The sequence below is a fragment of the Sorghum bicolor genome, chromosome 4, assembly GCF_000003195.3.
Source record: "Sorghum bicolor cultivar BTx623 chromosome 4, Sorghum_bicolor_NCBIv3, whole genome shotgun sequence".
In the NCBI taxonomy this organism is placed as follows: Eukaryota; Viridiplantae; Streptophyta; class Magnoliopsida; order Poales; family Poaceae; genus Sorghum; species Sorghum bicolor.
This window is the reverse complement of record NC_012873.2, coordinates 15,549,224-15,610,507: the sequence shown is the minus strand read 5'-3', so window position 1 is coordinate 15,610,507 and position 61,284 is coordinate 15,549,224. Positions and strand designations below refer to the sequence as shown.

Below are 61,284 nucleotides of genomic sequence, written 5' to 3'. Positions count from 1 at the left end.
CTCGGATCTGGGCTAGGCTGGGAACAGTTCTGGAATCCAAGCTGCCGTCGCCAATCATGTACCGGCCACGAACCTTCCCTCCTCCCGCCCTCATGACGACTTCTCCATCAATGTCATGGGCGGCGGGATCGTAGTCCGGCCCATATACCTCCTTTGCCGTCTCTATGTACTGAGTGAGGCGTGTATGGACGGAGGGGTTGCTGTACGACGAGGCCGGAGCATCTGGGTTGTAGGGAACGGCCGTCTTGTACTTGTCCTGTGCCCCATCGCGTACGCCTGGAAGGTGGAGACTTCCTGACCATCATGTGCTTGTGACTGCAAAAGAAACAACAGTATGATTAGAAATTATGCCAAATTGAGCATTATACGAGAGAAGTGGATTTAGCTTACCCATCTAGCTCTGTATCCATCAAGGCTAAGACTGCCTTAATGGTGTGCTGGACCTTGCATCAAGGCGCGCCGCTCCCTACCAGCACCGTGCGACTGTGTCCACTCAGGAGTGAACCACCTGTCCACAATTAGCTCCTAGCAACGGACGTTCGCATTGCACTACCACGGAGGAACCTACACGACATCAAGCATGTGACATATAAGATCATATTAAGGTTACTTAATCTTACAAAAGAAAATATTATTAGTGTTGCATATGTACCTTCATGAATTCTTCCTTGGTCAGCATCATGGTTCTGGCCACAGTTTTGGTCACCTTTCGAGAAAGGTACTGGGCGTTGTATGTCACGATGGACTGGACACGACACTCGTAGTGCATGTCCAGTATGAGCTTGTGGCATGCATTGTAAGCCACTTGGGGAGCCCCATCCTCATATCCATGGTACATCTGAAGAAATCCTGCATAGAGACACGATATGTCAAATAATTATTATTTGAAGAATGTGCAGGGAATGCGATGTATTGAGCAACGTAGGATTATGCAAAGACTTACCCATAGCTCCGTGGACACTCGCACTGCCTTGTTGTCAAAGACCCTGCCCCTGCGATCCTCTGTGTCGCGGGCGGAGGTGTAGTGCGCAAACGTGTAGGCTGGCTCCATTTTTCCGGCATGTTGAACAATGCTGGGAAAGTGACGCCTGCACAAAATCCCCAGAATGCCATTGGGCTGGCGAGTATGGTAACCGCCTTGCACAATGATGAAAGTCCTGCACAAGTGATGAAGAGTAATTATTAGTTGACTACAAGAAATAATAAAGTAGGAATAACATGTAAAATTAGTTACCATTCGCCACTTGGACGAATCACCGGAAGTCTCTCATTAGGCATCCCTCGCTTCGGGAGACGCGAGGGACCTCTCAAGTAGACAACCGGCTGACCAGAAGAGGGGCCTCCCTCCGCCGAACTAGAAGTGGTGCCCCCTGCCTCCTCCCCCTCCTCCTCGCGTCCTCGTCCCCCTCGTCCTCATCGTCCCCCACCTCCTCCTGCTGCTCCTCCAGCACCTCCTGCTGCTGCTCCTCCTCGTCCTCGTCCTCGTCCTCGTCCATGTCCTCCTCCTGAGGCGGTGGCGATGGTGGTGGGGTAGGCTCACGACCCCGCCGTCCTCGTCCCCCTCGACCTCGTCGTCCTACTCCTCCTGCTCCTCCTGCTCCACCCTTACCTTTGCCTCCACCCGTTACCAACCCTTTAGCTTTTGAGGCCGTTTGTTTGTACACCGCCTGTAACTTCCTGATACCGCCCACCATCTTTATTCTCGCACCTACAAAATGAGACCAAAAAAATGGTTAGAAATAGATGCAACATAAATAAGACATAATTATAAATAGATGCAAAGTAAATAAAACAATATTAGAAGGTAATGTAGCATTACATGTATTAGAAATATTCTTCATGATCCGGATTAGCTGGATCATAAGATGGGTCATCACTATCATACATGTCGATAAGATCCGCTCCGTCCGAAGGAGGAATGTTGGCATAATTGACATCGCCTATATGTAATCGCCGAAGTAATTCCATGTCCTTTGCATTTTCAACCTCATCTCCATCGTCGCCTTCAACAACTCTTTCATAATCTACTTCCATTCCGACCGGCTCAGTTAAGTCTATTGCAAAAGTCCCTTCTAGCCCCTCTTCTTGAAAGAACTCTCCGGCATATGTGTTAGGGTTAAAGACGTAGTCATCATCGTTTGGCAGAGGTAGTTTACCGTGTGGTGATACCTTGTTCACAACATACCAACCTTTAAGATTCTCTTTGGTTTGGCATGGGTATGGAAAATAATAAACTTGTGTGGCCTGTTGAACCACGATATAGACATCTTCTCCTGCTAACTCACAATCCTATCGAATTTCAACTAGACCAAGATTAGGTGTCTTTCTCGTTACTGTAGGATCAAACCAATGACATTTGAATATGATGGGATTAAGAGGTTTGCAGCCATAGAACGACAGTTCATATATTTCTTCAATTCTTCCATAGTAATCCACCCCATCATCTCCGTGCGTGAAAACTCCACTATTTGTGGTTGTTCGATTGGGCCGACGTTGCTCGTGTCTTGTTGTGTGAAATCGATAGCCATTGACATCATAACCGGAAAATGTCCTGACTCTATATGCAAAACCATCGGCAACCTGTCTCAACTCGGCACTCATGTCAAAGGAACACTAATTAAAGTCAAAGGAACACTAATTAACTAATAAATAAGAAAAAAAATTTATAGTTCACCGTGTGCTATTTATCGGGCACACGGCGAAGACAGTCTTTGCCGTGCGCCCCAGACTAGCACACGGCAAAGATCCAAGGGTTGCCGTGCGCCCCCAGTTGGCACACAGCAAAGAGTTGCCGGCAGCCAACGGTGGCCGACGGCGTCAGAATTTTGCCGTGAGCCCCATTCTGGCACACGACAAAGATTGCATTCAACGTGTGTTTTATTTTCGCCGTGCGTTTTTTCTCGGCACACGGCAAATGGATTGACTTCACCGTGAGCTCTTCTGTTTAGCTCACCGCGCAGGACATAAACGCCGAGTGTTTAAGCTTTGCCGTGTGCTGGTCTGGGGGGCGCACGGCAAATCTGCTCTTTGCCGTGTGCCTGTAGGTTTGCGCACGGCAAACCTACAGGCACACGGCAACGTCCGGTTTTCCGGTAGTGTCATTGTAAGCCTGTCTGGACATGGGAATTTTGAAGCAATCAAAAATACTCTCAGTGGCCAATATAGCTTTGAGGGAGGCATTACGATCTTTAGTATAACCAAAAAGGGAAGGGTAAAGGTTAGCATTAATTCTCCCATCAATGGAGTCCACCCAGAAGCTAATAGTGTCCCTGTTATGGTAGGCAACACCTATCAAAGGAAAAGGAAGGCGCATGGCTGAGGGAGGGCTCCGCCGTGGGCTGTTAGGGACCTGGAGTCCAGGTCGTGTGCTATTAGGATTTTAGAGTCCAGGGAGATTTTGTTTAGGAAGAGAGAAAGTAGGAGGTTTGTTTCTATTTTTGTAATCAGCCAAGACTATAAGGCTGAGATTATTTCCCTTAATGAGATTAAGCCTGGATTGAGACCTAAGTCTCCCCTGGGCGCCAGGACCCTGTCTTCCTGTTCTCGTTCTCCCAGCAGCCACCGATCACGGTGCCTCCCACACGCCGACGGCGCCCTCGCTTGCTGCCGGCTCCCTCTCATCCCTATCGCCTCGGCCCTCTCCCGTGCCGTAACAACCTGGTATCAGAGACCATGTCATCTTCAGCACCCACCACCTCCGTGCCGCCGACGTCGGGCATCCCGGTCACCACGCTGCCGCCGACCACCACCACCAGCCCGCCGCCCACCACCACCACAGCGCTGCTCAACTCGTCCGCCGCGGGGATCGTTCCATCCTCGCCACCAGCTGCGCAGCCGATCGAACCGACCGCCGCCGCTTTCGGCAACCTGGTCGCTGCCATCTACGGGATGCAAAAGCAGATCAGCGATCTCTCGGTCCGCATGTCCTCCATGGAAGGCCGCCAGCCCTCACCGCCGCAGTCTTACCCCTACGGACTGCCGGGTTACGGCGGCATACCAGCGCTGCCAGCGCCAGGGCCAGCCATCTCCGAGCTCTTCGCTGTGCCACCGTTTCAGCCGCCGCAGCACACATCCACCACCCCCACCCAGTCCTCCATCGCATCGCCGTCGATGACTGGGGGCGTCCCCATCACCCAAATTTCGTTTCCCCACTCACCATCACCAATTCCCACCATGTCCTCCATTATGGGCAGCGCCCATCCGCCAACCCAACCGCCTACCGCTCACTACACCGCTGCCCAGCCTTATGTCCCTGAACCTGCGAATCCCATCGTTCCTCGCTACCAGAAAGCTGGAATTCCCCACCTATGATGGCAAGGACGATCCGCTCGGGTGGCTCAACCAATGCGAACAGTTCTTCCGGGCGCAGCAGACACGCCACGCCGACTGGGTCTGGCTTGCGTCCTTCCACCTCAACGGGGTCGGGAGGATTTTTGGAGCCTGTGCCATCAGTGCTTCGGACCGCCGCTCAGCACCAACCATCTCTCCGACCTGGCACGCCTTCCCTTCACGTCGACCGTCAAGGCATACATGGAGGCGTTCCGGGCGGCACATGCGGGCCACCTCGTGCCTCGCCAGAAGGCGCTGCTGTTCACCGGTGGCCTCCCGGACCACATCCGCATCGACGTCGAACTCCAGGAACCGCAAGACTTGCAGCGCGCGATGTATCTCGCCCGGGCCTATGAACGTCGGAATGCACCAGCACAGCTCGCCCTGCCAGCGCCTCCGCAGCGCCCTGTGCGTCGCACTCCAGAGCAGCAGCATGCTCCGGCCGCCCTGCAGGCGCCAGCTCCAGCAAGTGCGGGCACGGCCGTCGTCCCTGCGCGCCCCTTCAAGCGCCTCTCGCCGGAGGAGATGGCCCTGCGCCGCAAGAAGGGGCTCTGTTACAACTGTGACGAGCCCTACGTCCGCGGGCACAAGTGCGCCCGCCTCTTCTTCCTGGAGGTCGCTGACTACATCGTCGAGGAACCGGATGACGCCGACCCCGACGACGGAGCAGGCCACGTTCGATCCAGACGCCCCTCTGATCTCATTGGCTGCTATCACAGGCATCCGCATTGAGGAGACGATGCAGCTCCGCGTCCGCGTCGGCAAGCTGACACTCTCAGCCCTCCTCGACTCGGGATCCACGCACAACTTCATCAACACCGCAGCAGCCACACGCGTGGGTCTCCAGTTCGACGACAGTGAGGGCGCGCACGTGGTCGTGGCCAACGGTGACCTTGTCGCGTGCAGCGGCCTCACCAGCAACGTTCCCCTCCAAATTGGCGCCGAGTCGTTCAAGGTGGACCTCTACTCCATTCCGCTCGACTGCTACGACATGGTCCTTGGCATCGCGTTCCTCCGCACGCTGGGACCCGTCGTCTGGGACTTCGACGCGTTGCAGATGGCCTTCCTCCGCCACGGACGCCGCGTGCTCTGGCAGGGAACTGGTGCTGCCCGCCCAGCGCACCAAACAGCACCACGCACCCATGCAGGCCACCTCTACGCCGCCAAGGTGACCGAAGCAGCGTTCTTGGAGCGGCTTCTCGACGCCTACGCCGATGTCTTCGCTGCTCCATCGGGTCTCCCACCGGCCCGACCATGTGACCACCGGATCCACCTCAAGGCCTCAACCGAGCCGGTGGCTGTCCGGCCATACAGATACCCGCAGCTGCAAAAGGATGAACTGGAACGCCAGTGCGACACCATGCTGCAGCAGGGGCTCATTCGCGCCAGCACCTCACCATTTTCGGCCCCCGTCCTGCTGGTCAAGAAGGCTGACGTGACATGGCGCTTCTGCGTGGATTACAGGGCACTGAACACAGCAACCGTGAAAGACAAGTTCCCCATCCCGGTCGTCGAGGAGCTCCTGGACGAGCTGCACGGTGCCAAGTTCTTCACCAAGCTCGATCTGCGGTCCGGCTATCACCAAGTGCGCGTCCATCCCGACGACGTGCACAAGACGGCGTTCCGGACACACCACGGCCACTTCGAGTTCCTCGTCATGCCGTTCGGCCTCTCCAACGCACCGTCGACGTTCCAGGCGCTCATGAACTTCGTCCTAAAGCCGTTTCTCCACCGGTGCGTCCTTGTTTTCTTTGACGACATTCTTGTCTACAGTGCTTCGTGGATAGAACACTTGCAGCAGCTCCGCGCCGTCCTCGACACCCTTCGGGCGCACCACCTCCACATCAAGCGTTCGAAGTGCTCCTTCGCCGAACAGGCCGTGCACTACCTCGGGCACATCATCAGGGCGACCGGTGTGGCCATGGACACATCAAAAGTGTCTGCGGTCCAGGCGTGGCCGCAGCCCCGCTCCACCAGGGGGTTGCGCGGCTTCCTTGGCCTCACGGGGTACTATCGGCGCTCCATCCGCAACTACGGCACCATTGCTACGCCCCTAACGCAGCTGCTGCGCAAGGCCGGTTTCCAGTGGACCGACGCGGCGACTGCGGCCTTTGACGAGCTCAAGGCCGCCCTTGCAGCTGCACCAGTCCTCCACTTACCGGACTTCGCGCGGGACTTCGTGGTTGACTGCGACGCCTCCGGCTCCGGCTTCGGTGCGGTGCTGCACCAAGGGGAAGGACCGATCGCCTACTTCAGCCGCCCGTTCGCTGCTCGCGATCTCAAGCCAGCGGCATACGAGCGCGAACTCATTGGGTTGGTATAGGCCGTCTGGCATTGGCGGCCGTATCTCTGGGGGTGCGCGTTCATCGTTCGCACCGACCACTACGCCCTCAAGTTCCTCCTCGACCAACGCCTCTCCACGATCTCGCAGAACCACTGGGTGAGCAAGCTCTTTGGCTATGATTTTCAGGTGCAGTACCGACAAGGCCGCCTCAACGTGGTCGCCGATGCCTTGTCACGTCGGGACGGTGACTCCCCCTTGCTGGACTCCCAGATCACCGAGCCAGCGCTGGCAGCGCTGTCTGTGCCGACCTTCCAGCTCTTCGCAGACCTGCGCGCGGAGCTACAGGCGAGCTCCGACCTGCGCACTCGACGGGATGCGGTCGCTGCTGGCGAGCACGACCCCACCTGGAGCGTGCGCGACGGCCTCATCCTCCACAACGGCCGGGTGTTCATCCCTGCTAATGCGCAGGTCCTCGACGACGTTCTCCAGCTTGCACACACCGGGGCGCATGAAGGCATCCAGAAAACTCTTCAGCGCCTCAGGGCCAATTTTTTCATCGAGCATGATCGGCGGGTGGTCCGTGACTTCGTTCGAGCCTGCGCCACCTGCCAGCGGAATAAAACCGAGGCTCTCCACCTCGCCGGACTCCTACAGCCCCTGCCGGTCCCCTCTAGAATTTGGGCGGATATTTCCATCGACTTTATCGAGGCCCTGCCCAAGGTGCACGGCAAGAGCGTCATCCTCACCGTCGTGGACCGGTTCTCCAAGTATGTGCGCACTTCATCGCGTTGGGGCACCCGTACACCGCCGCGTCCGTCGCCCGCGCCTTCTTCCATGACATTGTTCGGCTCCACGGATTTTCGGAGTCCATCGTCAGCGACCGCGACCCGGCCTTCACTGGTCGGGTGTGGCGGGACCTTTTCCGTCAGGCGGGCGTCCAGCTGCGTCTCAGCACGGCCTTCCATCCTCAAACGGATGGCCAGTCTGAAGCGGTGAACAAGACCATCGCCATGTACCTGAGGTGCCTCACCGGCGACCGCCCACGCGACTGGCTTGACTGGTTGCCCTGGGCCGAGTTCTGCTACAACACGGAGTTCCATTCTGCGCTCCGGACTTCGCCGTTCGCCGTCGTCTATGGGCGGTCACCCCCGGACCTCCTGCCGTACACACAGGGGCGGGCTGACACAGCGGCTGTGGACGCCATGCTAGCCAGCCGGGATGAGTTCCTGGCTGAAGTTCGCGCTCGACTTCTTCAAGCCCAGGAACACGCACGCTGTACGTACGACGCCAAGCATCGTCCGCTCCAGCTTTCTGTCGGTGATTGGGTTTGGCTCCGCCTCCTGCATCCTCCGACCAAGGCGCTGGTCCCGGGAGGTCGTGGCAAGCTTGGTCCCAAGTTTGCTGGGCCTTATCAAATCGTCGAAAAGATCAACAACGTGGCATACCGGCTGGCTCTTCCTGCAGGTGCACGGATCCACGACGTCTTCCATGTTGGGGTGCTCAAGCCATTCCGCGGCACTCCCCCGAACAACGTTCCAGCTCTGCCTCCACTACGCCATGGGCGGCCGCTGCTGCATCCAGAGCGCGTTCTCCATTCCAGCCTGTGTCGCGGGGAATGGTTCGTTCTTGTGCAGTGGGCTGATATGCCAGCGTCTGAAGCCACGTGGGAGCACCGGGAGGAGTTCCAAGCAGCACACCCGGACTTCCAGCTCGAGGACGAGCTGTTCCCCGAGAAGGGGAGAGATGTTATAGTAGGCAACACCTATCAAAGGAAAAGGAAGGCGCATGGCTGAGGGAGGGCTCAGCCGTGGGCTGTTAGGGACCTGGAGTCGAGGCCGTGTGGTTTTGTTTAGGAAGAGAGAAAGTAGGAGGTTTGTTTCTATTTTTGTAATCAGCCAAGACTATAAGGCTGAGATTATTTCCCTTAATGAGATTAAGCCTGGATTGAGACCTAAGTCTCCTCTAGGCGCCAGGACCCTGTCTTCCTGTTCTCATTCTCCCAGCAGCCACCGATCACGGCGCCTCCCACACGCCGACGGCGCCCTCGCTTGCTGCCGGCTCCTTCTCATCCCTATCGCCTCCGCCCTCTCCCGTGCCGTAACAGTCCCCCTTACCAGGGATGCAAATTGCAACACCTCAGTATTGAACATTTAATCTAAGAATGTCCTTCCACCAGAATGAACCTTTTTCCCTTGCAAGGTGTGGGACAACATTTGCATAATATTTACTCCAAATCATGTTCACCCATTGCACATTTTCCTTTCTGTAAAACTTGTCTAGTTGTTTTAATAAGAGAGCTTCATTCTGCAGGCTTATATTGATGACTCCTAAGCCTCCCTTGGATTTTGGTCTTTGCACAAGATCCCAAGTAGCTAGGTTGTAGCCCTTGTTTTTGAAATCATTTCTTCTCCAAAGACAGTTCTTCCTATATTTGTCAATAATCTCAATCACAGTAATTGGCAGTTTCAGAGAGCACATATAGTAGGTTGGTAGGGAGGACATGACAGAGTTTACTAATTGAAGCCTACTAGCCTGTGAGAGAAACTGGGAGCTGGCAGACATTCTTCTCTCAATCCTGCAGATGAGAGGGGCATAGTCTTTGACCTGAGGCTTGGTAATCCCCATGGGCAATCCAAGGTAAGTAAAGGGGAAAGAGCCAACAGCACAGCCAAGACTACTAGCTAATGATCAAGCTCTGTCATGATCATTGTTAATGGGTATCAAGCATGACTTATGGAAATTAACTTTCAGGCCACTGGACAGAGTGATCTTGTGCAGAATATCCTTTATGAGTGTCATCTATGACTCAATACCTTCCTTTTGTTATAAGTACTGGAAGGTGCTGTGTCACCAGTTATCCTGCTTCTTGAACTTGTTTCTACTTATATTATGGTGGTTATGCCCCATAATGCTTGCATATGTTAACTACCTATGTTTTAATGGATAATCGGTCGTGGAATATCTTATGCTGGAATGTCAGAGGGTTAAATGACAAGGACAAATGGGGTCCTATCAGAAATAAAATTGATGAAAGTGAAGCTAATATATTTTGTATTCAAGAAACTAATTAGACTTATTTTTATCTACAATTTATCAGAAAATTTGCTCCCAAAAAATTCGATAAGTATGATTTCTGCCCTTCAAATGGTGCCTCAGGTGGGATCGTAGTCTGCTGGGCCTCAAAATTTTTCTCTGTTGTCACTTTGGAAAAGCACCAATTTGCCATCAAGCTGGCTGTTACCTCTTCACATAATTTGGAATCATGGACTTTGGTGGTAGTATATGGCCCCTGCAGGCAACCTGACAGAGATAATTTTGTTAATTGGCTATTTAGACAGAATATAGATGATGATGATCTATGGCTCCTTATTGGTGATTTCAATTTCTATAGGTGTGCTAAGAATAGAAATAAGCCAGGAGGAAATTTCAATGATACTCTTGTTTTCAATAGCATTATTAATCATTTAGGCCTTATTGAACTGCCAATAAAAGGGAGAAGCTACACCTGGAGCAATATGCAAGCCTTTCCACTGCTGCAACAGATTGATTGGTTTTTCACATCTGTGGCTTGGACAACCCTGTACCCTGCCACCATTGTCCTCCCCTTTGCTAGAGTTACCTCTGACCACATTCCATGCAAGATCTAGATTGGTACAAGTATCCCTAAGGCAAATATATTCAGGTTTGAGAATTTCTGGTTCCATCACCCTGAATGTATGGAGCAAATTGCAAATGCCTGGTCTCCCCCAGTCAGAGTAAGCAACAATGCACATATCATTAATGCCAAGTTCAAGCTGCTCAGAAGAATCCTAAAGAAGTGGTCCAAAAACCTTTCCAACCTCATTAAGCTCATCACAAACTGTAATCTGACTATTGCCTTCTTTGACAAACATGAAGAAATCAGATGCCTGCTCCCTCGGGAAGCCATCTTCAGTTCTGTCATCAAAAGACACATCAAAAGCCTGCTTGCTATGCAGAATGCATATTGGAAACAGAGATTTACTCAGAGGGTAATGCAATTTGGTGATGAAAATACAAAGTTTTTCCATTCCAGGGCTACTGAAAGGTATAGGAACAATGTCATAAGTCTCATGGATGACACAGGAAGAATGGTTAGCAGTCATGGAGAAATAAGTGCACTCTTTTATCAGGAATTCAAGAAAAGACTAGGCTCATCAGTAGAAATTTCTATGCAGTTTGATCTGCAAACCCTCATTCAACCCAGAGATGATCTGGAGCATCTTTGTAGTGCCTTCACTACTAAAGAAATTGATGCTATCATCCTTGACCTCCCAAACGACAAAGCTCCAGGGCTAGATGGGTTCAACTGCCTCTTCTTCAAAAAAGCTTGGCCCATTATCAGAAATGATATGTACAAGCTCTGTCAAGACTTTTTTCACCATCAAGCTGATATTAAGAGCATTAACTACTCTTACATCACTCTAGTGCCTAAAAAGATAACCCTGAATCTGTCAATGACTTTAGGCCCATTTCCCTGCTGAATACTTCCTTCAAAATTCTCACAAAGATCCTTGCTAATAGGCTTTAGAGAGTGGCACTTCAGACAATTCACGAGAATCAGTATGGATTTATCAAAGGGAAAACAATCCAGGACTGCTTGGGATGGGCCTTTGAGTTTTTGCACCAGTGTCATCAATCCAAGAGAGAGATTGTCATTCTTAAATTGGATTTTGAAAAGGCTTTTGACCTGGTTGAGCACTCTCTGATTCTTGAAATGTTAAGGGCAAAGGGGTTTCCATGTAAATGGCTCACTTGGATTGAGGATCTGCTCTCTTCTGCCACTTCTTCTGTTCTGTTAAATGACACTGCTGGTAAAGAGTTTAAGTGTAGGAGTGGTGTCAGACAAGGGGATCCTCTCTCCCCCATGCTATTTGCCATTGCTGCAGACCTCCTACAGTGTGTCATTAACAAAGAGTATAGGCTGGGAAACCTTATCCCTCCTTTCCCTCAGGACCCTGATTGGCCATACCCAGTGATTCAATATGCTGAGGACACCTTTGATTTTAATCAAATGATTTAGAGAAAGGGAGTTTTTGCATTGGGGCTATCTTGATGTCCTTGATGACCATTCGTCTTATTTAAATTTTTAAGCAAATAATAAAATAAATATATAAATCACTATAAAAATATATCTAACAATAAAACAAGTCATAAAAATTAAATAATATTTATTAATTTTTTTTGAATAAGACGAACGGTCAAACATGAATACTAAAAGTTAAAGAAATACATTTATTTGTGGGACGGAGGAAGTATGTAGTATAACTTATAAATCTATACCTATCTATAAAGAGAGAAAATTTCAGTCTGCCCAAAAATTTTCTGCCCACCATATCCGCTTCCGTCTAGAATCCGAGCCTGGTACGTTGTAGAGTAGAAAAAAAAAGAATAGAAGTTTTTCTAGGTTCCTAAATCTCTTATATATATTAGAGCATGTACAGGATCTATCTGTCCGTCAATCGGCTGCATCCGCAACCGGCTCTTGCTGCATCCGCAATCTGCTTGTAGGTAGACTGCTAGAAGAGAAAAAAGAATAAAAGTTTTTGGTTTCCAATGTAAAATCTCCTATAAAATTAATAAATTTATAGTAATTCATAGATAAATCTAAAAATTACAAAACAAATTTTGTTCAGTTCCACATATTTAGATCCATGTAGTAAACAAAAAATATCATAAATTTTAGTATATTTGTTTTTGCCGGAGATGTTTGCCTATACTTTTTAGTGTAAAATTAAATTGTAATTATCTTACTCCAATTATTATGAAAATTTTATGATAGCCTATTTAATGTGATGTTTGATTTGTGGTAAAATTTTTAGCATAATTCCTGTATATCTTACTGATTTACTAATTTACCTAAATTTATGCTTGAGGATGCTTCCATTACCGTTGCATGATGTGTTGTTATGCCATATGAACACTTTATAAGTCCATATGTTCATAATCTATATATATTTAACTGATATATCATATTTCATAGGAATTCTAATCTAAATAAAAAATAAAACTAGCAACAAACTTCTTATATTTTAATATAATACTAAGGTATATTAGGAGGTAATATTAAAGTAAGATAATGTTTGACCAATTTCTATTATTATTATTAAATAAATATGTCTCCAAGCTACATATTATTTTAAATATTAACTATCTAATACCATAGATGTCATGGTTATCAATAAAAAAATTATGGACTTTAAATTTTATAAAAAAATAAATATAAATAGATATGTAACATTATGTCATAAATTTCTATGGCTATTTGATGCTTTTCTCCCGCTGCAACGCACAATAAAAATCAATCTCAAGATTTACATAGACTTCGGCTTACCAATAAAAAGTGTATTGTTAGCTTCTTGTCTTTTCACGAACAATGAACAATGCACAAATTGATAGAAACTTATACAATCTATATAAAATCAAAATCAAATCTAGAAATTATAATTCAAAAGTTTATTAGGCTCCTTTCAACCAGAGAGTATAAGGTGCCATAGTGCTCATTTTCTACAAACGTCTATTTGCTCCCGTAGCAACGCACGGGCATATTTTGCTAGTATATGACAAAAAGAGAAAAATGTTAAAAATACAAAAAAAAAAAGAAAAAGGGACGTCCGTGCAAGTGTAGTCATGCCACCGAACGAATCCGACCAGCAAAAAATTATTCAGTAGAAATCGTGTACATAAGTTGTAAATTATACATAAGCTAATGCACATAAAACTTTACTAGAAAAAAAATAAAACATGTGCAAGTGGTGTCTAGTTTTGTTTGTCTTGTCACATTCACAAAGAACACCGGTGCAGATAAAATTTAAAATTGATACACGGTTTAGAAGTTATAGCATTTTCAAATAAATATTTTGCTTTTCTCATCCGTGTCAGCAGTGACGTCAGGGTGAGCAGGGGGACTGGGCGAATGTAGCAGCCAATCATTGGCTGAGTTCATTCTGACTGAAAAGAACCCTAGAGTGGAATTGAGTTCCGTAAAACCGCATTAACACAGCTCTTTTAGGAAGTGTTTGGTTTGGGTTGTTAAAGTTTTACGAATACTATAGTATTTCATTTTATTTGGTAATTAATGTCCAATTATGAACTAATTAGGCTCAAAAGATTCGTCTCGCAAATTACTCACTAGCCATGTTTTTAATTAGTTTCGTAAATAATCTACATTTAGTAATTTATACATGTGTCCAAACATTCGATGTGACAAGTGGTAAAATTTACCACCCATAACCAAACAGGCCCTTAGCAAAAGTGGATGTTTTGTCTAGGTCTGTTAACCGATTTTCCCCGTCGTGGATAAGATGCCCATCCCCATCGTGGATAAGATTTGTATTGTAGTGTGTTAAACAAAGAAGCATCAAAGGGGGGTGTTTAATTCCCCTCAAATTCCAAAAAAATTTGTGTTTTGATTCATCATTTTTGCAAAATAGAACTAAATACCATGCAAAATTTTTGATAAAAAGGTGATTATTCTCCATTTTGGATTTTGGCCTCAAGAGACAAAAAAAAACCCAAAAAGTCTCATGAGGCCCTCATGAGGGCAATAAATTCTGCATTTTGGATGAAACTAAACATGACTCTGAAAATTTTGGCATTTTATATTTCATCATTTCAAAGTAGTTGGTATTTTGCATTTTATTTTCTTTTGGAACTAAACACCCCCAAAATGAAGTTTCATTCCATGTATGTGTAAGAAATAAACAAAGAAACATATACTTGTATAATAATAATAACGGACCACACTGTCCTTCCTGGTGTCACGGCCGGCCCAAAAAGACACGGGAAGGTATATATATGTATAGCGACTGAGTAATGGGATCATCAGTATTGTGGCAGGCTGCACTCGGTTGGCTTGATGCCGTTGGTCCACCTCTTGGAGTCGACGCAGTAGTCGTAGATGGTGTAGTTTCTCTGCCGGCTCTGCATCAGCTCCCGCTGGTCGGGGCTCAGCTGGCACGCCCCGTTGTTCGGCTTCGCAGCCGCTGCCGGGCAGTTGATACTGCAGCCGCCGCCGCCGCCGCCGCACTCACAGACGTCGAGGTGGATGTTCTGGTAGTTGGCGACGAAGGGCGCCTTGGACCAGTCCGTCTTGACGCGGCCGCCCTGCGTGGCCCAATCCTCCGCCGCCCAGATGCTGGAGTAGGCGTACATGGGCCGGCTCGTCGGGTACGCCACGCCGTAGCTCTCCTGGTAGTTGCGGAACACACGGATGGGGATGCTGTCAACGTACCACCTGCATGGGTGTGCATATTTCGTGTCAATTTTGTTTTTCTAGGTCATATATATATATAGCTCATACTCAAATAAACCATGCATGGAAGAAAGTACCGCTGACTGATTTATTCTAATTCGACTGTCCAAACGAACAAGGCGATACGTGCAGTAGGTATAGGTAGCTAGCTTACACGATCATGCAGGGGCTCCATGAGATGGTGTAGTTGTGGTAGCCGGTGGTGGGGTCGAACCAGGGCTTGAACTGAATCTCCTTGTTGCCGACGCCATTGGTGTAGATGTTGGTGTGGAAGGTGTATGGTTGGCCGCTCACGTTGCCCAGGAACTCAAAGTCGATCTCGTCATGGTTGTCGCCAACAGAGGATGCCTGAATAATTTTTGTTTAATTTATATATAGCAGATTGATCATCATCAACATCATCATGAGGTAATAAATCATGGATTATATGAGAGTGAGACTACAGTTTAAAGTAGACTACTACTAGTACTTACGTAGTATGTGGTGACAGTGCCGGCCGAGTTGCCTGGGACGAGCTGGATGAGGGTTGACACGGTCCCGTAGATGTACTGCTTCTTTGTCCGGAGCATGCAGCCTGCAAGCGGGCAGTAGCGCGCATAAGAACCATCGCGTGATCACATGCATGTCATGCATTTTGCATCGCAATATAATCCATCAAGGTGCAGTGCATGGAGAGATCAGCTGCATGCTTATGTTGACATATACTAGAGACAGATATTAAAAACAAATAATCAAGCTAGCTAGAATCGCAGCAAACGAGATATGCATGATTCAGCACCTGAGGAGTTGCTGACCAGCGACATCGAGAGGCCGTTGCCGTCGCTGGTAAACTTGGCGTTCTGGGGCTCCCAGGGGATGTCGCAGTCATCCCGGAAATTGGCAGCGGCAAGGCCGGCCACCGCAGCGGCCACAGCAACAAGGAGGAGAGCCCTCAACCTCACCATCTCTGACCTGGTCTTCTTCTTGCCGCAGCTACCTAGCTAGCTCTGGCGCCTTGATCTTGGAGATGGTTCACAATCTGTATGTTGAATGACTTGTGCTTCTTCTAGGCTTGATGACAAACGCAGAGGGGTTGCATCTGCTTATATACTACACGCAGCATACGTAATTACGTATACGCATATGTATGTTTATATAATATATAGATGTTAATTGTTACCACCTGTCGGTTGTACGTAGTGCTGCCAGCTTGTGTGATTTCGATGGGCTTGGAACGTACGCGTAATTCCTAGTCTCTGCTAGTTTTTGACATGGCTATAGCTAGTAGTGCTAATGCACAACGTTGCATCGTGTGTGGCCGTCAAGGAAAGATAGAGACGTACTCCCTCCGTACCAAAATAAGTGTCGTTTTCGCTTTCCGAGAAATAACTTTAACTAAATATATAGTAAAAAATATTAATATTTATAATACATAATTAATATCATTGGAAAGATCTTTAAGTCTAGTTTTTTAACAAATTTATTTAGAGATATAAATATTGAACGTATTTTCTACAAATCGAGTCAAACTTGTGGTATAAAAACCTAAAACGACACTCTTTTTGGGACGGAGGGAGTAGGCACTAGCGGTCGCCGATTTAATTTTAATTAATATAACACGTATATATAATTGAGATCGACCAAGGGGCCGGGAGAGCCTCCAATATTTGTACCAATTGGCATCTTCTCCATGTATACGAAGAAGTCCGGAATGATTGTTTCTATATGCTGGTCAATTATGCCTCGTTCAGATTCTTGGCTACTTCAACTTAGGCAGTGGCTGGACGACAGATAAATCTCCTGCCAATATTGTTCCAGCTGTGGACTACATGACTTGTTGTTGGCGCCTTTGTGTCGTGGGCACCATTTAGTTGACTTTTTTTTTCTGTAAAATTGTCGGTCGCTGATCGACATATAGGAGGGGGTTAAGCCTGTTTATTATAAGCTCATAAAACTGTAGTGTTTGATATTTAAACTACAAGACAGACCTCCCTTTTACAACGCATATATCGGTCCGTTACTAAAAATTCATTTTCGTGTTGCTATCAGTGCTGCATGTTCGGGTATTAGCACCGGTCGGAAAGGGCCTAACAGCCTCGGTTCTCGAGCCGGTGCTGCCCTTCCAGGACTAAAGGCCCACCTTTAGTCCCAGTTCGGGGAACCGGGGCTAAAGCCCCCCTCCCCTTTAACACCGGTTGGTAATACCAATCAATGTTAAAGGGTCCTGCCAGGGTTGCCACGTTGCAGGACCCTGGTATTACCAACCGGTGTTAAAATGGTTCTTTTTTTCGGTTTATTTCTTCGATTCTGTTTATTATTTTTATATAATAATAATAGGTTTGTCAATACATATTTTATGCTGATATAATAATATATATATTACACGCATATTAAGCATATATAAATGGAAATTATAGGCTTAGCTTTATAATTAAGCTTTGCATATAATAAAATGAAAAGACCACATCAAAAATTAAATAGATATGTAAAAAGCTTTATATATAGTTTTATAAGTACAAAATTCGTAACACATATATACATAGAGTTTTTTCTCCCAATGTCTAAAACCGATACAAATGATCATCGTTGTTTAGAATAAGAGTTTCGTTGCCGTTGAAGTGAAACTCGTCGTTTGGATTGATCACTTGCTCACGGAGAAATCCTGCTATCGTCTCTTGAATAGCTTTGATTCGGTCTTTATGCATGACCTTTTCCCTCAACCATTCCGTCTTTAATTTGAAATAAAATAAAAAAGGTATTAGTTATCTAAGTTATTCAATATAATTCAGGAGATAATGAAAAGAGACATGTAACGTACTCTGAGCGTCTCTGTGGGTGTTTGATTGACTTGTGCCATCATGAATTTGCACACGTAATATGCACATAGGTTGTTCTCCCTTCTTGTCTTAAACACCACTGTACGATATATATAAAAAATATTTACGACCACGACAATAAGAAGGCTAAAAGTTAGCGAAAGTTTGCTAGCTAGTACAACTTACTTGTGAATGAATTATATTAAGCGGCGCTTTATAACCACTGAGGTGTTCACGGTCAATAAATCTTTCCCAAACCCTACACACAACCATTGTGGATCGTGAACTAAAAATTACAGAGTCATATCATGATATTCTTCTAGCTGAGATCGACATTACGTACCTTTGAATAATGTTTACCATTTGTTGATAATTTTCTTGTGGTTTTCTCATCGAGTCAAAGATTATCAACCGGTTCTTAAGAATTTCAATGACCATAAGTATCCAGTGAAAGCTGTTTACACACATATATATATAGTCAGGCCTATAACTATATAAAACTCGTCTCGAGTAACAATAAGTAAAATAAAATGTTCATGCACTTAATAACTATATAACTCACTCGAAGTTGTAGGAGAAGAGTATTTTTGGTTTTTCTTTTTGGTTCACAAAGAACCTCATAAGATTGGTGCAGACTTCTGTCTTATGAGATGCTGTCCACACTGCCTGCGGAGCCTTGAAAACAATATAAGGGTCAACGAACCCAATACTATTGTCATTTCTGCTTCTGAGCTATCTCATTTGGTGTCTGCATATATACATACAAATCCTAAGTGTGTAAGGATTATATACATATAATTAAAGAAGGTAGAAGTTTAATAAAAAGAAAGAAATACTTACAGACAAAAGCAGCTGACAAGAGATTTGTCGAGAGCGTCGAGGTGACATAATTGGTGCAATTCTTCGAACTGGACGTATATGAGGTCATCTCCACGGAAGTAGTGATGTTGTCTAATACGAACAGAAATCCAATTATCTCCCCTTTTAGAGCCTCCATGCACCACTTATTTATTGCAAACATTTGTGTGTCGAGCTCATGTAAACGCTAAGGGTTGAATAGACTCCTGCCCGGTTCATATCTTGCCCTCCATTGATCAACTACCTCAGCTTTTTCAAAAGTTTGACATCCAACAATGGCGGCAATGTCTTCAATATTTAGATCGTTCTGTCCAAAGTAATGCTCAAGTGAATCTAGCTCACACAAGATTAAGGATTTCTTTGACATCAAGTCTTCATTTGAGCCGTATTGATTTGGCACAATCAAAGGGGCACCAGTTTTGATACTTCTCCGAGCTGAGGGACCCCTTTCCTACTCTCTTTCTAGGCTATGAAGACTTGACCAGAGACCGCCCATAATCCGAAAGTGCTGACTTTTTCTAAGCTTCCCGCTGCTTCTTTTGCTGGTCCGCCATCTTCTTCCTTAGTTCCTCTGGCTTTATATAAAAGTACGGCTTTTCTAGGTTTAGCCGCTCTTTCCTTTCCTGCTTCAATTTATCAAAAAATTGTTTGACCTCAGCTTTGGATGTAGCAATTACCTCCTCTTCACTCTTTTCATAAGGTAATTTCTCTGGTGTCTTAGCTTTCTTTGCTGAGGCAGCCTTCTTTGGAGGTGGGACCGCTTCTGACTACCTCGCTTTGGAGGCGATGGGACCGACTGTGTACTCTTTAGAGAGGGTGGTGCAGGCGGTGGAGGTGGTGGGGCCGATCTTTTTAGTGTTGGAGAACACGGTGGAGGAGTTAGAGACCTTAGTGGAGGAGGTGGAGACCGTGGTGGAGGCGGTGGCGGGGTCGGTGTGGCCGCCATAGGTGTTGGAGTAGATCCAGCATTGTCACTACCCGCAGCACTATGATGCGCTGGGGAAAGAACTAGACTTAGGTTGGAGGAGTCCCTGCAGAGAAAACAATTACAAGTTTTGTGAGCAAACTTTATTTAAATTCAATACATAATAAATAATATAAGAAGTAAAATCATGCACAAACCTATGGTGAGGAAGAGGCAACTGTGACATTTTTGGAATAATTATGAAGCGCTTGCGCCAACAAATAAACGTCTTCTCAGCTTCACCTAAGGTCTTCTCTCAGTCTCCCCCTTCTATTTCTAGAGGCACACTGCCACAACCTTTCTCAACCCTATCAACCGAGACGCTAGCATATCCAGCTGGTACTGGTCGATTATGGATTCTTGGAGTTCTTGTTCGGTCGATAGGGTTGACAACACCGATAGCCACCTTTTTTGTTGCATTCCCATCTGGTACATACAGCTCAGAGGTAGTAAAAGCCTCTGTGACATCATCCACGGGGAAGTGTAGCTTCGTGTCATCCTGAATGGTTGGTACTTCTGTGGATGCACAGCTACTTTTCAACTGGCCTGGGGGCTAACGTTGACCTCAGGCTGTGATGTACCTTGCCCTTTCGTCATTTGACTCAGTGCTGCTTGCACTTGCCTTTTAATCTCCGCCTGCATCCATTCTTCACGAGATTTCTCGCGCTCTTGTGACTGTAGAACAAAAGCTTCCAGCCGGCGGATCCGCTCTGCCTCCTCATCCTTCTTTCTCTAGCGGCTTCTGTAGGTTTCTTGATCAGCTTGGAATGATTGCAGCCACGAAACTGCCCCATAGCCTCTCGTACGCCCACCGTGCTCAGGATTTTCAAGCGCATACGTGAGTTCATCCTTCTCCCTGTTAGGCCTGAACTCACTAGACTGAACCGCCTCTCGTGCATGGGCTAGTCTCTCTGCTGCTCTAGAGATTTCTTGGCCCCAAACTAGCGCCCCGGTGTCTAGGTCCACGCTTCCCCCATGACCGTAGAACCAATGCTTGGAGCGCTCGCTCCAATTCTTTGCTATTGTCTCGGGTGTGACCCCTCTAGCAAGCATCTCCTATTCCATTCGGTCCCACTTTGGAACAACACTCTCACTCATCAAAATCTACATTTAATATATAGACTATTTTTGGATTTGACAAAGTGTTGGGAAGGTGTAGTTGAAAATCCACAATTGACACATATAGTTTCATATAGTTTGTGTGAGATTCAAGATTTGGTGGGTATTGTTAACTTAAACTTTCTCAAATGGAAAAATTGTGTATATAAAAAGTTTAGATCTTGATGATATCTAACAACTTGGTATTCAAAATTTTTTCATTTTAAGTAATTTAGTTTGTCATTTGACCAAGTTTGACCAAATCCCGTCTTGGATTTTAAAGAAATATGCTTAGGATTGGCTCAAATTTATCAACATGGAAAAATGGACAATATATCAAATGTAGATCATGATGATCTCTAACAACTTTGTATTCAAATTTTTTCATTTAAAGTCATCAAATGGGTCATTTGACCAAGTTTGACCAAAGTCAAAGCATTGGTTTTTACAAACACACCCTTTGACCGAACCCTAGATGGTCCCAAATAGAAAAGTAATGAATACAAAGTTTGTTACACTCATCAAAATTCATAATTCTCAAATATAGTTTCATAGAATTCTCAGAATTCGTACATTTTACAACATGTACTATTAAACATGACTTTATATTAAGCCGACACAACAGTAAACTTCTTGTTGACGTATAACCCTTGGTTATGATCCTGCCGTAACCATGGAGTATCCTCATTGTTTAACAGAAAGCTTGAGTCTTTGTTGACTATGAAGGGTGGAATTCGATCATCCCTTTCGTAATCGCCTGACATGTCTGACTTGTCCTCAATTCCGACAATGTTTCTTTTCCCAGAAAGGACAATGTGGCGCTTTGGCTCATTGACGATTGAGTGGTCATCATTTTTCCTCTCTTTGGTTTCGTAGACATGTCTTTCACATAGAACACCTGACTCACGTCTGCAGCAAGGACGAATGGTTCGTCTTTGAACCCACTATTGTTAAGGTCCATGGTTGTCATCCCATACTCATTGTTGACTGTTACCCCACCTTCGGTCATCTTCACCCATTGGCACCGGAACAAAGAAACTTTAAAATTAGCTGCATTGTCTAGTTCCCATATGTCTTCTATGCATCCATAATATGTTTGTCTGTTCCCATTTGGATCCATGGCTTCCACGCGTACACCACTGTTTTGGTTGGTGCTCCTTTTATCTTGGCCAACTGTGTAAAATGTGTTACCATTTATCTCATACCCTTTGTACGTGAGGACATGCCATGATGGTTGCTTGGCCAACAAATAAAGCTGCTCATCAATGTTTTCATCACCATGACATTTTTTGTGCAACCAATCGCCAAAAGTTTCCATGTGCTGATGCATTATCCAAGCTTCATTCTTCCCGGGCCACTAGGACCGTAGGAAATCTTTGTGTACCTCAACATATGGTTCCACCAATGAGGAGTTTCCGAGAACTATGTAGTGTGCTTTATTGAAGCAATCGTCTCCCGTACTGTTGATATTTGGTAACACAATTAGGAATTAATCCGTAAGCGTACGGATATCAGTGAGCACTTCACCCAGGATGTTATCTAGAGTATCGTATTTATATTTTTACCACTAGAAGAAAGCATGCATCTAACTAACCAGATCTATTACTACTAACCTTTAGGCTACAACCACTATGACTCGATGTGAGTGATGTATAGAGAAGACTTCAACTGCACCCTCGTTCTAACCTTGGTAAGGATGATCTACTGCTCTGTTGGAGAGGCTCACGGAATCTAGACACCACAGAGGATGTTCGACCCACACCTATAAACCCTATCGATCCTGCTAATGGGATTATGGGCTACAAAGGTAACTCAGAAATGTCACGTTCCTTGCTACTACCACGGTCCGGCTAGACAGGGGATATCTATGAGTATCCTAGCCCAAACACAACGTTTACGCTAGAGATGATTACTCTAAACTCTACGCGAAGAGATCAAAGTAAACTCATAAACCAAAGAACAATAAACAAAGAACTTACTAGAATTTAGAAGTCAAAATACTCAAGAATCCTAAGAGCAAGCCTCGGGTTAAGAGACTTGATCCCGTAGGTACAACCTCGGAGTAGACACCGACAGGCTAGGTTTCCTCCGATCTACACCTCCACTCTATCTCTCTCAATCTAGTAGAACTAATTCTACTCTCACATTGGATGCTAAGCCCTATGAGGTTGGAACCCTAAAGGAACCTCTCTTTTTGAATCCTCTCTGGAAAATATGCTAATGAATAACGGGGATTAGCTTCTCCAGGGGCCAGGGGCCCTGCTTATATAGTCCCTTCAAGTGAATCTGGGCTGTTGGATCAAACCGACCTTGATTGAACGGTTTTCCTTGATCCTCAGAGGCGGTGGAGCATAATCCGCGAGACTCGTGTTGGTTGGCCAGCAGAGGAGGGCGGGTGCCCAGGGGGGTTGGGCGGGCGCCCTGCCTGTGGGCCCGCTCGGCCTCCCGCTCATTCTTGTGGCTTCTGGAACCTTCTAGACCGAGGAAAATTGGCGCACAAGTTAATATCTCTATGTAAACCCGACGTGTGGGCCTTTCTTCTATATTTCCTGATAACCCCCTGTAGAAATAGATAAACAGCAAAACTCATGGAATTCTGTCAGATCAAACCCTAATTCTAGGTGTTGCTTGTATATTGGTCCTTTTTCTTATTTATTTGATGATTAAAATTGATACTTAAGAACCGTCAACAAACACCCCCATACTTAGGCTTTTACTCGTCTTCGAGAAAAGGATGGTTTAGAAAAATATCTGGGGTTAAAACATTGTAAAGCATTCTTTTCATACCTGCAGGGTGTTGTAAAAATCCACTGTGTACCGTAGTCAGGGAAATATATGGTCAAAAGTAGAGGTCCTTTCTTCTTCTTAATCCTGTCACTTGGAGTTTTTGTATATTTTTGAAAAGAAATTTGGCATACCTTTATCCTCATAGGTTCTCTCAGATCGCTCATTTATCTTTTGTATATCTCACTGAGGCTGTTTTAATTTGCAGAAATTCTCAAGCATTCTTACCTTGCACTTATTGCCTGATAAAAACGGGATCCGAGGAGAGGAATGCCATACTCTTAGATCAAAGACTTTAAAAACTTGTCAACTCTTACTGGCATATTGCTTATTAGAGGGACCATGGGCTATCATTTTCTTTTTATCATATTTTTATCATGTCATCATTTTTTTTCATGTGGATACCGAGGTACCCTTAATTCTACTACGGACACTTGTCCATTTTTTTTGTGAGGTTGTCGAGCACTTGCTCCTTTTTATTTCCCCGAAATATTCATATTTTTGCATAGCCCATGCCTCTAACGCAATAATACTTCGGAAGAGTGAATCTTTCTGAATAAATGTCTTGATCTTAGGAGCATGATAAATCTCTCAACAAGGGTCTAACTCGTTTTGAACAAACTCAATACAGAGCAGATAGCTTTTATAATTATCATAATTAATAGTTTCAGGTTTAGCAGGCATATAAAATACTGAGGATGGTAGCTAGAATTTTTGAAGATTTTGAAATAAATTCTCCAAGCAACAACGATATCAAGAATAAGGTACTCATACTCTACCATCTCACATTCCACAGTGACTTAAGTAACACATTGTTTTTAAATAATTTTTTAATAATTGCAAGTTTTCAGGAAATATCACAGAGTGAGATTGATCATGATTAGAAATATTTTAATCTTTTATCATGTCGGAGACAATTTTCTGCATGAACCAAGATATATGTGTATGTGTATGTGTAAAGCGTGCAGAGTATGTACCTGAATTGTGGAGTGGTGCAGTCAGAGTGTGTTAGGCATGTCGGGGGATCTCCCCCAAACTTGTTTTCTGCTTACTTGCATAAAAATAAAGTAGAGACACACAAGACTGTTGACACCGTTTTTGGGCACGTACCCAGAGACCAGCAGAGTATAGATCAGCAGGTGGAGCAAGAGTAACTAGCTTGCAGAAGAGTTGCCGATGAGGATGGGTGCCGATGAAGAGAAGATTGAATATGACTAGATCCAAAGGTGGTGACGTGTTCTTGCCGATGATCAATATTGGTGTTTGCCGATGGCCATAACAGGAAGACTGCCGATGACTCTGAAGGAAAGTGTGGAGGTTGCCGATTGATCTGTGGCGGTGTCCCGGTCGGTTACAAGGGGGTGGTTTTATGTTTTCCTTAGTTGTTTAAATTCGTTTTGTATACGGATTCTGTTTAATTTAGAATTCGAGTCCTAGTCGTGTCTAATTGTAGCTCTTTGAGCAGGGTATAAATGTAGACCCTAGGGCTTTGTAATCCGGCTATCAAAGAATCAATCAATCAAACACCAGTTTTTACTCATATTCCAGCATCTACTTTTCGACGACCTCGTCATACCTTTTTCTTTTCATTACGAGTTCTTAGGAATTCGTCGACTTAAGCTCGGCGTATTCTCAAGTTCCGCGTGAATACCTCTTGGCCGTGGCATCCGGGCGCATCGCTGTTGTCGGGACCAAAGTATTCGAGTTATCACCTTTGTCGATAGAAAGGTCAAATCGGCTGGCACGCCTTAACGTTTAAATCGGGTATTAGCCCTTTGTGTTTGCAGATTCGCTTTTGCATCAACACATCTTTTGGCATGCCCAGTGGGACGAATTCAAGATCAAGATCAACATGTCGACTTCTGAGTTTGATCAGGAGAACGTCATCCCCGTGACGGAAGCCAATCTCAAGGATGAGCAGAAGCAAGCTATTGCTAAAGCCATGGAGGATTACAAGCAGCAATGCCTGAGGTCCTTTAGCATAAATAGGAGCGGCGAGGTAATCCAGAAGGATGCACTGCCAACGCCTCGGCAGGTTACTTTTGAAGCCAATCCTGGTAAACTTCAAGAGATGGTTGATAGTGCTATCAACCGTGCTTTGATCAACCAAGCTGATGTGCTGTCCAATACGATTTTCAACGCCGTGGCTAGAACTTTCAAAGAAGGACAATTACCACCAGATTATGTGGGCCCTTCTCATCATCAGCCAGGATCACCGGTGGTCACAGCTCCATCGGTTGCTACAGCCGCTACGGGCCTAGAAATTCCTGTCCCTCCAAGAACATTAGGAGTCACTAATACACAATCTATGCCGATAACAACAAATCCACTGACTTCAGATGGGCAGATTAAACTCGCTACAGATCTGTTGGAATCGGTAATGTCGGGATCGATTCCTCCTCCTAACTGGTGGGGTTATGGTATGCCTCCAGAGTTAACACCAGGTACATCACAGACGACTGATGTGAGAGGCAAGGCTACTATGGCATCGGCACCCCCAAGCATGCCGATGAATCAGAGTCCCCAGTATACTACAACTACTACTGCAAGACCTTACACTGGGAATTCTCAAGCTCCAACGTTCCAGATGCCTAATGCATCGGCAGATTCAATGCTGATGCAGCAAAGGTTTGTGACTCAGCCAGGGCATGTCAATTCAATGATCATACCCAATTACCAGTCATCGGCAGGTCCTATGCCGATGAACGCTAATAATGGATGGCTTGGGCAGCAAGTCTTTCCGCAAACGCCCCAACCGAATCATCAGGCTACAGGGTTCCAGCAAAGCCAGATCTATCCTGGGTTTCAGAACCAAGGGGCAATCAATCAGCCGATGAATCACGGCCAACAGATCGCTGGTCAGCAATTCAGAGGTCAACGTCTGGGAGGCCAGCAAATCGGCGGACAGTAGATTGGCGCACAACAGCTCGGTGGTCCGCAGATTGGGGGACAAATTATTAATCCAATGTTCTATGCAGATCGCACGCCGCACCGACATGTGGAAGCTTACCAGCAGGCGCTAGATCCGCAGCCACCTCATCGGCAAGATGCCGATGCTTATTGGGCCGATAAGATTGCTGAAGTAATGAGAGATCAATTTGGGATAAAACCCAAAGTCAACACTTACTCTTATCGGACACCGTATCCTCCCGCATATGATTTGATCCCGCTTCCAAATCGGTACAAGGTACCGGATTTTACTAAGTTTTCTAGGCAGGATGACACGTCGACCATGGAACACGTCAACAGATTCATCATCCAATGCGGAGAAGCTGGTAACAGGGACGATTTAAGGGTTCGTTTATTCTCGTCCTCATTGTCTGGATCGGCTTTCACCTGGTTTATATCATTACCTCCCAATTCAGTGATTACTTGGGCTGATTTGGAGAAACAATTCCACAAATACTTCTTTTCTGGGGTCCATGAGAAGAAGATAATCGATTTGGTTAAACTGAGGCAACGCAATGATGAATCGGTTGAAGGTTTTGTGCAGAGGATACGGGAGGTCAAGAACAAATGCTATAGCCTGGTTCTGGATGATCGGCAGCTAGCCGATTTGGCTTTCTAGGGTCTGCTGCCGCATATAAAGGACAAGTATGCATCTCAGGAGTTTGAAAGCTTAAGTCATTTGGTGCAGAGGATTTCTGATCAAGATATCAAGCCATTCGAACCCAAGAGAGCATGGAATAAGAAGGTGTCCTTTGTTGATGAAGCAGCAAGCTCAGATTAAGATGAAGAACCAGTCATCGGCTTGGCAGAATGGGTGAAAAATAAGAAGCCGATGTCTTGCCCTTTTGGGCACAAGGAACCAGAGAAGCTCGCATTTGATATCACTAAGGCCGATCGGATATTTGACTTTTTACTTCAGGAAGGTCAGATAAAATTATCACCTAATCATGTGATCCCATCGGCTGAGGAGTTGAAGAAGATGAAGTATTGTAAATGGCACAATGCAACTTCTCACAGCACCAGTGAGTGCAAAGTGTTTAGGCAATAGCTGCAATCGACTATAGAGTCAGGGAGGATCAAATTTGATAGCTCCAGAGCTCAGAAGCCGATGGAGATTGATCAACATCCTTTCCCAACAAACATGCTGGATGCTAAGGGGAAGGCCAAGGTCTTGACATCGAAAGCAGCTGAAAGAAGTGCATCGGTGGATCCTCAGCATCAAATCACTACCGCCGATGCGAAAGGAAAAGGTCTAGTCCAAGAGGGAGCTAACTCAAGGAGGCCTCCCCGATCTGGTATTGTGATAACCCACAGAAGGCCTCGGGAGACTTGGCAGCAACGTGAAGATCGGTATCGGCGCCAACAAGAGGACTATCGCCGGGAAGAAGAAAGACGCCGGCAGGAGTGGAATCGGCATAGGGATCACTGGAATTGCCCGTTCTTCATTCATTGTTGGGAGGAGAATATCAAACTTCCCACTATCAGAGATTGTCCTGAGTGCAATGGTTATGACCGATATGACAGGTCTGATCGGCGCTATCATGATAATGATCGCCAATTTAATGGGCCGATTAGAGGGAGAGCATCCGTTCATGATCGGTTGGGGGGCAGGCTCAGCGTGCACGACAGGCTTGGAGATCATGTCGAGTATTTCCCCAGGAGCTAGGAAGAACTTGAAGAAATGGCTAATGCGCGGGTTCCCGATGAGTTCATATTTTGCAGGGATGCCAACACTTATCGGATGGAGTCAAAGGAAAATCGTCGCCCAGCGGTGAGGCAGCAGCAACTTCCTCCATGGTGTCCAGAAGGATTGACCAGGACATAGAAAAGAAGGCTGCAGCGCGAAAGGCGAGAAGAGTTAAGCAAGGGGGAGAACTCTGGGCAGTCTAGGGATCAGCAACAACCAGATCCCAAGGGGAAAGGTCCATCGGCAGATGTCAACATGGTCTTTATGTTGCGGATGGAGTTCCTTGCGCCATCCAGTGATGATGAGTTGGAGTTTTCCGACCATATAGCTCAGTTGGCTCTAGATCCGATGACAGCCATCTTTGAGAAGCCTGCTGATGATGAAAGGCAACATCTTAAGGCTCTGTTTGTCAAAGGAAGGGTTGATGGTCAGCCGATGGCTAAGATTTTAATTGACGGTGGGGCTTTTATCAACATCATGCCTTATACAGTGTATCGGAAGCTTGGGAAAGGAGATCAGGATTTGACCAAGACCGATATGATGCTCAAAGACTTTGAAGGCAATGTGTCTCCAGTTAAAGGAGCTATCTGCGTAGAATTGAACACCGGCAGCAAAACCTTGCCGACGACCTTCTTCGTAATCAGTGGGAAAGGTGCCTACAATCTGTTGCTAGGGAGAGATTGGATTCATGCCAATTGTTGCATCCCGTCTACAATGCACCAGTGCTTGGTCCAGTGGGTAGGTGACAAGATTGAGATTGTCCCGGGAGATTCTTCCTATGTTATTGCATCAGCAGAGGCAGACACCTACGAAAGGACTAGGTGTATTTCAGGAGAAGTTTGGGAAAAGGATTTTCTCAAAGTGGCTGATTATGAAATTCCACCGATCCAAGCAGTCGGTTCTGACGAAGGTTTTTAATGGATAGGTTCGCCGATGATGGAAAGTTAGGCCAGGGGTTCACATCGGCCGATGATTTGGTAGAAGTAGATATAGGTAGTGGTGATAAGCCTAGACCTACTTTTATTAGTGCTAAGTTGAGTCCTGAGTGTAAGCAACAGTTAACTGATTTGTTGAAGGAATATAAAGATTGCTTTGCTTAGGATTATACTGAGATGCCTGGTTTGGACCGATCGATTGTTGAACATCGGTTACCTATCAAGTCTGGATTCCGGCCACATCAGCAGCCAGCTCGCCGATGTAATCCTAATATTCTTCCCGATATCAAGACCGAAATAACTAAACTTATTGAAGCCAAATTTATTCGGCAATGTCGATATGCCGAGTGGATTTCCAATGGTTTACAAGAAGAACGGGAAACTTCGGGTCTGCATTGATTTCAGGAATCTTAACAAAGCTACACCGATGGATGGCTACCCGATGCCAGTTGCCGATCTGCTAGTTGATGCTGCGGCTGGGCATCGGATTATTAGCTTTATGGATGGCAATGCAGGATATAATCAAATATTCATGGCTGAAGAAGATATTCCAAAGACCGCATTCAGGTGTCCTGGTCATGTCGGGTTGTTTGAATGGATAGTCATGACCTTTGGCTTAAAGAATGCTGGTGCTACTTATCAAAGGGCCATGAATTTTATATTTCATGAGTTCATCGGTAAGCTGGTGGAGATTTATATTGATGATGTGATAGTTAAGTCTGGAGACTTCACAAAGCATCTTCCGATCTACGAAAGGTGTTGGAGTGCACAAGGAAGCATGATTTGAAAATGAATCCCAATAAGTGTGCATTTGGTGTATCGGCAGGGCAGTTTCTCGGTTTCATGGTGCATCAAAGGGGGATTGAAATTAGTCGAAGATCTATTGATGCTATCAACAAAATAGTTGCCCCTACCAATAAGAGCGAGCTCCAGTCCTTGATCGGCAAGGTAAATTTTATCAAAAGGTTTATATCTAATTTGCCTGGTAAAATTCGTGCTTTCAGTCCTCTTCTTAAGTTGAAGGCCGATCAAGAATTTGTTTGGGGGAAAGAGCAGCAGTTAGCTCTGGATGAAATCAAGAATTATTTAGTGAATCCTCCGGTTCTAATTCCACCTCAGCAAGGGAAACCCTTCAGATTGTATTTGTCTACCGATGGGATGGTCATCGGTTCGGCTTTAATTCAAGAATTTGAAGGGAAAGAGTGTGTAATTTATTACTTAAGCAGGAGGTTGATTGATGATGAGACCAGGTATTCGGCTATTGAGAAGCTATGCTTGTGCCTGTATTTCTCTTGTATCAAGTTAAGACACTACTTGCTATCAGCCGAATGCACTGTTATTTGCAAAGATGATGTGGTCCGGTACATGCTATCTATGCCGATTATGAGTGGCAGGATCGGTAAATGGATTTTGGCGCTGTCGGAATTTGATCTGCGTTACGAATCAGCTAAAGCAGTTAAGGGACAGATTATGGCTGATTTTGTAACTCAACATTGCGGTGAAGTGGAGGCTTTGGAAATTGTACCTTGGACGCTCTTCTTTGATGGATCCATGTGTGACCGGGGGGCAGGAATCGGCATAGTGTTAATTTCCCCTCGGGGAAGGAAGTATGAGTTTTCTTTGCCGATTGTCACCACGTCAACGAATAATCAGGCTGAGTATCAAGCTTTAATAAAAGGATTGGAGTTATTAAGAGAAGTTCATGCTGATGCTGTGGAGGTCTTCGGGGATTCTATGCTAGTTATAAATCAATTGGCTGGAAGCTATGAATGCCAAAGTGAAGTGCTCATAACTTATTACGAAAGGAGTATGCAACTGTTGAAGGAATTCAAAGATTTCCGATTAGAGTATGTTCCTCGACTGCATAATGAAGAGGCCAATCGGTTGGCTCAGCATGCCTCGGGATATCAGCCTATGATTAATGCAATATCGGCAATCGGTGCCGATGATTGGAGAAAGAAAATCATTGATTATTTGAAGGATCCATCTAAGAAAGTTGAAAGACGGATTCGGTTTCAGGCCACCAAGTATGTGCTCCTCGAAGATGAATTGTATTATCGAACTATTGATGGGATTCTTCTCCGATGCTTAAGTGCTGATGAAGCTAAGAGTTTGATGGGAGAAATCCATGAAGGGGCATGTGGAGCACATCAGTCGGCTTTCAAGATGAAATGGATGATTAGAAGGAATGGATATTATTGGCCAACTATACTTGAGGATTGCTTTAAGTATTTCAAAGGGTGTCAGGAATGTCAAAAGTTTGGTAATATTCAAAGGGCACCTGCATCGGCTATGAATCCTATCATAAAGCCTTGGCCGTTCCGAGGATGGGCTATTGATTTGATCGGCCAGATTTATCCACCATCTAGCAAAGGGCATAAGTTTATTCTAGTTGCCACCGATTATTTCACCAAGTGGGTTGAAGCTATTCCTTTGAAGAAAGTCACATCGGCCAATATGATTGATTTTGTGAAAGAGCACATCATTTACCGATTTGGGATTCCTCAAACAATTACTACCGATCAGGGTACCATGTTTACATCGGAAGAGTTTGATGAATTCGCAATCGATATGGGAATTAAAGTATTGAATTCTTCTCCTTACTATGCTCAAGCTAATGGGCAGGCCGAGGCATCTAACAAAGGGATCATCGAGCTTATTAAGCGAAAAATTGAAGAAAATCCTAGAATGTGGCACACGTTGTTAAATGAAGCTTTATGGTCATACCGGATGGCTTGTCATGGATCGACTAAGGTTTCACCCTATCAGTTGGTGTATGGGTATGATGCAGTGTTACCTTGGGAAATTAAGGCTGGGTCTAGGCGATTATCTTTTCAAGATCAGTTGGTTGCCGATGATTATGCTACTTTGGTGACAGACGAGTTGGACGATCTAGCAGGGCATCGGCTGAGGGCTTTGATGAGTATAGAAGAGAATAAGAAAAGAGTTGCCAGATGGTATGATAAGAAGGTAAAGGCTAAGGAGTTTGCCGATGGAGACTTAGTGTGGAAATTAATTTTACCGATCGGGACTAAAAGTTCAAAGTTTGGGAAGTGGTCTCCCAATTGGGAGGGTCCTTATCGGATAAGTCGATCGGCTCCTGGTAATGCCTACATTTTAGAAACTCTCGAAGGAGTTGAATTTCCCAGAGCATTAAATGGCAAATATCTAAAGAAGTACTACCCCAGCATATAGGTTGATGCATAAAAGTTTAAATGCCGATAACACTCCTATCGGCTGGATCGAAATATGTTTGGGGCCGGACTTAATGTTTCAAAAGATGCCGATAACAGTCCTATCGGCTAGACTAAACATCAAGAAAGTGGGGAGAAGCGGGTCTGTTGCCGATGAAGAGCTCACAGGTTTAGCAGCGCTTGAATGGCCGATATGGCATGTAGGCGGATTTGGTTGGCTGCTTCTATCTCTTTGATGTCTTCATCGGCAGAACCTTCTATCAGCTTCAACTTCTTCTTCAACTGCAGTGCTTTGCGACCATGGGCATTTCGCTCTTGCTCGAGGAGCTTGATGGTCTCTGGCAGTTGACTCTCTTCCTGTTGGGCTTGGGATAGGCATCATCTATTTGCTTGAGTTCTGCCAATAGGGCTTCTCTTTTTGCCGATAGATCAGAGATCTTCTGTTTCAGCGCGTCTCCTGAGGACTTCAAGGTGCCGATGTTCTTGTGCTTCTCATCGGTCAGGAGCTTTTCTTTCATCATCTCCTCAGAAAGCCGGGTCTGAGCGGCTCTATCGGCAAGGCGCCAGGCAGCCCTCTGGTATTGCAGTTGACGACTCTCTAGATGTGCTGCTTGGAAGAGGATTTCTTCGGCATCGGTGGGGATTTGGCCTCTCAAGGTCTTGAATAAAGCTTTGGCCGAGTCAGAGTCATCAACTAGTTGGGCTGTGTCTTGATGAAGGAGAGCCGATAGTTCTTCCAGCCTTGCCCTGATCTCTGCCGATGTAACCCCAACTGCTCGAGAAGAGCTTGCTTCTTCACCTTCATCTTCAGAGACGTCAATGGCAAAGGAGAAGAGGCTGTCGGGAGAGTCTTGTTCCTGCAAAGGAGATAGAGTGAGTCATTCCATGGTCATATATTGATAAGTAATACTGATGGAAACTGGATGGCTTACTTGCTTCAAGGCGATCTCTCGCCTTTGACTGGAAGATGCCGATGGAATCTCAGGTTGATCGGTTGAGACTGCCGGTTGAACTATATCAGCTGGAAAAATAACAGAGATAATTGTAAGATAGAGAGAATAAGTTCATCGGCAGTAATTTCGTGAAATATATTACCTTGAGGAAGAGCAATACTTGTCTGGATGGAAGAGATCACCGATGCTGCTGGGTCGGTAGTTTGTTCATGCACGTCAGCCGATGTGTCTTCTGGCTGAGGTACTTCTAGTTGAAACTCCTGTGGATGAGGATCTTCTGCTTGTGGTGCTTCTTGCGGTTGAGGAGGAGATGGTACTTGCTGAGTCTGTGTTTCTGGAGGAGAAGGAGAAGATTCAACCGGAATTGGAGAAACCGGAGGGGAAGGGGGAGTTGCCACTCTCTGGCGCTTTGTTTGTGCTCTGGTACTCTTGGCACCTTTTCTCTTCTGCTGGCTGGACTGGGGGGCATCGGCACCTTTGCTTTTGGTCCTTGCCGATGCGCTGGAATGCAGATACAGAAAGAAAGACTTGTAAGTACAAGTCTGACAAATATAAGGATAAGATCGGTATAAAAATTGAAGGTATACCTTGAACGCCTGTGCCAAGGTAGAGGCAGCTACCGATGTGGATATCTGAGGCCTCTTGGTGGTAACTTTCTTGAGGCGAACACCTCGATGCATGATGGCGGCAAGGGTGGGAGCGTTGTTGCCGATTGAAGAGATTGGGCCTGATGGAAACAGGTCAATCGGCTTGCCACTCCTGCTAACCGATGGAGGAGTGTTGTCAACCTGCAAGATGATACAAAGGTGAATCACCGATGGAAATAAAATTGAGAAAACTAAAACATCGGTTTGAAGATACTTACAGTATTATCGGGAACTTCGTACTCGGGATCGATCATGCCGCGGTACGTAAGAGCCGATCTGCAGAACGGATGCTCCTTCCATTCTGCCCACCATTGCTTGTACGCCTGAGTGATGAAGGCGGCTGGAACCCACTCCAACAAGTTTGCATCTATATCGGCACTTGATGGCAGTTGGGCTACTCGAATCCATTCAAGGAGGCTAGTGATGGTTTCCCTGGGTTTTATCACATCGGCATAACAGAGTGCAATCGGCAGCTTGCCGAAAGCTAATTGACGAGCTAGTGCCGATGGATTGTAAAACTCATAGGTCTGGACGAAGGTTTTCCCACTGCCAAAGAAATTCACTGGTATAGCTCTAGGAGTGATCAGTGCCATCATCACTTCATGATCTTTGTTGAGAGCATCATTGAACGGATTGAAAACCAGAGGAAACATGGTGTCTGGATCATCATAAGGCAACCATGCTCGCTGCTCTCTGATCTAGCCTTCGTACAAGGTTTGGAAAAATCGGCTGACCTGATGTGGATTACCTCCTGTGCCATGCAGAGCTATGATAGCCTCACCAAAGTTTAGGGGAGGACGTGTTGCCGATTCTTCTTCGTCTAGTTCATGGTCCTCGGCTATGTCCCTCGGGAAACGCTGTGCAAAAAGATCAAACTCAAGATGCTTGTGCATGTGGAGGCTGAGCCACATGTTGATGAACCACCAGGGACCTCCCAAGTTGCCGATAGACTGGCCGAGCAGGAGTTTCTTGGCTACCTGGTGGAGAAGATGGTAGGCAGCACCAAGCAAGTATCGACCGAGAGGGAATCGGCCACCGTTAGCCAGCCTCTCTGCTGCCGATAGATAGACGGAGGTCGAGCCTGCCGATCGGCCGCAGAATACAAACTTGTCTAGCCACATGTTCAGAAAGGTGGTTTGTTCCTTTATATCGACGAACCCCGTTTTGCGGTACTTCTGGATGTACCCTGACCAGCCGCCGATGGAGCGGGTTTCTACCTTGGCACTAGGTGTAGTGTCAAAGAAGTGGGTGCTATCGGTAGAAGATACGTCTAGGCCGGTAAGCATAACCACATCGGCAAGAGTAGGGGAAGCAGGGCCGTGGCCGAAGACAAAAGTATTGAGTGTGTCTGACCAGAAGTACGATGCAGCTATCAACAATGACTCATTCCTATGCATATCGGCGATGGACAATCTGATGCATTGGTCTAGTTTTCTCTCGCCCCATTTGACTTCATTCGAGTGGCTAACCCTCAAGAACCAGTCTTTCCATCCCACGGTAGGACTGGGCCAAGAACGGAAAGTATCCTTCCATAGATCCAAAGAGAAGTTCTCGGCTCTAAAAGGGATCCTGTTGGTTTCTGCGTTAATGAGGTCAGTTGGATCTGGATTCCCTAACGGACCAAGACATTGGAGGTGTGGTTGATCGGTGGGAATGACGATTTTGTTGGACAGATTCTAATGGTTTTGAAGGTAAAAGAAAAAATAGAGAAAGAAAAAGAAAATGTTCAGTAAAATAGATTGCGGATGAACAGGGATGCGAGAAAAAGCACAAAAGGTGGAGTGAAGAACTGACCTCAGGAACGGTGAAGTTGATGGCCATCTTGCCACGAAGAGGATGATCGAGGGCTTCGGAGTTGGTGAAGAAGGACTTCGTCGGAGATCTTGGAGCTCTCGAACAGTGCCACCGCCGGGAAAGTGGAGTTGGAGCTGTGGAATGATGTGATAGGGAAGGAGTACCCGAGAAGGAACTATTTATAGGACAAAACGGGCAAGGGCAAATCTGACTTATCTCCTCGCCGTATCCATGAAATCCGAGGGTACTCAGGTAGATATGGTAACTGTTCGCACGATGATCAAGGAATTGTGCAGGCGATTTGACAGGAAGCGGTCATTAACCAGAGATATTTTACTGTGCGAGATCTCCTAGTCGGTCCATCGGCAGCGCCTTGTAACGGTCATATTGCCGATGGGCGAATAAAGTGAAGATAGCCGTTTGGGAGGATAAGATATGGACGTCCTGGTCGGTCCATCGGCAAGTCCCTCTAACGGTAATATTGCCGATGCGCGACTAAAGTGGAAATGTTCATTTGGGAGGTTGAGGATTTCGAGGAATCTGCAGAGGAATAGGATCAGAGTTGTTCAGATTAAGGCTGTCGGTTATTAGATTGGGAGCATTGGTTGCGGAAAGACATCATTACTGCAGAGAATTTCGGAGCATTAATGATTTCATACTCCGAAATTGGGGGGCATGTGTTGACACCGTTTTTGGGCACGTACACAGAGACCAGCAGAGTATAGATCGGCAGGTGGAGCAAGAGTAACTAGCTTGCAGAAGAGTTGCCGATGAGGATGGGTGCCGATGAAGAGAAGATTGAATATGACTAGATGCAAAGGTGGTGACGTGTTCTTGCCGATGATCAATATTGGTGTTTGCCGATGGCCATAACAGGAAGACTGCCGATGACTCTGAAGGAAAGCGTGGAGGTTGCCGATTGATCTGTGGTGGTGTCCCGGTCGGTTACAAGGGGGTGGTTTTATGTTTTCCTTAGTTGTTTAAATTCGTTTTGTATACGGATTCTGTTTAATTTACAATTCGAGTCCTAGTCGTGTCTGATTGTAGCTCTTTGAGCAGGGTATAAATGTTGACCCTAGGGCTTTGTAATCCAGCTATCAAAGAATCAATCAATCAAACACCAGTTTTTACTCATATTCCAGCATCTACTTTTCGACGACTTCGTCATACCTTTTTCTTTTCATTACGAGTTCTTAGGAATTTGTCGACTTAAGCTCGGCGTATTCTCAAGTTCCGCATGAATACCTCTTGGCCGTGGCATCCGGGTGCATCGCTGTTGTCGGGACCAAAGTATTCGAGTTATCACCTTTGCCGATAGAAAGGTCAAATCGGCTGGCACGCCTTAACGTTTAAATCGGGTATTAGCCCTTTGTGTTTGCAGATTCGCTTTTGCATCAACAAAGACATAATAATAATAATCTTTATTAATCTCGAGGCATTTATTACAACTGACTAATAAATAATGAACTGAATCTGATAATAGATCTAAGCCGAATCTAATCGAGACTAATGATAAATAACTAAGGTACACTGCCTCAAGATCTAATCTAGATAACTTACCGGTGCTGTAACTCCCTAATCTTCTTATTAGCACTAGCGAGATCACGATTAAGACCTAGTATAACAGTGCTCTGGTTAGAGAGCTTCCTATTGATGGAGTTAACCGAGGACTGGAGCTCTATGACGACCTTGTCTAGCCTACGAACGTCCTCATCTACATCTGCTATAGTCTTGCGGTGCTTAGGAGGTGTCTCGAGAGCGTTGAGGGCGTGCTTCGGGGCTTCCTTTGGAGGGATGAAGCGGACTTTGGCTGCTCTAACCCCCTCGAAGTAAGGCCTCTCCTCCTCCGTGGTGTAGCGGACGCTGCTGATCTTGCCGCTCCAGTTGGTCTTGACTCCGACGACCCGCTCATTGGGTCTGGGTGGCAGGATCCTCGTGCCAACTGACACCTTGACGATGGCCTCCTTCTTGGCTGACGGCCCCTTGAGAAGTAGGGGCTCGGCGGCACGGTGAGAACTGGTTGGGTATAGTAGGATTGGGTGGAGCTGCGTTGGCGTGATGGCATGGGTGCTAGTTGTCGCTCTGTGTTGGCCGGGACGAGAGCGTAGGCGTCGGGGTCTTCCTCGGGCTTCTTGTTGAGGTTGTAGGGGACGACTTCCCAATCATCGTGGAACTCGTCGGCCATTGGAGCAGTGAGAAACTAAGCAAGCTCTAATTGAGGAAGGAGAGAAGGCTTGAATGAATTGGTGTTGAAAGCTGACGTCAGGGGTCTGTTTATATAGGGGTCAAAAAGTGCCTCTAGGGTTTGCTCGGGTTACTCCCGCCGCCATGCGTGCGTAACAAACCGTCCGCGTGATTATTTGGATATCCATAGATGAGTTTATCGCGACGGAGGAGATCGGGGCCGAGGGGAGACAGGGGCTAGGCGCCCGCCCTCATCCTCAGGGCGCCCGCCCTATACCTGGCCCCTCTGTGGGCTCGCCTCCTCGAGCGTGCTTCTAGATACAAATTTTATTTTGAAAAATATATACATGGTCCAAAAACGTCAGATTAAAAAGGTTTGGTTCTAATTTTCCATGGGAATGTAAAAATGGATCACATCTATTTCTTCTAATTCTTTATTAGGCTCTAAAATAATTTAAGACGTTGACCATTTACCTTGAATAACGTACCTTCGTCATTTTGAAGTGTGATAGCTCCGTGGGATGATGAATTGATTACCTTGAATGGCCCTTCCTATTTACTCTGGAGTTTTCCATGCCCGAAAAGCTTCACCCTGGAATTAAAAAGTAATACCTTATCTCCGGGTGCGAACTCCTTCTTGGTCCTGTTGTCATGTCACCTTTTGACTCTTTGTTTGTAGATCTTCGAATTGTGATATGCTTTCTCTCGCCATTCTTCCAATTCTGATAGTTGCATTCTTCTATGATCTCCAGCGACATCTATGTCCATATTCCATCTTCTTATGGCCCAGTGTGCTTTGAACTCTAGTTCAACAGGTAGGTGGCAAGTCTTCCCGTACACCAACTGGTATGGGGACATTCCAATTGGGGTCTTGTATGCTGTCCCATATGCCATGAGTGCATCAGGTAACTTGTCCTTCCATGCCGTTCCCATCTCATTGACTGTCTTCTGAAGAATATTCTTGATTTGCTTGTTGGAAGTCTCTGCTTGGCCACTTGTCTGGGGATGATAGGGGGTAGCGACGTTGTGATGGATTCCATATTTTGATAGATAGTGCTCAAAGCGTTTGTCGATGAAGTGTGTTCCTCCATCACTTATCACTACTCTAGGGACTCCAAATCTTAAAAATATAATTTTTTCAAACATCCTCTTTGAACTGATGTTGTCAGCGTGCTTGCAAGGTAGTGCCTCCACCCACTTGGAGACGTAGTCAACTGCCACCAAGATGAACTCACACTTCTTTGATGGGTGAAATGGACCCATGTAGTCTATTCCCCAGACATCAAAGAGCTCAATCTGAAGGTTGTTAGTGAGTGGCATGGCATCTCTTGTGTTTATGTTTCCATGCCTTTGACATGGCCCACATCTTCTGATATATTGCTTTGTGTCTTCATACATCGTAGGCCAGTAGAATCCACACTGCTAGATCTTTGAATGTGTACAGAATGCTCCATAATGACCTCCATATGGTGAATGACATCTGTCGATGATCTTCCATCCTTCCTCGGTGGTCACACATCTCCTGAGTAAGCCATCAGAGCATACTCGGAAGAGGTATGGCTCATCCCATATATGTGAACGAATTTCTTGAATAAGCTTCTTCTTGTTCGCTCCTGGTGGTACCTACCCTGAAACCATAAAATTAACAATATCTGCATACCAGGGGTCAGACCTGTTAATCCCGTAGAGCATGTTGTCCCGGAGTGAATCATTAATGGGGGTTTCCTGTGGATTCTTAAAATGCATTCTAGACAAGTGATCAGCAACATAATTTTCTACTCCCTTTTTATCTTTTATTTCTAAGTCAAATTCTTGAAGTAATAAGATCCATCTAATCAGGCGAGGTTTAGCATCTTTTTTAGTGAGTAGATATTTTAGTGCAGCATGATCAGTATAAACAATTATTTTAGCTCCAACTAAATAAGATCTAAATTTATCAATGGCAAAGACAGCGGCCAGAAGCTCTTTTTCAGTGGTTGCATAATTAAGTTGAGCTCCTGTCAAAGTTTTACTGGCATAAGCAATTGCATGATGCTTTTTATCTTTAGTTTGTCCCAAAACTGCCCCCACAGCATAATCACTAGCATCACACATAATTTCGAAAGGCAACGACCAATCAGGGGGTTGAATGATTGGTGCAGAGATGAGTGCATTCTTTAATAAATTGAAAGATGTGAGGCATGCATCATCAAATTTGAAAGGAGCATCCTTGGCTAGCAAAAGAGTAAGTGGTCTAGCAATAAATGAAAAATCTTTTATGAATCTGCGATAAAAACCAGCATGGCCAAGAAAGCTTTGAATTCCTTTTATATTTATAGGTGGAGGTAGTTGTTCAATTACTTCAATTTTAGCTTTGTCTACCTCAATACCTCTTCCAGACACTAGGCGTCCTAGCACTATCCCTTCCCTAACCATAAAATGACATTTTTCCCAATTAAGGACTAAGTGCTTTTCTTCACATCTTTGCAAAACCTTGTCTAAGTTTTCAAGACAACTTTTGAAAGTTTTTCCATATCCAGAGAAATCATCCATGAAAACTTCCATAATCTCTTCAATCATATCAGAAAATATAGACATCATGCATCTTTGAAAAGAATCTAGTGCATTACATAACCCAAAAGACATTGTACGGTAAGCATAAGTTCCGTATGGGATGTAAAAGTGGTTTTGCTTTGATCATCGGGATGGATCGAGATCTGGTGATACCCTGAATATCCATCTAAGAAACAGAAGAACGAATGGTTCGCTAAGCGCTCTAGCATCTCATCTATGAAAGGTAAAGGAAAATGATCCTTTTTCGTGGCTTTGTTCAGTTTCCTATAGTCTATGCACATCCGCCACCCTGTGACGGTGCATTGGAGAATTAGCTCGTTCTTTTCATTTGTAACGACAGTCATGCCTCCCTTTTTAGGCACAACTTGAACTGGGATCACCCACTCACTATGCGGCACAGGATATATAATCCCTGCATGTAGCAACTTTATAACTTTCTTTTTAACTACCTCTCTCATTGCGTTGTTATGTCTACGTTGGGGCTCTCGAGAAGGTGAAACAGAAGGATCTGTCGGAATACGATGGGTATGAATCATAGGACTGATTCCTGTAAGATCTTGAAGTGAGTAGCCAAAAACTGAGTGATGTTTCTCAAGAATGGTTATCAATTGCAGATTTTGCTCCTGAGTGAGTTTATCACTAATGATCACAGGAAACTCTGGATTATTGTTTAGGAAAGCATAGGTAAGACCGGGTGGTAAAGTTTTAAGTTCTATGGGAGGTCTAGGTGTTTCTGCAAACTCGTCTAAGGGTTCAGATTCAGAAGGTTCGGCCTCTTCTTCTGTGAAGAAAGGAGCTTCTTCTTCTAAGTCTGGTTTATTTAAAAGCTCTACAGATGTAGCCTTTACCTCCTCCATAGGATCGGGCAAAAGATATGACTCGGTCTTATTATTTAAGGAGTGAGAAATCGTTATTGGAAATTTAAAATCTTTTCCAAAAAAATGTGTAGCTTTCCAGTTTGACCTTCATAAAGGAGTCTTCTAAAAGGTTGTCCTATCAACAGGTCGAAGTCCCATGTATCAAAGATATAGAAGTTCAAATGAACCATGGAGCCTTCTACCATAAAGGGTAGGACATTAATAATTCCAATACTGGGGACTAATCGCCCTGGAGATTCCTTTATGACCTTTGTTGTGGGGGTTAAGACTAGTTTTTAAATAATTTAATTGCAAAAGATTCAGACATGATGTTTGTCGGTGTTTTCCCCGCGGGGGGTCACGCCAACGAGTGAATTTGTATGCGTGCTCCCCTTTCCAGATGGTGATGCAAAAAGACACAAAGATTTATCCTGGTTCGGGCAAGAGAAGGCCCTACGTCCAGCGAGGGAGGAGAGTTTGTATTATTCTGCACCTAAGTGCTTGTACAGGGGCGAATACAAGCGTGGTATGAAGTAAGATGGAGTGAGCTTGCATTGCTGCGTATAGCTTGGGTGTTGTGTTGTGGTGTCTTCTCGGGTCTCCCCTTTTATAGTTCCAAGGAGGAGCCTGGGGTACAAGTATAGGCGTCAGAGTAGGGGTCGATAGAGGTATGGCACGCGGACCTACTCGAGGCGTCCGTACCGGCATGGTCTCGAGCCGTCCTGTCTTGGTAGCCTGATGATGATTACACGTGCCCCTATATCCTGCTCTGTGCACCATCTTGGACTGGCTTATCTGCTGCACGCCTGTACGTCACGGCGGCGGTTACGTCGGGGCGGTCGTAGTGTTGTCATTCAACGCCCAACCCTTCCCCAGGAAGGAAACGTGTCTGGTCGAGGGTCGGTCGCTGTGTAATGCCTCGCTAGCCAGAGCGCTGACCTTGGACATCTCGAGGGGGTCCTGATTAGACGTTCCGACCGTGCTTCCTGCGTCGTGACATGCCCTGGGTTATTTGGTGGGGAAGGCTGTAAAAAGAATGATGGGACGGGTGCCTGTTCCCTATCACGCTTCCCGTGACCTGCGTGTTAGGTGAGAACGCGACAGGCGCATTAAATGCCCTGGTCCCCGTGCCTGCATCAGGCGGCGGGCGGCGTCCTTACGCTCGACGCCTTCCGATTCGCTCGAGCCTACTTCCGTATTCGACGGTGGCCGGCACTCGAGCCCCGATTGATTCACTCGACACCCTTTCCGTCTTTGAGGCTGCGGTCATCGATGACCGTACGCGTGACTGGGCAGAGCGTCGAGTTGGAGGCCTCGAATTGTGTACGGATAATCCCAACATGGACATCAGCTGGGGTACCCCTTACTGATATCCTCGACAGTAGCCCCCGAGTCTCCATTTGAGCGCTGGCACTCGAGTGGAGGCTATATTTCATAGTCGAGGTTCCGGGGGGCACGCGAGCGACCCTGCGGGGGTAGCCCCCGAGCTCTTGGAGGAGTTTTTGACTCCTTCGAGGGTTATATCGCCTAATGTGCAGAAACGCTGTCGACACCTATGGTGGAAGGTTCTGATTGGCTCGTTGTGCGCAGGGGTTCCGACGTACTCTCGATAGAGCGAGCGTCATCCACCTCAGATTGAGTTCCTAACGGGTAGTCCAAGTGAGAACCTGTGCCCCTTTCGAGGAGGTCAGCTATAGCCTGGAGGCGTTCTCATAAAGCGGGGTCGATGTGGTCGGGGATGCTGGTCTCATTCGATAGAGTCCAGTGGCTCGATGCCTCCCATCGGGGGGATTCCTCTCGACTGTCTTGACCCTACCTTGGACATCCCCAGCGAGTTCTCGAGGCGGGCCTCGACTTTCGACCACTCGCCGGGCATCCCTGACTCTAGTGCTCGAGATCGGCTGTCGAACCCTTTCGGCGGGTCAGCCTGCGACCTCTCGAGACTCTCGTAGGTACGTACCTTGGCTTGCAAAGGAAGGAAGAGGCCGCGGTGGCTCACCTTTTTGCCCGTTGGGCACGTCTTTTCAGGCGGGAGCCGTTGCGACACTGTATCAGCGCAGAATTCATAGCGTCCCGTCTGTGAGAGGAAAGTAGACCGTTAGGCGGCGCATTCATGGGGGGAGTTACCGTATTTATCGGATCTGCCCGTTGGTGGTTGCCGTCTATAAATATCCCGTGGCCCGGCTGCCATTCTCCCTTCTGCCTTCTGCCCTCATTCCTGCCTTTGCTCCCTTGCCATCTCACGCACACGCGCACCCTTGAGCAGTAGCAAATCCGCCTTCCTTCCACCCATGGATGCCTGTGAGACTCGTCGCCGCCGACGACTGGCGCCCGTCGTCGATGACGGAGCGCCGGTTGCTGGAGCTCGAGAGGGAGGGACTCCTACGCCACCGTACATCGTTGTCGTCGCCGGAGTGGATCGCGCCGCCGGCGGACCACCGGGAGCCCAAGCCGCCCAAGGGCTATGTGGTTTCGTTCACCAAGTTCCACCGCCATGGCCTAGGCGCTCCTCCAAGTCGCTTCATGCGGGTGCTCTGCCACCATTACGGGGTGGAGCTTCAGCACTTCTCCCCCAATGCCATCACCGTCGTGGCGGTCTTCGCCGTGGTGTGTGAGGGCTATTTGGGGATGATGCCCCACTGGGACCTGTGGCTCCACCTCTACAGGGGCGAGCTCTTCAACGCCCCCACTGGAGCCGCTGGAGTGAGGAAAACCGTATGAGCCGGGTGTCTCAACCTGGTGTTGAAGACTGGCAAGATGGAGAGGCCACGCGAGTACATCCCGGTGGGGTTGACATCGAACCATGCCGGATGGGACTCCCAGTGGTTCTACCTAAGGAACGACGATGGTCTCCTTCTGGCCTACACCGGCCGCCTGATCACGGAGCGCCCGGAGAACTGGACGTACGGCGTCGTCCAAGTTCATCAGTCGCGGCTCGACCCCCACCTCGACGCCTTGAAGAAACTACGAGTCGAGGGTCTGTCCGCCGCTCTCGTGCTCTCGGCCGTCCATCATCGGAGGATTCTCCCGTTGATGTCTCGGCCACTGAGGATGGATGAGATGGGTCCCGGCATCTCGTCCCGGGACCTCGAGGCGTGCCGGATGTCCAACGAGGCTCCGGCGGACGACGAGGTCGCGGCCCGAGTCAGGGCGGCTGTCGCCGGCGACTTCCAGCCAGAGCACGTCAATGGCTTCCCCATGAGGCCTGATGTGGGCTCAATCGACCTGGTAAGTTCTTTCCTTGCGTATGGCTTTGATTCTAGGTTTCCTTCGATCCCCTTTTTAAGCCTGTCCTTGCTCTCACAGGGGCCGATCGACGTTCGGTCCTCGAGGCCTCCAGTAAAGGAGGACAAGGTCGACCGTGACAAGCGGCGTCAGTCCGCAGAGAAGCAGAAGTCCACAAAGGACTCGGAAAATAAAGAGAAGAAGAAGAAGAATCTTGACCGCCAATCGTTAGAGGCATGTCGAGCCAAATCCAGGCAAAGGGGGGAGCCTGAAGAAGAATCCCCCAGTGAGGACGACGGCGGTGACAGCGATGACAGCAGCGACGACTCCAAGGGGATGGCGTCCCGGCTTGACAGGATCCTCGAGGGTCCGCCTCGAGCCGACGCCGATGTCCCGCGATCGGGAACGCCAAAGGAGGGACCAGGCGGGTCTCTTGAGAGGCAGCAGAGGCAGCAGAGGGATTCATCCCCCGCCGTTCCCGTGTCGATGTCCCTCCCGCACCGGCTCAAAGCCGGTTCGTCTCGCACCCCCAACCTCCCCCTGCACCAAAGGCGGGCGACTGGGCCGTTGACCCGTGGCCGTGCCGCGGCCTCCGGTAAAGGGGAAACAAGCCGCAGGAGTGCTAGCCCTGGTGCTCGCCAAGGGGGAGATGCGGAGCTGAGGCCGGCGCCCGCTCGTGAGGGGCCTGGAGCCCCGACGCGGGGTGGTTTGAGGCCTACCGGTCGAGGTACCGGCAGGCGAGCTGTTCTCCCTGTGGGGTAAGGTCTTCGACACTATGATTTTCATCTTCTTACGTCGTTGTGTTCTCTTCGTGTAACAGCTTCTTTCACACCCGTTCAGGTTGAAGCGGACGCTCGAGCAGGCCCAACCATCGTTGGCAAAGAGGCTCAAAGTGGGAGCGGCCTCCAAGGATTCAGGTTAGCGGCTTATTCCTATCGTTACGGGATTTGTGTTGCTCTTATGTTGACCATCGTGATAACTGGCCTTTGCTTTGCGTTTTATAGGCTCCTCCGACCCTCGACCACCGACTGGCGCCGAGAACGCCCCGCCCCGTCCCCTGGTGGGTGAGTCCAACCGATCGTCGCCAAAGCAGGCCGAGGCACCTCACTCCCAAGGGCAGGAGGGATCCCCCGAGCTCCCCCGATCTGGGGTCGAGGGGGAACCTATCACCATAAGTGATGGGTCTGGCGGCGACGGGACTTTGAGGGATTCCTGTCCTATGGACAAGGAGGCCCAGACTTCTCTCTTCGTGAGGCGGATGCCTTGGCCCGCCGGGCTTCGCTCCATCGAGGAGCAGAGGAAGAAAGAGGAGGAGGGGCATGAGCAGGAGACGCAGCAGCAGCTGCAGGAGGAGCAGCGCCCGCAGCGGAAAGAAGGGGAAGAAGGGCGTCCGATGGCCTACCCCTAGCTCGAGGGGCTGTGGAGCAGGACCGTCAACAGGGGCCGCAGGAGCTCCAGGAGCAGTAGAAGCAGGGGGGCCAGCAGCTGGCGGAACCGTTTGATCCGCCCCAGCGAGAGCTGGTTGCGCCACAGGAGCCTGGAAATCAGGAGGAGGGCCTGCCAGTTTTTGGTCCTCCGACCCCGGCGTGGCTCCGTCCCGGGGCGCCTGCCGCGATCCCAGCAGAGTCGGGGCAGGCGGATGGCGTGGCGGCGCTCGCCTGCATGATGCGTACTCCCGTCGACCCCGACTCTGAGATCAGGAGGACGATCTACGGTATGGACGGAATCGCTCCGGGGTTCCTCCGGGGGCGTCGATCGTGGGAGGAGCGCGTCCCCTCCGAGGAAGATGAGATCGGGACGTCAGGTGGCGGTGGCGGCAGCGAGGCTGGGACGTGGAAGACGGTGGATGACGACGGGCGGTTCCCCTCTCTCGTCGACCTGTTCCTGCGTCACGGGGGGTCTCTCGAAACCGTCGAGGAGCTCATCCGAGGCATCAAGGCACGCGCCGACCAGGAGATGGAGAACTGGTGTCCCGACCGGATCCGCATCCAGGCTTCCATCGATCCGTCCGTACCCAATATCTTTTTGGACGACCGGAAGGAGGCCGAGAAGTGGGAGCATGTCGAGGAGCTTCGCCTGTGGATGAAGCACACGGTGGGGCTCCTGTCTGACGTGGTTAACAACGGGCTCGCACCGGCCTACTTTGTAAGTGTTTTTCAGTTCTTAATCCTTATAGAACATTTAGTTTTGCGTCCTAACTGCTCGATCACCAGCTCGTAGGACCTGAAAGAAACTTCCCGCATCAAATCGAGCTTCATCCACGCCACGAGAGGCGGTTGGGAGCAGCTCCCCGTCCTCAAGGACAAACTTCTGGAGTCGTAGGAGAAGCTCCTCAAGGCCTATAAGGAGCTCTTGGCGCTCGAGGAGGAGAAGAAGGAGAGGGAGGCTGCTCTGGTCGAGGCTCGAGAGGCCTCGAGGAAGGCGGTGGAAGAGGCTGTGCTGCTGAGGGAGCGGGCTATGACGGTCGAGGAAGCTGCGTCCAAGGCCCGAGACGAGGCCCTGACCTACAAGAGCGCGGCTGCTGACCTAGATAAGGAGAAGGGCCCCCTCCAGACTGAACTCGCCTCCGCTCAGGAAACCTTCCAAAGGATGAAGGTGGAGTGCGAGAAACAGCGAGATCGCCAGGAGCGCCGCGGAGGAGGCCAAGAAGAAGGCCCTTGAAGATCTCGAGGCGGAGCGGGCTCGATCCCGCAGCCTTTCTAACGACGTTGATCATCTGAAGAGAGTGCTGCTGGAAAAAGATGGGGCCATCGCGCAAGCCGACAAGGCGATCGAAGATCTGCGTGTCGCCAACACCGAGCTGGCGCGCTCCAACAGGGAGGTCGAGAGGGCCAACACCAACTTGGTTGGTGAGAACACGGCTCTGGAGGAGAGCATCCGTGGTACGTTTCTACTATCGAGTTTCTTTTCTGAGGTGTCCCTGGTGTTATCTAATCCCTTCATGCTGGTCCTTGTAGGGCTCAAAGATGAGCTGCTGGCCGCCCAAGTCGAGGCCTGTTCCACCAAGACTCAGCTCGAGGGGGAGGTCGCCTTGAATGGTCGTCTACGGACTACGATAAGCGACCTTTCGGCCTCCTGGGAGCTCGAGCCTATTGACGAGTCGAGGGAGGAGGCTCGAGGCGACGCACTCGTCGACCAGCTATGCTACCTTGGAGCCACGCTGAGGGACCGGGTGCGGGACGCTCTTCACGTCGGAGTGAAGCGGGCGATGGCAGTGGTCAGCTCAGGTTTTTCTTACGACATGGAGGTGGTGTCCCATAGCTTCATCACCGACATCTCCAAGACTGACGCAGAGATCGAGGAGAGGCTCCACGCCTTGATCGACGACGCAGAGGTTCCTGGGGAGAGGTTGGCTAAGTTGTTCGAGCCAGAGGTACTTCCTCCTGAGACTTGCTCAGGCGTGGGTGATGGTGGTGTGGGCCGAGATGCGGACTGAGGCTTGTAAGCCTGCTCTGGGTGCCTAGGCCCCTTGTATAGTACCTTTCTATCGTAAGTAATACTTGTATTTTTAAGTGGCTATAAGATCTCTGAATGTTTTATTTGTCTTTCCGCTCGAGGCTCTTTTGTTTCTTTTTATACCTACGTTCGTATTCCTTGTTTAGTCTTTTGTTTAAGGCGGTCTCGATCGCCTCGAGGGTGAGGAAGCGAGTAGAGTTTCCATAGCCCGGGGGCATAGGAATTCTCAGGCTCATTGTCTCTCGACCCCTAAGGGGCTCGAGGTGCCTCAACTACTCGACCGTGCAAGGTTTACTAAGTAGGGAAGAAAAAATTGCTTGGTTTTTTCGGTGCTTGGGGGGATCCCCCTGCTAGCCCCCGAGGGAGTATCGACTATGATGTGTCATAGTTGGTACTCCCTTCTAACGTCTAGGCTTTGACCCGTAAAAAAGTAAGTTACTCGAGGGAAAGATCTCATTTATTTATGCATTCATTCATAAGGCTTTGATACAGGATGTACATGGGAACATAAAGCCTTAGAGTTCTAGGGGTACAATCGACGTAGCTGTTCGATGTTCCATGCGTTGGTGAAGATCGCACCTTTTTCGTCCGCCAGCTTGTACGTTCCTAGCTTCAGGACCTCGGCCACCACGTATGGGCCCTCCCAAGGTGGAGTCAGCTTGTGGCATCCTTGATTGCTTTGCCGCCGCCGTAGGACGAGGTCGCCCACGTTCAGATCTCTCTTGCGTACGTGCTTGTCGTGGTAGCGTCGAAGCTTCTGCTGGTATCTGGCAGAGTTGAGGAGGGCCATGTCTCGAGCTTCCTCGAGTTGGTCGACCGCATTTTCTTGAGTTTCTTTATTTGATTGCTCGTTGTATGCTTTGAGTCGAGGGGATCCATACTCGAGGTCCGTTGGGAGCACGGCCTCAGAACCATAGACCATGAAGAATGGGGTGTATTTTGTGGCCCTGTTTGGCGTCGTCCTTAAGCTCCATAGGACCGAGGAAAGCTCCTCGACCCATTTCTTGCCGAATTTCTTCAAGCGATTGTAGATCCTCGGTTTGAGCCCCTACAAAATCATGCCATTGGCATGCTCGACCTGGCCGTTAGTTCGAGGGTGGGCCACTGCAGACTAGTTCACACGGATGTGATGTTGATCGCAGAAGTCCAAGAACTTTTTGCCGGTGAACTGAGTGCCATTGTCGGTGATGATGACATTGGGAATCCCAAACCGGTGGATGATGCCGGTGAAGAAAAGGACGGCTTGTTCGGAGCAGATGTTTGTGATGGGTCGAGCCTCGATCCATTTGGAGAATTTGTCGACGGCCACCAACAAGTGGGTGTACCCCCCTTTTGCCTTTTGTAGAGGCCCTACTAAGTCGAGCCCCCACACCGCAAATGGCCATGTGATGGGGATCATCTGGAGAGCGTGGGCGGGCAGGTGCGTCTGCTTGGCGTAGAATTGGCACCCGTGGCATGAGCGCACGAGCTCGATGGCATCAGCTATGGCCGTTGGCCAGTAGAAGCCTTGTAACACCCTAGGTGTTAAGCATGCACTTAGCCTTACCAAAGCAATGCATGAGCATTCTCATCAAGCATAGCATCATGAGTGTTGACGGTCCTTAAGTATCAAATTTAATTATCAAATAAACAAAGAAAAGGATCCAAATGAAATCAACATCTAGACTTAGGGTTTTATCTGACAGAATTCTACGAGTTTTGGTGTTTGTCTATTTCTGCAGGGGGTTATCACGAAATATGGAAGAAAGGCCTACACGTCGGGATTACATAGAGATATTAACGTGCCGCGCAATTTTCTATCATCTAGAAGACTCCAGAAGCCACGGGAACGAACGGGAGGCCGAACGGGCCCGAGGGCAGGGCGCCCGCCCTCTCCCCTTGGGCGCCCGCCCAGGTGTTTCCACCAATCACAGAATGGAGTACACCATTGCAAAGATCTCGTCGAGCTGATCGAAATGCATATATTATTTGCTATATTTGGAGTTCAGAATCAAGAGATATTAATAAAAGGACTCCATATAAAAGAGCTGCGGGATTAATTGGGCCCAAATCAGATTTTGGTCCATTAAGGCCTATGTGCATTTTAATGAGATATGGTGGAAAGTTTAGTACCACATCGCCTGCTGAACCAAAAACGCATAGAGGAGGAGGACTATATAAGGAGACCCCCCTGGCCCCTGGAGAAGACAAGAAATTATCATAGAGATTGACACTATAAGAAAAACCCTTATACATGACGGTTTACTTTTATCATAGACAAGCGAAAACGCGTCATAGTTAACTTACCATGACGATTGGTAAAAACGTCATGTAAACCGCGTCATACATTTACTAGACTGATATAGACCGTCACAGATTGGTATTTGTGTTTGTCATAGAATCCTAGAAGCCCATTCAGCCCAGACTAGGCCCGATAGTTTGTGACAAAATAGCTCGTCATATCCATCCACCAGGTATGATGTTTCTCGTCACAAATTGAGTTTGCCATTTAATCGTCACATGCACATTAAATTGTCCATCATTGACCACTTATTATATAAAAGAAAATCACATAACACCCAATAATTTGGTTATTTTTCCAGTAAGTACATTAACACAAGATGTTCTGATCAACATAAAACTTGAAACGCAAAAATAGGTCCTTGTCGACCTTCACATATATTACAATAGCATTCTACAAAGCAAGTGCATAGTCTTGATTCTTTTTGCTATATAGTGGCACTCCTTAAAAAAATCCATTGCATCATGGTCCTGGTCTTTGTATTTGTCTCCTGAAAATGACATATGTGCAAGATTACTCATATGTAGGCAAAGTAATAAACCATAGGCAAGTAACAAGGTGTCAAGTGCTGCATGAAAGTGAGTGAACACCAACCAGCTTCTTCTCGTCAAGCAATTCCCCGTTGGAGCGAGCAAGATTCCTTTGGACTTGTACAATATGGACAGATAAATAAAGCTAATTAGAGTTCACCTCAGGCAGATAATCAAGTCTCAAATAATTACTGCTAACTTACCTTGTCAAAGTGTTGCAGCTGTTTTCTAAAAAACAAAAACCAGGGACTGAAAACAATTCGGTGCTCCTGCTTTCTGGAAACAATTACTACATATCAAGTTCTGCTATCAAGTGCTGCTAACTGAAAACAATTACTCCTATCAACCTGCTGCTATCTGAAAACAACTACTACATATCATGTTCTGCTATGAAGTGCTGCTAACTGAAAACAATTACTGCTATCTAAAAACAATTACTACCTATCAACAAATTTGGTGACTGAATACACATTATATGCTTATCTTAGTTCCCACAACAGCTGTGCAGATATTCTTTCAATTCACAAAGTGAATTGGCAGTTCACTGCACTTGGTTTAGTCTTCCAAACCTATAATAGGTGCAAAAACAGGTAGGCAAGTAAAAAGTTGGAAGGATTTGCATATATAAGTCAAGCAACTTAATTCAGTCATTTTATCAAACCTATAAAGGGTAGCAAGCACATGTGCTGACCAAGGCTCTGAATCATATCTGAAAGAACTTACCTATATACTTGAAATTAAAAACATACCACCTAAAATAGCTGAGGTCCCCATCTTTCACAATCCCAGACTGCAACCAACCTACACTGAAACATTGGAGAGCATGACCTCATTTCGTAATACAAAATACAGCAAAATGTATCACTCGGCTTCTAAGTTCTGAGTTGTGAACTGCCAAATGCAGAAACCCACATTAGAACTACCAAAATCAGAGCAAATCGGAGGATCCATATCACCATCGCATCTAAGGAAAAAAATCTAATATGGGCAATCGATCGAACCCTAGCTAGATCTCCTGCTAGCCCGAGGAGCACCCAATCCGACCAAATCTATGTGAGAGGGACGAAACGTGACCAGATCTATGTGAGGGGGACAAAATGTAGCCTAGCCAGCGAACACCGAAGGGGATAGCGGGGCCTTACTGGTAGGTGCGGACGATGGGAGTGAGGAGTGGCAGAGATCTAGTTCTCGGTGATGTCCTTCCAGGAGCCGTAGGACCACCATCACCGCTGACAGGGGGAGAGAGGGTGAGAGGCGGCGGCGCACCTAGCCATCAGAGGGAGTGTGAGGGGCAGCGCGTCTGCCTATTTGGGGAGAGAGAGAGGGTGAGAGGGGCGGTTGATGGGTAGGGAGTGAGGGAGGCATGCAGGATAGGGTTTGGCCCATGGTGGGCTTATAGTGGACTTTGGGCTGCATCGTGATGATTTCTAAAAACGTCATCTCTAATCCGTCATGTAAAGCCATATTTCTTGTAGTGTGAGGGGTGCCCTCGAAGGAAAACCTCTTCTCTAAATAATATTTCTTTTTAGGCTTAGCAACCAATGTAAAGTAGAAATAGATCTTCTAGTTTCTACTAGATTGAGAGAGATAGAATGGAGGTGTGGATCGGAGGAAGCCCGGCCTGTCGGTGTCTACTCCGAGTTGTACCTACGGGATCAAGTCTCCTAACCCGAGGCTTGCTTCTAAGATTCTTCAGTAATTTGACTTCTAATTACTAGTAAGTTCTTGTTTTATTGTTCTTTGGTTTATGAGTTTACTTTAGTCCTCTTCTGGTTGAGTATTAGAGTAATCACTTGCTAGCGTAAACGTGGTGTTTAGGCTAGGGTACTCATAGATATCCCCTGACTAGCTGGACCGTGGTAGTAGCGAGGAACATGACATTTCCGAGTTACCTTTGGAGACCATATCTCGTTAGCAGGACGGGTAGGTTTATAGGTGCGGGTCGAACATCCTTTGTGTTGTCTAGATTCCGTGAGCCTCCCCAATAGAACAGTAGATCATCCTTACCAAGGTTAGAACGAGACTACGGTTGCAGTCTTCTCTATACATCACTCACATCGAGAAACATTCTTTGTAGCCTAAAGGGATAGTAGCAATAGATTTGGTTAGTCAGATGCACCCTTTCTCCTAGTGGTAAAAATATAAATACGATAACTCTGGAAAACCTCCCGGGTGAAATGCTCACCGATATCCGTGCGCTTGCGGATCATTTTCTAATTGCGTTACCAAATATCAACAAGCATTTCTGGCGCCGTTGCCGGGGAGAAAGACGGTTTGCTGAGATAACTTTGAGTATTGCTATTATCTTGTATTATACTTTTATTCTTTTATCTTTTTATTTTTATATTTATGGATAACTCAAATTCTATACCTATTATTAAATTCTTTGCACCTTCGGAGACCAGCCATAGACCATGGGAGTCAACACGTCCTGCCCCTAATTGTGATCTGTGTCCGGAGTTGATTGCAATAGGTCAAAACCAACCCTTTTCTATAGCTGAGGTCCTATCTTTTAATCAAAAAGATAATGCACTTTTAGCTACACCTAGGGAATCTTTTAATTTTTCTATAAATTCTGGTTTAGACCTAGCCCAACAAGACCATGTTTTTCCTAGATATTTTCACATTGGTCTTAATCATATAACTTTTGGTAGAGTCCTTCTTTCTTTATCTATTAGTAAAGGAAGGTATGTCTTCATTCGTGGACATCCTTCTTGTACTAGTCTTCATAGAAAAATTTTAGAGATAGAGAAGGAATCATCTCCCAGACGAGGAAAGGAAGTTTTAATAGCCGATTTCCAACCATTCCAATCCCATGTTTCGGCTATCCAACCCATCCTTGAGTCTAATAATTTCTACTATGCTCTTTCTCTTGAACCTCCCGATAATCCTATGAATCTCTTTAGACATCCCATGCATAAGAGTCACCAAGACCACAAGGAGGATCGAGAAGAGCAACTTCAATGGCTAGAAGGCATTAAAAATCCATGTGCTATCACCATTGAATGGATAGATAAAACAAACTTGAGAGATAATCCTAGAGGAATTTTAAGCATTCATGAAGAATCATCCTTGGAGTTTGAGAATAAGAGAAACAACAGTGAGCATAGAAGTTATTTCATAAATACCTCACCCAGTCCTTGCTCATATAAAACATCTCTCCAATCAATTTGTCTCTCCATCCTTACCACATTTGAGATCTCCAACCCTCTCTTGTTTTCTATTTATAACAACTTTAAAAGAGCGGTTGTCGATGCATATGTCTATAATAAATATTGCAGATCTCGTTGAGTTGATTGATGGTTTCCCAAGGACAAGCTTAGTGTCCTAAAACAAGCACTTCCAATTATTTGCTTAATTATTTGCTTAGTGTCCTAAACCATTGCTTAATTCGCACTGATCAGATCGTATGAACTTCTAATTATTTGCAACATTGCCTTGTGTATTGAGCATATAAAGATAATTGTAGAAATATTTCTTCGGGTATTCTTGCCACTAACCTTTCTAGGATTGGAGCAAGAAGATCGGATGAATGACAAGCACAAGGTATGTCCAACCAATCATCATGCAACATTGAATTAAATGCATCCAAACTTGAATTTTGTAAAATTCAAGCTTGGGGGAGTACTTTACATAAAAAACATCTTTTGCCATATTGCTACGTTGGTTGTCCTTACCTTTGAGACATGCTCAATTTGTTAAATACTAATTACACTACTTCATCTCCACTGAAGTAGATCTCTATAAAAGCCATCATGCTACCTATGTTTATCCTAGTAAGTGTTAGTTTAGAAGTACTGTACATACTTCTATTGGCTTTTAAATTAAGCGTGGTGCTTAGGTTAAACAGCCTTCCTTAATCTGATTAGACATGGAGTCTAGTTTGGTTATTGAACTAAAAACTGCTTGAGTAGACATTGGTATATTTTGTTGGACTAACCCCTGGAGGAAAACTTTCAATATCAACCTGGGAAGTCCTGAGATAAACTCACATTGGAGATGAAGAAAGCGACACATGAAGTTTAACAATTTGCACAAGAGAGACGTAGCTCATAAGAGATGATCCACAAAGAGTGCCACAAACACGATGCACAACCGCTAAGAAAGGAAAGCTTCCACAAGGTGATACTGTACCATCACTCTTCAAGTAAGGTAACATCTTAAGGTACTTGATTATCGCTTTTATAAGCTTCTCTTTGGTTCTAGCATTCACATAAATAAAGAGACAAACATGTATGATTTATAACTCTAAATTAACCAACCTAACTGATTCAACATGATTAGTCCTTTAATCTTTGTTCTTAGTACTACCTTCGTGATCCCACACTCCTAATCATATAAGCTAATATATTGCACATTCAATCTTTGGAAGATACAAAAAAAAACATAAATATAGATAGATTATCTTTCCATTAGGTTGAGCCATCTGATCTGACAAATGCTACACTCATGATCCATCAACTTTGTCTTGCTCACTATGCTTAAGGTTAGAGAAGAACAAATACACTTTTGGTTCTGTTGGTGTTTTTCACCAACAGGGCCCATGCACTTGATCTCTGCCTTGTCTCTATGAATAGGTACACTTCAAACAAAACATGGAGGAGTTTTACAACTCCCAAATTCCACCAAGTGAAGAACCGGGCTCTACGAGCACAAACACACTGAGCAGGATATTGCCAACACCGCACTTCGAACTGCTGGGCAATCAAAGAATATAGGTGACACCGTATCAAGAAGTGCAGACGTCAAGGTCCACACCTAATCAAATGATGCACCTAAAGGATGAAGATGGTGAGAAGTCTTGTCCAGAAGACTTAAAACATTGGATCCTTGTCGGAGGAGGTCAAGATCGTCGACTCAAGTCACCTTTCTTGATCAAGAAGGACGACCTTGGTGTTCCAAGCATCGAGTGCACAATCAATGGATACTCTTTTCAGAAGACACTCTACGACACCGGATCTGACGACAACATAATGGCCGCAGTCACTTATCAGCTCCTGCATCAAACCATGCCCCTACAACCAAGATACATTCATCTTCAGACAATTTTCAGGTCATTGACATGGGAGAAGACAAGTATGATCCATCCACCATCCTTGGAAGACCGTTCCTCAGCACTATCAAAGTCATTATCTATATTGGAACCAGAGAAGTCCACATGCACTTCCCCTCTGAGAAGGTACGCCTCTACTTTAATGATTCTAACTATATAGTTGAAGATTCTAAGCAGGTCAAGACAAGAAGAAGATAACGCAACCGCAACCAGAGGAGGCAAATCATCAAGGATGGATGGATAGACTACGAAGGAGAAGTGATAAGGTCTGAAGACATACAGCTTGAACAGAACTGTCCTGAGGAGACCATAGCACCGAGTCAGGTGTGGAGAGAGAAGATAGTTACACACGAAGAGGAGGCGCCACCGGAATCACCGACTACGTCATCCAGCAAATCCCAGGACGACTGAGAAAATGGAGAGTCCCGTTCGGAGGACTTAAAAACACCGAACGCCTTGCCAAGAGGTAAACTTGGTAGTTATCCTTTTCCATTCAATAGTTTGCTTAGTTAATCAGGTTCATGCTATCTTGAAAAGAAAATAAAAATGTTAAAAAAATAGTAATCCCCATGTGAGTATGCTCATGGCATAAAACCCATAAGTACATTCATTGTGGTGGCATAAAAATAAAATAAATAAGTTTTCATCTTACAATAAAAATATAAAAATAATAAGTGCATAATCCTGCTAAATAAGTAACATTTATTAAGGAAGCTCAACATGATAAAGGCTAGATATTTATGCTAACACTTAACTAGTTCCACAAAGCTTTGTTGTCTATTTGAGCTCTACAGAATTCAAGGATCAAAGAAGACTAGCAGACGGAGGACATCCTAATCGATGTCAGGGTGCTGCCGACATTCAAATACACCTCCATCACCTGCTAGCTACATCAGAAGAAATTACGTCAAAATCCAGCTTGGGGGAGAGCACCCCCATTTATCTAGCTAAGTGTTTCTACTCGCGTTTATACTTCACTCAAATAATAAAAGATGCATAATCATGAAAACCCAAATAAAGATTTTGTGCTTTTATATATCTTTGCTTAGTTTGCTAAATAAATAAATAAATAAAGTTTGCTATGAACCCTCATGATAAGCTCTCACATGGAAATGATGAATAGTTGCTATGCCATGACTAGTTCTTAAAATTGAAATCTCTCTCAAGTTTAGGCATGACTGTTATGAAGTAAGATTTGCTCTAAACTAAACTTGTGGGAGGAGTACCTGATCAAAAGTCTAAGTTGTTAACGGATATGATTTGGGAAGGTTGAGCTGCTGTTTATCTGTTCCTAGAGACGCTAGAATTCTGGAGAATTTTATCTTTGAAAATCTTTAAAATAACACATGATGAGTTCCTGTATGATGAGAGTTTAACATCCTACCACAGCCATATATACATGCTTGCTAGACTTTGAGCCACATATTTACTTTTTACTGCTTATGAGCATTGAGTGTGGTCAAGCTGTGTAGACCCTTAGGAGCTTGTCATGTGGATAAAATCAAGATTCACTTGCACGTTCACTCATACATGCTACTTCTACTCCGGAAGTACCATTCACATATATCCACTCATTTCTATCTCCAGATTCACCCAAAATTATTCTACTCCTAATCTGGGAGAGAATAGCCAAAAACATTATCCTATCCCTGTTATTCCCTGTGAAATGAATGCTCGAGTTATCTTGGTTACTACCACTTGCTATATTATTTAAGGAGATGAGTGCTCTAAAAAAAAGAGAGGAAAAAATACGAGGAAATAAAAAGGGGCAAGTGCCCGGAACCTCGAAAGAAAAAGAAAAAGTGAGACGAGAGGTAAAAATGGACAAGTGTCCGACAGTAGAATTAGGGGTACAAGATACCCACCTGAGAGGAAAGAAAAAGAAAATATAGAGCATCTCATTCTCCCCAAAAAGGTTCAAAGTGCAAGAAAGGTATGTATCCCCTTAAAAGAGCAAAAATAGAATTAGACTTTCACCATCATTATCACCATCATCACCATACACCATTCATTCGCCACACATGCACATCTTGATTTGACTTATTGACTTGTTTCTCTGGATCCATGGTTTGACTATGCAATAAATGTCTTGTAAGTATGTATTAGCTATCTCCCACCTATGAGCTCTAGATATCAAAACCTTATTAGAAGTAGGGTGAGAGAGAAGGCAATATCACTATGCCTCATACCACAAATACTACATACTTTGAGAGAAGGCATATATCATTACTACCTTGGTAAGGATCCAGAAATACCTCAAAAGAGAGATCTGAAAGAGTCATATAAGGAATCTCTGAGTTTTATTTGAAAATCTGCAAAAACTCTAGAGCTATAGCTGATCAAGAATAAGAGACATGGCGCTTGACTTGACCGTTCTATCTTTTAACTCCTCAAGACACAAGTGATGGTTACAAGCCCCATGGTGAAAGGTAAAATGAGTAAGTTTTAAGTCTTAACAGTTTATTCTAACTCAGAGATGAGATCTTGCTTGAATGCATGTGTACTTTTAAGAAATGAAACCACTGCAGAAACTCTTGAGTTCATCCTTGCTCAGGGACGAGCAAGAGGTAAGCTTGGGGGAGTTTGTTGATGGTCCTTAAGTATCAAATTTAATTATCAAATAAACAAAGAAAAGGATCCAAATGAAATCAACATCTAGACTTAGGGTTTTATCTGACAGAATTCCACGAGTTTTGGTGTTTGTCTATTTTTGCAGGGGGTTATCAGGAAATATGGAAGAAAGGCCCACACGTCGGGATTACATGGAGATATTAACGTGCCGCGCAATTTTCTATCATCTAGAAGACTCCAGAAGCCACAGGAACGAACGGGAGGCCGAACGGGCCCGGGGGCAGGGCGCCCGCCCTCTCCCCTTGGGCGCCCGCCCAGGTGTTTCCACCAATCACAGAATGGAGTACACCATTGCAAAGATCTCGTCGAGCTGATCGAAATGCATATATTATTTGCTATATTTGGAGTGCGGAATCAAGAGATATTAATAAAAGGACTCCATATAAAAGAGCTGCGGGATTAATTGGGCCCAAATCAGATTTTGGTCCATTAAGGCCTATGTGTATATTAATGGGATATGGTGGAAAGTTTAGTACCACATCGCCTGCTGAACCAAAAACGCATAGAGGAGGAGGACTATATAAGAAGACCCCCCTGGCCCCTGGAGAAGACAAGAAATTATCATAGAGATTGAGGGGTGCCCTCGAAGGAAAACCTCTTCTCTAAATAATATTTCTTTTTAGGCTTAGCAACCAATGTAAAGTAGAAATAGATCTTCTAGTTTCTACTAGATTGAGAGAGATAGAATGGAGGTGTGGATCGGAGGAAAGCCCGGCCTGTCGGTGTCTACTCCAAGTTGTACCTACGGGATCAAGTCTCCTAACCCGAGGCTTGCTTCTAAGATTCTTCAGTAATTCGACTTCTAATTACTAGTAAGTTCTTGTTTTATTGTTCTTTGGTTTATGAGTTTACTTTAATCCTCTTTCGGTTGAGTATTAGAGTAATCACTTGCTAGCGTAAATGTGGTGTTTAGGCTAGGGTACTCATAGATATCCCCTGACTAGCTGGACCGTGGTAGTAGCGAGGAACGTGACATTTCCGAGTTACCTTTGCAGACCATATCTCGTTAGCAGGACGGGTAGGTTTATAGGTGCGGGTCGAACATCCTTTGTGTTGTCTAGATTCCGTGAGCCTCCCCAATAGAACAGTAGATCATCCTTACCAAGGTTAGAACGAGACTACGGTTGCAGTCTTCTCTATACATCACTCACATCGAGAAACATTCTTTGTAGCCTAAAGGGATAGTAGCAATAGATTTGGTTAGTCAGATGCACCCTTTCTCCTAGTGGTAAAAATATAAATACGATAACTCTGGAAAACCTCCCGGGTGAAATGCTCACCGATATCCGTGCACTTGCGGATCATTTTCTAATTGCGTTACCAAATATCAACAATGAGCATGTCATTCATCCCAAAACATGATTTTATGTGCTTTATTTCATGTGCTTTAAATATGCTAAAAATATGATGCTTGCTTCTAAAATTTTGAAATATTCAAATTAGGTTGATTTATGTGTAAGAAGGCTTAAAAATATTTTTGTGCAATTTTTGGAGCCATAGAATTTGAGAAATGGAATTTATACAAAAATCCCCAAAATGAATTTATTTGAAAACCTAGAACTAGTTTTAATAGGTAATTCAAATTCTGTTTGGAGTTTGGTCTTGCTTATTAAAACAAAGTTGTAGGGTTTTTGTTTTGGGACAACTTTGCTTTAGGGGGAAAAAGGTGAAAATGATTTTAAATTGGTCCAAATGAATTTAGAAAAAAATTTGAGAAAAGAAATTCAAAAAAAAATGGAAAAGGGGCAGGCGCTGCTGGGCCAACCCCGCCTCCCTTTCGGCCCAGACCGCGGCCCGGCCTGCCTCCCCCTCCCCCTCTCTCCCGCGCGCGGACGCCCGCCTCGTCCCAGCCAGCGTCGGCCACGTGGCGGCCGTACGCCGGCGAGGAGCGCGCCGCGGCCGACCGGCTTCACCTGGTCGGGACGCCGGCCCGGGCTCCCAGGCCCCTCCATTCGCTCTGTCGCCCGCGCCTCCCTCCCTCCTCCCTCCGCTCGCGAGCGCAACCGCAGCCGTAGGAGCTCCGCCGCAGCGCCATCACCGGAGCAGCTCCGCTGCTCACCGCCGGCCACTCCAGTGCCCCAATCTCGACGCCGAAACCACCAGAGCACTCGCCGTCGTCGCGGTAAGCTCCTGCGAACGTTCTACCGAGGTGAGAGCCCGTCGAGCGCCGTGAATCGCTCGTCGGAGTTGCTCCGACCTCGCCGGAGAGCTCCGCCGCGTCGAATCTCGTTCGTTTCTGCCTCGTTTCGCTTGCTTTTTGGCACGTTAGATCCGTAGTCCGACGAGGAAGCTCGGAGGAGCCCTTGCGCGTGTTCTACCGCACCGGAGCAGCCTGGCCACGGCGAGCAGCGCCGCCGTGCCGCCATGCATGCTCGTCGGAGGTGCTCCGGCCATCCTCCGGTCAATCCGAGGGTACCGCTGGGTGCGCCTCGCTGCGGGGAGCACGATGGTGCTCACCCCTTGGCCGGGAACCTCACCGCCGGCGAGATCTGCTCGTCGGAGGTGCTCTTCCTCTCGGTCTCACTGACCAGTGGGGTCGGAGGCCCACTGTCAGTCGTAGGGGGACCGTGTTGGGTGTAGATCTGGGTGTCTTTAGCATTTTTGATCCCGATTTCGATTTGATTTTCAGAAAATGATTTCCAGAAATCGAGTTAAACATTGAAAAATCCATATCATGAGTTCTACAGCTCCAAATTTGATGAGATAAATTTTGGTGTACTCCATATTTTCAGATCTACAGTTGGTTTTAATCGCATGTCATGTTTGAACACTTTTTCTGGACAGAAATAATTAATCCATGCTTTTGCTAAACTTAGAAAATGCATAGTAATTAAAATATGGCTCAGAAAAATGTGAAACTTGATTTGTTGGCTCTGCATGTATGTTAACTCACTGGGAAAATATTGCTACACATTATTTGGTGTATAAATGAATTTATAGTGATTTAAAGGCTTGCATGGCAGTGGTTTAT

General features: G+C 46.4%; 2 protein-coding genes and 2 long non-coding RNA genes across 4 annotated transcripts; 2 read left to right on the top strand and 2 right to left on the bottom strand.

Moving 5' to 3' along the window:
- Positions 3,673 to 4,311, top strand: LOC110434756 (lysine-rich arabinogalactan protein 19-like). Its single transcript, XM_021459478.1, has one exon. The coding sequence runs from the start codon at positions 3,673 to 3,675 to the stop codon at positions 4,309 to 4,311; it is 639 nt and encodes a 212-aa protein (XP_021315153.1).
- On the top strand, positions 8,725 to 9,460 carry LOC110434336. The gene is made up of 2 exons (XR_002451766.1): positions 8,725 to 8,812; positions 8,924 to 9,460. It is a non-coding gene; the product is annotated as an uncharacterized LOC110434336 (long non-coding RNA).
- Positions 14,335 to 15,936, bottom strand: LOC8060392 (xyloglucan endotransglucosylase/hydrolase protein 24). Its single transcript, XM_002451908.2, has 4 exons — positions 15,664 to 15,936; positions 15,359 to 15,459; positions 15,040 to 15,233; positions 14,335 to 14,867 (listed from the first exon to the last, which is right to left on the bottom strand). Exons 1-4 carry the CDS (start codon positions 15,827 to 15,829, stop codon positions 14,456 to 14,458), a joined length of 873 nt encoding a protein of 290 aa, XP_002451953.1. The 5' UTR covers positions 15,830 to 15,936; the 3' UTR covers positions 14,335 to 14,455.
- LOC110434307 lies at positions 50,392 to 50,847 on the bottom strand. The gene is made up of 2 exons (XR_002451727.1): positions 50,694 to 50,847; positions 50,392 to 50,589 (listed from the first exon to the last, which is right to left on the bottom strand). It is a non-coding gene; the product is annotated as an uncharacterized LOC110434307 (long non-coding RNA).

Coding starts and splice junctions, on each gene's coding strand:
- LOC110434756 (XM_021459478.1), top strand. CDS start 3,673: ATGTCATCTTCAGCACCCACCACCTCCGTGCCGCCGACGTCGGGCATC.
- LOC8060392 (XM_002451908.2), bottom strand. CDS start 15,829: ATGGTGAGGTTGAGGGCTCTCCTCCTTGTTGCTGTGGCCGCTGCGGTG. Junction 15,234..15,358: donor GCACTGTCACCACATACTAC/GTAAGTACTAGT, acceptor AAAATTATTCAG/GCATCCTCTGTTGGCGACAA. Junction 14,868..15,039: donor TGGAGCCCCTGCATGATCGT/GTAAGCTAGCTA, acceptor ACACCCATGCAG/GTGGTACGTTGACAGCATCC.